The sequence below is a fragment of the Gracilinanus agilis genome, chromosome 2 (assembly GCF_016433145.1).
Source record: "Gracilinanus agilis isolate LMUSP501 chromosome 2, AgileGrace, whole genome shotgun sequence".
NCBI lineage: Eukaryota > Metazoa > Chordata > Mammalia > Didelphimorphia > Didelphidae > Gracilinanus > Gracilinanus agilis.
This window is the reverse complement of record NC_058131.1, coordinates 278,590,998-278,663,086: the sequence shown is the minus strand read 5'-3', so window position 1 is coordinate 278,663,086 and position 72,089 is coordinate 278,590,998. Positions and strand designations below refer to the sequence as shown.

The 72,089-nt window shown below is 38.9% G+C and overlaps 3 protein-coding genes across 4 annotated transcripts in view; 1 reads left to right on the top strand and 2 right to left on the bottom strand.

The window, feature by feature from the left end:
- AK8 (adenylate kinase 8) overlaps positions 1-13,619 on the bottom strand; it is a 159,229-nt gene extending 145,610 nt beyond the window's left edge. The window contains exons 1-3 of the mRNA XM_044659686.1: positions 13,536-13,619; positions 11,729-11,813; positions 1,536-1,585 (exon numbers count right to left, since the gene is read on the bottom strand). Of these exons, the coding sequence (XP_044515621.1) occupies positions 1,536-1,585; positions 11,729-11,813; positions 13,536-13,619 (219 nt within the window). The remainder of the gene's footprint in view (positions 1-1,535; positions 1,586-11,728; positions 11,814-13,535) is intronic.
- Positions 13,620-25,106: 11,487 nt separating this feature from the next.
- SPACA9 (sperm acrosome associated 9) lies at positions 25,107-32,925 on the top strand. The gene is made up of 3 exons (XM_044661313.1): positions 25,107-25,250; positions 30,318-30,520; positions 32,592-32,925. The coding sequence occupies exons 1-3, from the start codon at positions 25,107-25,109 to the stop codon at positions 32,923-32,925; spliced, it is 681 nt and encodes a 226-aa protein (XP_044517248.1).
- A 7,335-nt stretch (positions 32,926-40,260) lies between these two features.
- Positions 40,261-64,212, bottom strand: TSC1 (TSC complex subunit 1). Of its 2 annotated transcripts, XM_044661311.1 has the most exons (21): positions 64,107-64,212; positions 63,627-63,730; positions 62,390-62,542; positions 57,769-57,913; positions 56,592-56,746; positions 56,282-56,355; positions 55,320-55,495; positions 54,086-54,198; positions 53,612-53,723; positions 53,194-53,306; positions 52,878-52,932; positions 52,227-52,331; positions 51,381-51,927; positions 50,709-50,752; positions 49,877-50,043; positions 47,790-47,972; positions 47,325-47,435; positions 46,584-46,706; positions 43,585-43,772; positions 43,323-43,481; positions 40,261-40,805 (listed from the first exon to the last, which is right to left on the bottom strand). In XM_044661311.1, exons 1-21 carry the CDS (start codon positions 64,210-64,212, stop codon positions 40,283-40,285), a joined length of 3,456 nt encoding a protein of 1,151 aa, XP_044517246.1. In that variant the 3' UTR covers positions 40,261-40,282. The 2 variants fall into 2 exon arrangements, with proteins under 2 accessions (XP_044517246.1, XP_044517247.1); XM_044661312.1 differs by lacking the exon at positions 62,390-62,542.
- Between the last annotated feature and the right edge of the window lie 7,877 nt (positions 64,213-72,089).

Here is a 72,089-nt window from a genome sequence, read left to right as displayed (position 1 = left end):
TTTGTGAAAGATGTATGGGGGAAGAAAAAGAGATGGCAGGGAGACCAATCCAGATAAGAGGTAATGAAGGCTTGAATTAGAGTGGTGGCCATGTGAGTAGAGAGAAGTCAGAGGAGAGCAACATTGTAGTTATAAATGACAAAATTTGGCAACTAAATGAATATAGGGATGAAGGAGAGTAAGGAGCTGTGGATAACACTGAGACTATGAACCTTGGAGACTTAAGTTTGTAATGTCCAGGTCAGAAATAGAGAAATATGGGATAGGGATTAGTTTAGGTAAATAGATAAGTACTGTTTTGAACATGTCAGATCTGAGATATCCATAGGACATTCAGTTAGAAATTTCCAGGAGTTCGTTGGTGATCTGTCACTGGACCTCAGGAGAAAAACAGGGACTGCATATAGATCTAAAAATCACTTTCATAGAGATGACACCTAAACCTGTGGGAGGTGATGAAGTCACAAGGTGAGAAAAACATAGCAGACAGGAGTTATTTAATGTAGAAACAAACAGCTCAAAAGAACTTAAGGGCTTCATCATATGACAGCAAGTCTAACAACTGATATAAAATAAAGAAGTTGGGGTAGGTATCCATTCCAATGATAAAATTCTGATCCTATAATCAGAATGATGGCTCTGAGTCAACAAAACAAGCTTAAATTACGTTCAACATTCTCTATTTAAGAAGGCAAGGAGCAGGGCAGCTAAGCGGTTCAAGCTCAGTAGACTGAGAATCTGGTCTATTATTCAAGAGGTCCTGGTTCAAATCTGGCCTAGACACTTCTTAGCTGCATGACTTTGGTTGGGCAAGTCATTTAACCCCCCTTGCCCAGCGCTTACTGCTTTTCTGCCTTGAGGCCAATATACAATAATGATTCTAAGTCATGGGGTAAAGATTTTAAAAAGAAGAAGGCAAGGAAATGTTTTATTTGAGAAAAATTTCTATTAATTATGACCAAAAACATTTTTTGACTTTGACTACATACCAAGGAATAAAACTCAATTATCTCTACAATTCAGCTAAATTGAATTATGTTCTCTACCTCCAAAACATGTCCTATACTTTCATGCTCCCATCTGTGTCTTTGCTCATGTTATTTGTTGTGTCTGGAATGCCCGTCTTCCCTCTTCTTCCCTTACTGAATTACTAGCTATCCATTAAAGTATAATTTAAGTGCTACCTCCCACAGAAAGGCTTGCCTTAACACTAAGGCATCCCCCCTCCTCCATCAATATCGACCCTTCTCCTTGGACTTCATAGAACATTGTTTTATGTCTTTCATATAGTAGTGAATATTTCTTATAACTAGATATATTTGCAACTTATCATACCCTTGCTAGGATCCTTTGACAGCAGGGACTCTATCTAAATTTTAGAGCACTCTCTGTGCCTAGTCAAGTGCTCTGCACAAAAGCAGATCCTTGATAAAGGTTGCATCTCAAAAATTCACTTCTAGGTAACACCTAATACCCCATCAATGCTGGGTGAATGAGATGATATTATAAAATAATACTTAATACAATGCACTTACAATAGTCGTTTTCCCGGAGGCAGGTGGGCCCAATAAAAAGATCCTTGGCACTGTGGAATGAAAAGATTTAAATATCAAATCTCAGCATCACAAGGCCTCCTCCCATGTCTGCTGTACTCTGGGTGTATTTATTCCTCTCCTCCCCAGGATTTCATTTTCCTTAAATGACACAACCATTTGTAACAGGGCGACGCTGGAGATACTATTACCGTAGAACATATTCTCTGTGTTTAGAGAGGTAAGTGATCACTGAGATGGTTTATTTTTCTAACTCCAAGGGGACATGGATAAGGTAGCTTACTTGCTGAACTAATAAATATCAAGAACAATTGGGATTTCAAACAACATAAAGCATTTTAAACAGGAACTTTATCTCTGAGACGCTCTCCCAAATAAAGCTGTATTTTATGTAAATCGACCTTCAAAAGCATTTTTATATTTATGCTTTTTTATTTAGTAAATTGTATTCCACATCATTTTACCGAGAGAAATAATAGGAGGGAGTGCATAGTGTCTGAACTAGATTTATAAAACCCAAGATCAGAATGTCTTTGTTTTCAGATATGGGCATTTCTATGCAAATAGGAAATGCTGCCAGAGAATTTCTGTGTCATAGTCTTATGCTCTCTGGCCTAAAATAATTCCAAAATGGCCACAGAATTAGTTTAGGGTCTCTGGTGTTTTCAAAAGAAAAGACTGCCATCTTAAGAGTTAGACTAGATAGATGATTTAGCTGCAGCCTAACCTAAAGAAAAGGAGACTAGATTCCCCCTGAAAAGCCTTCCCACCCTGAGGTGCTACCCAGACTGCCTAGGGAATGTACTCTTGACAGTATCATGTCTTTGTTGAATTTTCTTCATGCTGTAAGAAAGGAGGGGATGTTTCAGCCACTAGCAAGGACCAGGTCACTGGAGATCCACCTTTTCCTCACCAAACTAACCAAGTTCTCTGCAGGCCCCTTTTTTCCCCCTCTGTCATATTTACGTAAAATTTTTCAGGTTGGCAAAGCACTTTCTTATAGAAAACCTCGGAAATAGAAAGTATAGTAATTATTACCAGTCCCATTTTACAGACAAGGCAGACCGTGAGTACCAGAGCCAGTAATTGAACCCAGGCCTTTTGGCTACAAATGCAGTTTCTTCCACATTCCCATTTGCTGTTGCCATAAAACAAATATAGCTAACTCCTGAAAGCCAAACTGATAGAAAAGGACTAGTTTTTCAAATAGGCATGGATCTCATTTTTTCTTGCAATCCAAAGTTTTTTATTTTCCTAACAGCTTTTTTGAGGTAACATGAAAAAATGGACTTTCAGCAGCTAGATGGTGCAGTGGCTAAAGTGCTAGGTCTGAAGTTTTCTCATTTTCCTGAGTACAAATCTGGCCTCAGGCACTTACTAGTTGTATGACTCTGGGCAAGTCAGTTCCTCATCAGGAAAATGAGCAGGAGAAGGAAATGGCAAACTACTCCAGGATTTTTGTCAAGAAAATCCCAAATGGGGGGCAGCTGGGTAGTTTAGTGGATTGAGAGCCAAGCCTAGAGACAGAGGTCCTGGGTTCAGCCTCAGACACTTCCTAGCTGTGTAATCTTAGGCAATTCACTTCACACTCACACACACACTCACACACACACACACACACACACACACACGTTGCCTAACCTTGACCACTCTTCTGTCTTAGAACCAATACATAGTATTGATTCTAATGTGGAAGGTAAGGATTTAAAAAAAAAACACAACTAAAAACAAATGGGGTTACAAAGAGTCAACTGAAATAACTGAACAATTAAAAAAGAAGGGACTAGATAGTACTCTGTGAGAACATGGGGAAGGATACCTCTAAAAGAGAAAACTAGGGGGCAGCTGGGTGGCTCAGTGGATGGAGAACCAGGTGTACAGACGGGAGGTCCTGGGTTCAAACCTGACCTCAGATACTTCCTAGATGTGTGACTGTGGGCAGGTCACTTAATCCCCCTTGCCTAAACCTTACCACTCTTCTGTTTTGGAATCAGTACACAGTATTGATTCTAAGATGGAAGGTAAGGGTTTAACAAAAAAAAGAGAGAGAAAACTAAAAGTTAAAAGAGAAGGCAAGTGACTGCCACAGCTCCCTGGGGGATTCTCTCTTTCAGATAGTTCATTGTGCCAAGTTCAGTATCTTTTTTCCTTATCATTTTTGGGTAGGACTAAGGAAACTGAAAAATTAAGATTATCTCTGGGAATGCCTTCCCTAGGAAGTTCTGTCTACCTCAGTCCTTTTTTTCAACAACATCTTTTCATCCTGTTGTTTAGACGAATGCCATATTCCTTCATCTATACACTCTATTCTATTTAACATTAAAGGGAAGCCCCTTCCTTATCAGTTTCCATGCTTTTATAATATCCTTGAACATCTCATGAAGTTAAAATTCAAAAATAGCCTGGGATAGATGGACATCCATAATAAATAATGAAAGTGTCTTAGTACTATAGATTATTAGTCTGACTTAACAAGAGCTCTGGACAGGGACATGGATGCTGCCTTTAAACATGGATACAATAGTCCTGTCCTGTCTCCACTCTCCCTCCCTTTCTATATTGAATGGAGTAGGATGAAGTGTAACATGAATAGGAAGGACTCATAAATAAGATATGACTCTGGTACAAATAAGGCCAGAATTTAGACCATCCAGCATAGAGAACTTTACCTAATTTATCCCTGTAATCTGATCTAACCCTGGCAAGGGGAGCTGTTTCCTTTGCTCATGCTATTCCCTAGACCTGAAATGTTTTCCACAATCCAAACAGTTTCAGCAGTTCAGTTCAAGTCTCATTTCCTCCATTAAACTTCCCCTGAATACCTCATCTCCTGTAATCTCCCTCTCCACTGAAATCCTGTTACATTGATCATTTGTACCACTCATTTTGATTCTTAAACCTGTCCTGTCTCTTGTTATGTAGCTTTTCATTTGTGCCTATTTTATCGCATCTAGACTGATTTTCTTGGACCAGAGATCATGTGTCAGATTTTTTTTTATACATCCTCCAGAGTCAAGAATGAGGACAGAGTAAGGCATTCAATGAATATCTGTTGTAATGCATGAAGGAACTAAGCATACCATGTGCCCACCCATTTTGGGGGCCACTCACTCTAAATTCTTCTTTCTAAATCTGTTAGTCTTTCTTCCTCCTACTACTACTTAACATGTATTTGCTGGTCACCTACAAGATGATCCCTCTGTTCTCAGTCTCTTTCCTTTTCAATCCACTTTACACGGCTACTAAAATAATCTTCCCAGTGCACAGGATTGATGACACTGCCTTGCCCCAAAACCTTCTGTGGCTAACTATTGACTATATCATAAAATACAAACTCCTTAGCCTGGTATTTAAGGTCCTCCACAATCTGACTTGGGAGTCACCTTTCCATCTTTATTTTAAGTTCCTCCTTTGCATGCTTCTCTGTGTTCCTGTCGAATCAAACTATTGTTTTGTTTCCCTTCTGGTCTCCTTGGGCATTCTCATTCTTCTGAGAATTCATGTAGGTCCACCCATCACCTCCAACCCTAGAATCCACTTTCAGGTCATCTTCAGCTACTGGACCTCTTCTCTTCTCTTCAAGGCTCACCTCAAGTGCCATATCCTCTTCCATGAGCCTTCCCTGATCCGCAAAACCCAGAGTTCTCTCTCCCACTTCTTTTCCAGTAAATATTCCTTTGTCTGGACCTCTTTTTGCCTTTAACAAACAGAACTTTTTGATGATACTCATTTGTGTGTGTGCTATATACCCTCTAGCAGACTAAAAGTTTGAGGCCAGAGACTATTCTTTTTCAGCTATATTTCACCAGTACCTTGTATTAGACTTTGTACATAGTAAGTACTTAAAAGAAATGCTATACACTTTGGGAAACAAAACAAAACTATGACAAAGTCTCTGGTCTTACAAGCTTACCAAAAGAATACACACTGGGTACTGAATCCTATAGGAACTGAAAAAAGAGAGACCAGCACAGGCTGGCATAGCCAGGGAACTCTTCATAGGGAAGATGGGCTTTAACCTAGGCCTTTAAAGGAGGAGGAAATTTGGATAAGGAGATATGCAGGAGAAAGGAGGCTATACCAAGTGGGGGAAATGACCTGTCCAAAGGTCCAGAGGAAGGAAAGAGCAGAGGCTTGTTCAGGTAACAGTGAAGGACAGTGCATAGGGGAATGATGAGGCTGAAAGCTAGTTTTGGCTTCATCTGTCCATAACTCCTGCCTGCTTCTCCAAAGCTGTTGTATTTCTTGGGTTTCTGTGGACTCTCCTTCCATGACTCCAAGAGATGGATCTCTCTCTCTCTCTCTCTCTCTCTCTCTCTCTCTCTCTCTCTGTCTCATGCTCATAGGGTTAGAGGGAAAAAAGGAAGATGTATCCAGGTTGGTGCACTCTTAGAATAAGTCTGAGACCCAAATTATACATTCATCTTGACAAAGTTATCTTACTTGGAAGGCTGCAGGGAAAACCCTCCCCTTATTGGTTTCTGTAAGTGGCACCAAAATTGTACACAATCTATGAAAATGCTTTAAAAGGGGAACATCAGCTGCCTTTCTCTCCACCTAATTTCTCTCTCACACATTATGTGATTAATTCTGGTTTCTTAAAATCTAACACCTTGAAACTCCAGCCCTGCTCATGAGTAATTATTTATAAACAGTGTCATAAAAGACTGCTTGAGTGCCAAGAGTAATCAACTTCTTCAAACCACTTCAAAGGAAATCAAAAAACCTTTCCATCCACAGATCCTTTTGAGGTTTAACTAGGAGTGTGATTTAAAATTCACAAGAAAACCCTTAGGTATTGGAGCTTTAATACACAGCTTTCTTGGACAAACGTTTGATAAAAAACGAAACATACCATTATATACACCATCTCATGCTTTAATATTGCCCAGGGCTACTGTAAATGCTCACTTTGTACTAAATCTGCTTTTCTCTGTGCTTAGGGGCTGGCAGCCAATGTGGCAGGGGGCTAGCCTCCTTTGCTCATCTGCACACTCTCCAGGGATCTGTCTGAAGGCCTGCTCCCCCTTTGCACCTGACACTGGGCATGTCGCTGTGTATTGTGTTTAACCCCCACTCACCCAAATCCAGGACCAATTAGCATAAGAGTTGAAGACTGGTGTGCCAGTTAACAAAGGCCTCTTCATTTTGCCTGTGGAGACATGGTAGTCTGAGGCAATGGCCTAGATAATTCAAACCCCTTTTAAAATGCCCTCAAATTGTTGCAGAAAAACTACTGTCTGGGTAGTTTGAAGACCAGAGTTCTAACATCAGCTAGACATAAACTAGCCTTGCCATCTTTGACAAGTCACTTTCCCTTCTTTGGGGCTCAGTTTTCTTCTCTGCAAAATGAAGATATATAGATATATAAATATAAATGCTAAAATGTGCATAGCAACTCTTTTTCGGATAGGAGAGAGCTATAAACAAATTAAGTGCCCATTCATTGCTTGAGGAATGGCCAAATAACTATAGTACATGAATGTAATGAAATATTACTACTATCCCAGAAGAAAAGAAAAATATGAAAAAAATCAGAGAAGAATGGAAAGACATATGAACTGACTGATGCAGGATAAAGTTAGCAGAACCAGGAAACAAACTGAACACAAAGACTACACACTGTATATGAAAACAATGAAAATGGAATGTTATATAAATTAAACAAGCTTGACCTAAATTAAACAAGCTGAAAAGAAAGAGAAAAATGAATCTCCCCATCTTTCTTGAAGGGGTGTTGCACACTGAATATACTGTCTAATTCCTTTGATATGCTGGTTAGTTTTGCTAAACTATGTTTTTCTCCTTTTTATTCTTTGTTGGAGGAGATGGTTCACTGGATAAGGGAGCAGGAAAGGGATATATTCAGAAGGTAACATAAAAACAAAAGATGTCATTAATTTTTTTAATGAAGGAATTGAACTAAATAATTTTTGAGATCCCTTTCAGCTCTTACATTCTAGTCTAGAATATCAATTAAAAGAAATTTACAATTCCTATGGGATTCAATATCCAGATCACTTAGTGTATATATATATATATATATATGTATATATATATATTTAAAATGTATTACTATCTCTCTGTGGTTGATTAGATTTTATTACTTTTTAATCATTCAAAGATATTTTATTTTCCCAATTATACATAGTAATAATTTCAGCATATATTTTCCTATATTACAAGATTCAAATTGTTTCCCTCCCTCCCCCCACTCAGAGATGGAAAACAATTTGATCTGGGTTATATATGTTTGTATATTCATGACTCTCTTGAAGACTATAAGCTCTTGGAGGATGGGGACTTTATCTATTTCCCATAGGGTATATAGCACAGTGTCTTTTAGTCACACAGCAAGTGGCTGTTGTTGATAGTATTGTTTTTGTAATTTTTTTGTTTTTCTTAGCTGATCACCTCATTTCTCAGTTTCGGCCTGTCTTGGCAGTCCTATTAAAAATGGTAATATTCTCTTTCTTTTTATAAAATGCTTAAGGTTTACTAAAAAAGATGACTATAGAGTCAGATGGCATATCAGATACTATTCATTAGGTAAAAGATGGACATTTGTAAAGACAAGTGAAACATCTTCCTGGAACTCCTCAAAATATACTACAATGGTAGTTGCCTGCCCCAACTAGTAGTACCATACCAGGCCTAGACAGAGGAGTGGGTTAAAATTTTTGTTCAGTAGTTTTTTGGTAGTATCTGGCTCTTCATGACCCCATTTGGGGTTTTCTTGGCAAAGACACTGGGAGTGGTTTTGCCATTTTCTTTTCCTTGCCACTTTACAAATTAGGAAACTGAGGCAAACAGGGTTTAGTCATTTGTCCAGTGTTGTTCAATCAGTAAGTATTTCAGTCCAGATTTGAACTCAGGAAAATGAGTCTTTCTGACTCCTGGCCCAGCACTCTACCCACTGTGCCACCTAAAAACTTTCCAGTAAATGGAATATAAGTTCACATACTCTGCTAAGCCCCATCCCCTTCTTTGAAGGAAAAAAAAATCATTGGCCTTCTCTGAGCTTCAGTTTCCCCACTGTAAAATGCGGGTGTTGGACTATTTGAATTCTAAACATCCCTTTAAGCAATAATATTATATGAATCTACAAAATGCCCTTGATTTGGCCACTCTAACAAATTCTTCAAGCTCAACAAGCCCCAAACTGAACTCATTATTCCCATTAACCACCAATCCCCCCCCCCAAATTACCTACTAATTTTTTGATTTCTTTCAATGATGGTACCAGTTCCCAGTGATATAGTCAGTTTGGAAACCTCAGTTTTTTGCTTTTGACCACTTCCTCTTCTCCCCTCCTTTAATATCCAATCTGGCACCAAACCCTTTCTATTCTACATGGGCATTACCATTATAGCTAGCCTTGTTTTGGTCCTCATTTCTTTACTCTCTTACCAATCTCTCATGATTCTCTGTTTGACCTCTCCTATAAACTTGACCTGTTCTAACTTGTATTTATATTTATTCACATACATATATATTCCCTCTACAAAACTATAAGAGTTCCTTTAACATAGGAACTCTGTCATTTTTTTGTTTTTATAACTCTGGAACCTAGCACAAGATCTTAAACATAAAAGGTACTTAATAAGTATTTATTAAAAAGTGAAACATTGGGGGTGTTAGAAAACATAGGAGGAATTACTAGAAGTAATTATTATCTTTTTTTAAACCCTTACTTTCCATCTTAGAATCAATACTGTGTATTGGTTCCAAGGTACAAGAGTGGAAAGGGTTAGGCAATAGGGGTTAAAGGACTTGTCCAGGGTCACACAGCAAGGAAGCATCTGAGGGTGGCTTTGAATCCGGGACCTCCCACCTCTAGGCCTGGTCCTCTTTTTAAAGAGAACTCAGGTGCCTCTTTTTAAAGAGAAAAGTATTATTTGTCTTTTGTCTTTATATTATAATCATTTCCAAGCCCATTCCAGATCAAACCCTCCCTTGTGCGGAAGAAATGTTTACACATTGTTCTTTCCTAGACATCTACCATCTCTCTAACATGAGGAAGAATACATGTCCTGTGCCATACCTTGCATCTGTCCTCTCCTATTATACTACCACTCCCTAATATGAAGCCTCATTACCACTTACCTTCTAGCATGTTTCCCAGCTCCTCCATCTTCCTTCCTCCAATTTATTCTTTTCACTCTGCTTCTAGGCTAATGTTTATTATTGATAGATTTGGTAATGTCCCTCTTCTGGTTAAAATTCTACAAGAACTCTTCCAACTCCTTTGCCTGGCATTTAACACCTTTCCCAATTAATGACGAACTTTGTCACTTTTCCCTCAAATCGACTCCTTATTATGTATTCTATGATCTCCTTCCACAAACATGCCCAGCACTTTCCAGCCTGCATGTCCTTTCTCATGCTGCTCCCTATGCTTCCAATATCTTGCATGCCTCCCCTCTTCATCTGTTGAATTTTTACCCATTCTTTGAAGCCCAGATCAAACAGATGAAGATGCCTCCTCTGGTAGTAAACAACCTTTCCCTTCTTGGGACTTACACAACAATTTATCTCACACTTTACTAATTCATGAACTTTGACCTTCTCCTAAAGGAGTACCAGGGGTATAAATATTACTTTGCACTTAAGTAACATATATTGTTCTCTGTTTTCTGCCTCCTTGTGTCCAAACTGGGCTCGAGGGAAATCAGTTGATCAGAGGTCTTTTAACCCCCACCTCATAGACACACAAACTATGCTTTTATCATGTGATATCGGGTTATTTACAAGAAGTATTATAGAACCAGGCCAGAGAAAGGAGGTCCTGGGTTCAAATTTGACCTCAGATACTTCCTAGCTATGTGACCCTGGGCAAGTCACTTATCCCCAACACTCTTCTGCCTTGGAACTGTTACTTAGTATTGATCCTAAGTCAGGGTTAAAAAAAAAAGAAAAAGTGTTACAGCTCCCGACCAGGCTGTAAGTTCCATGAGGAAAAAGATCATGTCTCATCTAAATTTCACATCTCCCCCAGTGCCCAGCATATAAAGCTCTGCTCACACAGTAGGTGCTTAGTAAATGTTTATTGAACTGACACACAAAAGCCTTTTTAGGAGGAGTAAGGAAGGTTCCGTCAGACCTAGAAGCAGCAGGATGAGCTAGTTTTTAGATTAGAAGGTCTTTTCTGCCCTATGAGTATAAGATTAATTTGATAGGTGATGATGGCCTTGGGTTATGCTAGAGGCCTGAAAAGAAAATCAACTTGGTTTTCTCTTTGGACCACACTTAGAAGAGATATGAAATAGGGTTTGGACAACTGATAATACCAATCTACAATTCCACTTAGGCCATCCTGAGACTACATTCAAGCTGGGGTACACATCAAATTACGTGGGCCGGGCATGATAGAGTCAGCTGGACACAATTTGCATGGGAAGAGAATTTCTCAGTCTCATTCTTCCCCTTCTGCCCACTACTACTTAACAGCATTTCACATTGACAGCCATCTGAACACCACCATGAAGCATCAATGCACAAAGCCCCTCTCAGAATCTCTAAGCCCTAATTTCACTGATGCTCTGGTAGGTCTTTCATAATGGCTTATGTTCTGATTTGAAAGAAACATCAAAGCACCATGACACCAGTTCATCCTGACAGCTCATGCAGAACAGAAATGATAGTTCACTTGTGCGTAGCCAAATATAATCTGCCTAAGGGTGAACAGTTTGTAAATCAAATAATTTGAGAGTGTACAAGCATTCCTTGTACAGGGTACATCTTTCCTCACCAATTCATCAGCTTTGGGTTTCTGTTCATGCAGATATGTTCTTTTAGCAGAAGTGCTCCAAGCACTGGAACTCATTAACAGATAATGAACTAATCAAAAAAGCAGAGATGCTGCCTATCCAGGTAGGACAGGAAGCCAAATTTACACCTGACAAGAGGGGTAATTAGAGAGCTTTAATGACAACAAGAAATATCAGATGGGGCACCAGAAGCATTAATAATTGATACTATGGAAGGCTCCAACATTCTTATTTTTATAACTGTTCAAGTACATTTTATTATATTTGCTATAAAAGAAATGAAAGCATCTACTTCCCTCATTCCATGCTCCTCTCAAACATAAGGAAAATTAAACTCGGTTTTTTTCTACCAAAGAGTAGATCACCATAGTTATAAATATTGAATTGTTGCTCTTGAGTCCTTACCTGTATCATTGTCTCGTTGCAAGTGATCCATCATAAATTGAATGGGTTCCTCTGGTTGGTGAATCAAGAGTTCCTGTAGCAAGATCTGCAAAGAATCAGGTCGGATGAGAAGGAAGCAAAGTCAGAATCTCATAAGACTGTAAGAACTAGGATTCTGAATGCCCAGCCACAGACTCTGGGAAGCTCCAGTCTGGCAGGTCCTGCCACAGACATTAACTGATCATAATCTCTTATTCTGCTACCATACTCTCCCCTTCCTCTATCCTCTACAGCATTCACCCAAAATGCCTAGGGCCCAAGATGCCACTTGGCAACTACTTGTGTCCAGATGGGCAGAATGACAAGGGAGATGGCTCAACTGAAATGTCGTGTGTTTTGGATGGGGTAGGGAAATGGGGACAAAGAGACAGAGTGGGTCTATTTCTTGTCTAACAAATTGCAATGTCTTTCCCAACCTTAGGCCTGAGCAAAGTTTCTGAGATTAGGAACAATGTACATAGCATTTTTAGTGTGGTAGGCATAGGGATGGAGTAAACAATAAGCAAAAGATTGTTTTATCTTATCAGATCCATCCCTCCCTCCATCTGTTCCTCCCTTCCTCTCTCTCTCTCTCTCTCTCTCTCTCTCTCTCTCTCTCTTTCTCTCTCTCTCTTTCACACACACACACACACACACACACACACACACACACACACACACACACACACACACACGTTCTAAGGAATTCTCTGTTCTCCAGAAAAGTGCTATCTATCTAGCTATATCCAGAGGAAAAAAACATAATAATGAACAAAGTTTCTGATAGAAGTTGAATATGTATGTATGTCAACAAAGATATGTTTTTGTTTTTTTTTTTACTTAGGATAATTACTAAGGAATCTTAAGTCATGTCCTGGAAGGGGTTAAAACAAAAGTCCTAGAGATTACTCTGAACATTGACCCCAAGGTAATGTCCAAACTTGGACAAATCAGGTTTCCTCCCCTGTAAACCTAAGGGGTTGGAATAAATGGCCTCCAAGATCCCTTCCAGCTTGACATTCAATGATACTAGTGCTTCCATAATTGTTCCTCAGCCCCATAAACTGTAGGCAAAGATCTCTGATATAACATTTCCTTTTTCAAATACTTTAAATTTGTTCATCTATTTATAAAAGTTTATTTAGCTCTTTGTTTCTTTCCAGTTCCTCAGTGTTTTCCAAGGTTTGGGGCTATGTTTGCTAGTATCTGTTTGCAGATAAACTTTTTCAAAGTCAAACTCTTGTTTTAACTGTTGGCAATTAAAAGCAATAAATACTAATTACTGCAAATAGGGGTGGAGGGAGGGAGGAAAACCCTCTAAGTCCCAATCCCCCAAAAGGGTCTAGGAATTCCAGTTGAGTTGAATCCTTCAAGCTTCCAAATTTGGTCCTAAACATCTCTAATGGGAAAAAGTCCTTTTATTGGGCCCCATTTAGTGGGCTGGACCTCTTCTCCTTCACTGTCCCTCCATCAGTCTGACCCAGGCCAAGACCAGAGTGAAGGTAGTCCTTCTATTCTCTGTCCTATCTGAAGAGGCAAACAAGGGGAAGCAATCCGAGTACTTTATCTCCTGATCGACGACTCGGCTGCAGGAATCGTACTCTACAAGTACCCCACCAACTGCTAATATTTCAGTAAAGGCTAATAAATGAGAGATGCTTCTCCCACCCAGTCACTCCCGCCTGTCTATCCCTGTCACCATACACAAGACGTGGGCAGCGATGTTGCCCACACCCTAATAGCGACAGGTGAGAGAAGAGGGAGCCTTGGAAGGCGCTTCCTGTGGCACCTGCATCATCTCGAAGATATGATGTTTCTCTCCATATTTGGGCATATCCGCCGGGATGTTGTGGGGGGCTGTGGTGGCGTCCATGTCGCCGACAGTGGTGGAAGGAAGAAACTTAGCAACCTGCTCGTCGCTACGGACGCGAGCGCGCTGCCTAGTGCGTCATCAACCCGCGGCCGCCCCCAGCCACACCTCGGTCCCCGCCCCCGCCCCTGTGACGAGTGCAGCTTGAAAGCTACTTGGGAGCTAGAACCCCTACCCAGCGAGGCGGTCTGGACGAGTGCCCATTGGCTGACTTTAATTCAATTTACCCTCTGACCGCCCTATCACTTCTCTTCTGCCGAGCGTTCCCCTCTCTGCCCATTCAGTCCCAGGTCGACTCCCCCCCTACCCTTGTTTAATTCCGCGGGACAAGAGCAGTTGTCTGAGCAGCTAACCCCTTCTTTCCGCAGGAATTAAACACCAGATGGAGTAAAAGCGCAAAGGGTTTGGGCATCGGGAGATTTGGTAGAATTCTGTTCTTGCAATTCTGCCACTAAGTTCCTTTCCTCTTTGGGCCTCGATTTCCCCTTCTGTAAGAGGGAATTGAAGTAGATATCATCCTAGAGTGGAGTGATCCTGAACAAGTCATTTTCCCGCTAGGCGTTTTAGATTAAAGGACGGAGCTGGACTGAAGAAATTACACGATGATCGCTAAATTCCATCCAGCTCTGACATTCAAGATTTAGGTGTTTAAATCCCGCACTTCGGATTAGTTGCAACTCGGAGCTCAGGATGACTCTCTTTTTGGGAGAATACATTTTACGGAGGGTCTGAACTGAAAGGAAATCTTGAGATCATTTAGTCCAAATATCTTGTTTTGCCAGTGAGGAAATCGAGACCCAGAAAGATCAGGATCACAGGAAATTCGTGTTAGAACTGAATCGGAACCTAGAAACCAAATCTCTTTATTTCTAGGCCCATGGCTTATCTGGCCACCTTAGGAAAAACTGCACTTCTGTCGTCCTTCCACCTGCTCTCCTGCACACATAGGGGCACAAAAGCAGCATCTTTCCTTACAATTTGCTCCAAGATCCCGAAGTAGTGTCGCTTACTGGGGAGGGGATTGACGCGACCCAATTGCCATGGTACCCACAGTAACAATAGTCCTCTAGCCCCGCCCCTTCCTGCCTCAATCTTACCTCCCCTCTCTTTTCCCCCCCCACCCCCTCCTACCCTGGGCAGTGGCCCGGGGCCCACAAGCACCGGTGGGGTCGCAGCAACTCAACGGGCTCCAGGCAGGCAGCCGAAATTTCTGGACATGAAAGGTTAATGGAAATAACTGGGGGGGTGGGCTTGCACCTGAGGGGGGTGAGGGCTAGTCCCCAGCAGCAGTTTCCCTGGCTCTACTTCGCCTTATTACCACAGGGCAGGGTTGCCAGGGCGTATGGGATTAATGGGGTCGGGGGGTGGGGGGGACCGGGGGCGGGGGAGATGCAGAAATGCAAGGTAGTTGGCCACTCCTCAACTTTAAGCTGGGTGAAAATATCTTGTAACTAGAAACCGGAATGTGTGGTTTCTAGGAATGCTTCAGACCAGTGGTTTCTGAGTCCGGACCTTGGGCAAGTGATTTCCCCTCTCTGAGTCTCAGTTTCCCAATTTGTAAAATGAGAAGGTTGGATTAGATATCTGGTCTCTAAAGACCTTAACGCCTCCCAGTTTTATGGTCCTGTGATTTCCTCATCTGTTAAAAGGATGAAAGCAAGTCAAATCACCACAGTGAAGGGGAAGTGGCTGGGTCCTGGGGAATTTTCGCCACAGGTTTTAAGCCTTAGGGAGGCAATTTAGGGAGAATTAGAATCTCTCCAACCAGTCCTTTTGAGCTATCCATCGGGTTCAGTATCCTGGTCAGGGGTTGAAATCTTGGGGTTATTAGGTGACTGTTAATGCTTTCTTCCTGCAAAAGCGAGCCCCACCCCTGGATTTTGTGGGGTTTGCAGTTGGCAATGTCACTGCTGAAGCCCTGATCCCCCAGAGGTCTCCATTGGGTCTAAAGCTATCCCTACTCCACCTCCAAAGCAGTTTTCCCCAAAGCATTCTCTTTATAGTAATTAGGGCAATTCTTTCCTTTTCCTTCTACAGAACAGCATTTCCCATACTCCAGGAAACTGGAATCAGATGTTCTGTGAGAAAAGTTTGACACTAGTGGAGTTCTGTTCCTCCTTCCTCTCCCCAATTTTTAAATGAAAAGCAAGTGTATCATGAAAATTCCACATGGAGCAGGCAATTTTAATACATGCAATAGCCTCTGTATTGTTCCCAAATCCCTTCAACTCTTTTATTTTTCCCTTCACAGGAGGGAAGAGGGTGATTTCTGGTGCAAAGAAACTGCACAGCTCTCCCTCTATTATATTTATCTAGTTTGGACACTTGTGTGCTGAGGGCAGGGTCATTTATGGCTCTACCTCAGAAAAACTCAAATGCTTCCTGTCACTCCCTCTGCTCTGTTTGTTAGTAACCCATAAACTGTTTTTCCGCACTACCCTGAGGGGTTGAAATCTTGTCAATCAAACTGTACCTGAAAGCCTTAGTCAGAAAAGATGTTCTACTGAGGGCCTACTATGTGCAAAGCAGAATGAACTTGTTTGAAAAAAGTCAAGAGAATCAAACTAACCCTCAGCCTTTGAAGTTTAGTCCTAGAACATCTGTTTAGGGTTTTGGTTTCCCCGGAAAGACTTCTTACCGCAAACTACCTTGTTAAGTTAATGCTAACCCTTCAAGACCTGAGAAACCTGGAAATTCATTTCACTTCTTACTTGTGCTATTTCATATTTATTGTATATCTTTCCTTTAAAGTTGTTAAAGGGATTTGTTTTAAAAGTATGTGACTTATATTGAGTACTGCCTCCCCAGTTCAAAGGACCCAGGGTTCCCTTGTGTTATTAACAGCTTAGTAGTGAGGGAGTTAACTTCTTGACTGAAGAACAGAAGGTAAATTCTTTTCTCCAGTTATGGAGCAAACTATTTTTGTTATGAGCAGTAGTGTTTGGTGTAACTGTAAGGAGGAATTTTTTTTTTGTCTAGGCAATAGTTGTTTGTTTGTTTGTTTTTACCTCTTCTTTCCATTTTAGAATCAATACTGTGTGTTGGTTTCAAGGCAGAATCGGGGTAAGGGCTAGACAATGGGGGCACTAAGTGACTTGCCCAGGGTCACACAGCTAGAACATTAGACTATATATATAGTTCCTGAAGACTTTATCTGGTCCCTCTTTAAACCAACAGTTGCCACCTCCAGACTTTGGGTCTCTTAGCATTTTCCGACAAGATTGACTTCTGCCAAGTCCCCTTGTGACTTTGGGCAAATCACTTCCTTTCTTTGAGTCTCAGCTTCCCCCATCCATCATATGACAGGTTTACATTAGATGATCTCCAAGCTCCCTTCCAGCTCTAACCAGATGAGGGTATAGGAAGTTCTGGTTCTGGTCCTGGTTTTGATTCTGGCATGACTTAAGAAAGACTCAACTTCTTGGCATCTCAGTTTTTTCATATACAGCTTGTCTTGTCTCCAAGGTCCTTTGCAGCCCTAAAACATCATGATTCTTTCTCTAGCAAGCTGTTTTCTTAAAGTGTATCTAACTTTGTGGGCTCATAAAGTCCAAATGAAGAGAGAAAAAAGGGGAGGGAGGAGGGGACGAAGATCCCATTGCCGCCACCACCTCTCCTTGAACAAAGAACAAAAGAAAACCTGCAATTTGCACTGGAGAGGTTCACTTCTCTCCCTGGACATTTCTGAAATGGCTTGCCTTTCTCCTCGTTTATTTTAGGCCGTAGGCACTTTTCATACCATTATTTAATCTTCTTTTGCAGCCTGGAAAAATACAAATCAATTAAAGCCTAAAACCTATTGGGTAATCATTTTTTCCTCACTCACTTCTCCCCACACATCCTGCACTTTGTGACTTTCATCCATACTAATTTGGTTGCAAGTGACTCTTGTACAAGGAGCCATCACTTTGGATAGCTTATTACAGCTGCTCTCTTGACATGGATTCTGTGTGCATGTCACAAGTCACTAGGATCAAGGGCAGAGGCAGCTTCCCTCTCCAGGGCTTCTGGAACCACTAGACAAGGTGACTTTGCAATCCCAAGAGAATTTGGCATCTCATCCAAAGGGGAACATGGTTGGGACCTAAGCTCTTTATTTGGGAGCCAAAATTGACCCCTGGCTCTTTTAGAGCTGGGCATTCAGAGGCACAACATGAGCCAATTCCAGCCATCACTACTCTTTATGGAACAGAGGTGTGTGAAGTGACTAGAATTGATGACAAGGCAAAGGATGAATCAGTCCTCTCTCGGGGTACAGAAGGAGCCCTATCTGGGTCCAGTTCAGGTCCTGTGAATGCCACCAGCTGGAGAACCAACATGGCTTCTTTGTCCACTTTTGCGTTCAGCCCAATCCCTAAGGTAGATTTAGGGAACTTCTTAACCTTCCCCCAACTTCTAGATTCCACTTGTTCCTGTGGACACATTACAGAGTGAGTTCATATGCATAGAACCACTACCTTCATTCAACGCACATTACGTGCTTAGTATATTGCCCCATTTGGTATCAAGAAGATATATGAAGATAAATAAGGCTGCGTCCTACTCTCAAGTAGGTTCTAATTTAGTTAGAACGGAAAACTGAATGGATTTCGATCTAGAATATATCTAGTAGTAAAGTCTGAAATGTTAGAAAATGCATGTTGGGTGTTTTCTCATTTCTCCTACACACATGCACACAAACATACATACAAAACATGCATAAACATACACACAAACACATACATAACCCATTTTTTTGCCTAGATCAGTGAGTTCAGTGGTTAAAACTCCAACTCCCAATCATAGATAGTTGGGGTGGGGAGTAGAAGTAAAAGGTTAAAAAACACATCACACATCTAGTATATAAGTAAAAGAGAAAGAACTTGAGACCAGATTTTTCTGACTTCAAGGCCTGGTGTCAATCAACTACAAAGAGCTGTCTATCAATGGGATCTTTCAACTTCCCTCTTATGAAATTTGTTCTTTCGCTTAAGCCATCTCCCGTCTGAGAATGGACCCATATCACTCCTAACCAAATTTTATTAAAACTCAGGGAAGAGGCAGCTGGGTGACTCAGTGGATAGAGTGCTGGGCCTGGAGATAGGAAGTCCTGGGTTCTAATACTAATAAACCTGACCTCAGATACTTCCTAGCTGTGTGACCCTGGGCTCAATTGTCTAGCCTAGTGATGGAGTGCTGTGCCCCTCCCCACCACTGAGTGCCCGAGCCTTACCCCCACACAGGGGAGAGAGAAAGCGTTCCCATTGGCTGCTGGGCAGAGGGCAGGGGATGTGAAAAATGTCATCAGGCACAGTGGAGAGGGGGAGGGGAGTAGTAACACCAGAGTCCCTCTGCCTTTCTAGTAAGGAATTGGGTGGGGAGTCGGGGAGGAGGGTGGCTGCATGCCCAGAGAGAGGACTCTGCATGCCATCTTTGGCATCCATGCCATGGGTTTGCCATCACTGGTCTAGCCCTTGCTGCTCTTCTGCCTTGGAATCGATATCTAGTATTGATTCTAAGACAGAAGGTAAGGGTTTTTAAAAAATTAAATTAAACAGAAAAACTATCTTTTTTTCTTCAACTATCCTAGCCTAAAAAGTTCCTCTAAAACTAAATGACTAAAGCATTTAACTGTTTCTTTCATTTGGCACTTCATCTATTTCCTTCAATCTCCTGTCATGAACTTTTCCCGTGTTTATCTCTTATTTGTTTTATTTTACAGGAGCTCAATAAGTTTCCCTAGGGCAGGGGTTTTTCTCTTCTATTTCTATTTAAAGCATGCAGGGGAAAAAAAATATAGCACAGCAGGGCAGGTGAATTCAATAAATGTCTATTGACAGATTGATAGCTGACCTGGCCACTTGAGGTCACCTAGTCACAAGCCTTATCTTGTTTCTTCACTGATTTCTCTTGTTCCAGGGTAGAAGCTCTATAGCTCCTCCATTCTTTCTTCTTATATCCCTCTAGCCCTAAATCAGATTCCCATTGCATTTCTCCTCAATCTCCCCAAGGTCCTACCTCCCTGGCCTACCCCTAACCCAGCCCCATTCCTTTCCATACACACACAGCTATACTGCTATTAGAACATTACTAGCTAAAACAGCTTCTTTCTTGATCCAGTTTCCCCTGTACCCTCTGACACCAGCCCCCACAGCCATCATCCACCTGATGCCAATGGCCAGAGGTTAACCTGGAGCCTAGCTTTCCCCCTAAGCCCCAAAATTCAGAGAAGGTGGCAGCTGGATAGCATTTCCTATGGCTAACTAAGTAGGTATTGCTCCCCCAGGCAGCTTGAGGACATCTTGGTAGATGGATTACTCCATTATATTTACAATAGACTCACTAGGGTCTATGGCACATGATTATCAGTATTCCCTTCTGGTTTCTCTATTCCTTCATTACAACCACACTGACTTACTGCCCCTGATTCTGAGACTGCCCTGGTTCTCCCCTCATGGGGAAAGGACAAAGCCAAAAAGGCCCCTTATTTTTTTCTTCTTCTTCTAAAGTTTCCACCTTGCTGACACCCTGTCAGCTTTCCTTAGAGGTGATTTTACTTGGGAAGAATGCCCTTCCTTCCAGTCTTTGTTTTTCTGAGATTCTACCTTTTCGTGTTAGATACTTGGGCTGACATCTTATTGTCCCCAAGACTCTGGGGAAGTCTAGAGTGCTCTTTAAAGAAGTCTAAAAGAGAAGGGAAAGAGTAGCTCTGGGCAGAGAATGGAGTCAGAGAAAGCTTTGTTTTTTGTTTTTTGTTTTTGTTTTTTTAGGATAAGGGAGATATAGTGAATGATTTTAGACAGAGGTGAAAAGAGAGAGGGGAACTGGAACAGACATTAGGCAATATTGTAAGAAGCAAGATTCAGTAGTGGAGAGAAAGGGGAGGCATGAGAAACAGAATTGAAAGTTCAAATAATAGTTGGGTTATTCATGATCTTGGAAGCTTTCTAGTCCAACTACCTCATTTTTCAGAAATGGAAACTGAGGCCCAGAGAACAGGAAAAGATTTGCCCATGGTTACATAGTCAGTCAGTGGCAGAGCTCATGGTCTCCTAGACCCAGGTCTCCTGATCCCAGTGACCAGCATTCTTCAACTATACTAGTTAGGAATTAGCCTGGGCAAGGAAAAGGATATAGTTCTTTCTCAGAGAACAGAAGTGGCTGGAGGAGAGAAGAGAAGAAAACCCTGAGGACTTTATTGGGTATGCATAAGGGAATTAATGAATTTCAAACTGTATAACATCTATATCTTAGGGATAGAGGATGAAGATATTTACCAATATTGGAGAGGGGGAAGGAGAGGAAAAGATGGAGTTAGGAGCTCAGAAAAGTGAATAAAGTTTAAGAAAGCTGCTGAGGGAAATACAAGTATTTGCATCCACCAGAGATAAATAACAGGATTGCTAAGCCCCTCTATGTCAGACAGCTGTCTGAGAAAGTGGGCAACTGACAAAGCATAGACTAAATGAAAAGATGATGAATTTGGTGTCAGAAGACTGAGGTTCAAATCTCAGCTGGATTATATACTAGCTATATAACCTTGGTTAAGCCTTGGTATGAGCTAGTTTCCTTACCTATAAAATGGACTACATAGTTCTTTAGGTAATTTCCAGTTAGAATACTCTATGTTCTAATGATACATGTATAACCTAGTGGAACTGCTTGTCAGCTTTGGGAGGGGGGCAGGAAAGAGCCAAGGAGAGGAGGATCATGAATCATGTAACCATTGAAAAATATTCTAAATTTTAAAAAAGAAAAAAAAAGAATATTCTATGTTCAGAGATCCCTTCTAACTAGCATCTTGTGATCTGAATGTATAATATTGTAAATATGGTCTTCTAATTTCCTTCTTATGCCAACAGGTGAATAGTTGACAACGCCTTCTTCCTGTCAATCGGTCAGTCTGCCAACAATCAACAAGCTTTTATTAAGGGTCTACTATGTGCCAGGCACTGTGCTAAGAAATGGAATTCTAAAGAATGGCAAAAAAAATTGCCACTTCTCTGAAGGAGCTCACAGTCTAATGGGGGAGATAGCATGCAAAAACAACAATGTACACAAACATAAAATATATAGGATTCATTGGAGATAATCAACTGAGGGAAGGCACTATAGCATTGAGGATGATCATAAAAGGCTTTTTATAGAAGGTGGGATTTTAGCTGGGACTTGAAAGAAGCCAGGGAAGTCAGGAGATGAAGATGAGGAGAGTGTAAGAATTAAATTTAGATTTTGACTCAATATGAGAGTTATAAAAGTGATTGCTGTTTATAAAATATTAGCCCCTAAGTCAAAAATGACTGTTGGTAGTTTTTATTTACAACAAGGTAGAGATAGTGAAAGTGGGAAATATAGGAAGGAGACAAAGCCTGGTCTAGCCTACCAGCCCTAAGTGCTGCTCTGGTGAAGTCCAGCTCAGTCCCTGGCAGGAGCTTCCCCAAGTCCCCATCTCCATGTGGATTTCCTGGTAGTCCTCGACAAAAAGTCCCAGTGGTGTCTTCAGCCAGAGTTCCACCAACGCAGAATGACTTCCAAGGAAAATGTGTCTCTTCAGCTCTACTCACCAACATAGAATCCAAGGGAAGAGTCTCTCCAAAAAGTCAAGGAAGGAATGGTCTCCAAGGAACCAGTCTATCCAAAACCAAGGAAGGAAAAAGAGCCCATACCATGTTGGTCACTTCTTTTATATCCCTTTTTTCCATGTCATTTCCTGTCTCTCCTCCTCCTCTCAGAAACCAATTGCAGTCTTTCAATTTGCCTAGCACTGTCTAAGGGGGGCAGTGCTTTGTAGCCTTTGGGGGGGGGTGTGTAAACTAGTAAGTGACTTGTGAGAGCTCTCTTACCTAATGGCTAGCTAGCTACTAAGTAGGGGTACTTTAAGTTCTTGATTTAATTAACTAAAAGACAAAGGGAGAGTTAATTCTATCTTCATAATCCCCTCTTTGATTCTATTGGGAGAATGAGTATGATGAAATCTCCCAGATTTTATATGCCTAGTCTCCCCAATGAATCATTTGACATAACTTGTTTATACCTCTAAAGATCTTCTAACTAAAGGTGCATACAATATTGCACTTTCAAAGAGGAAATTTCAATAGTTGGAGATAAGAGAGAAATAAAAGAGAGAGAGCAAAACCAATGATTTGTAGGTGCAATGACAAAAAGCCAATTAGGGGACAATCTCTTTTGGCATAAGAGTTTACATTCAGAATAAACATGTTCAACCCCCTTCAGTTTGGTTGACTACATCCCAAAGTTAATTCTGGATCTTCTGATGCAGTGTAGGCTTCTTTAAAAGAGTATGGATAGCCCCTGTTATAACTACCATAGTCTCTAAAGTGTGAGCAGCTTGCCCCACCCGTCAAGCCTATAACCAACATGCTTTTCATGGAAAAGCTTTTGGTGGGAGCCCTCTGGCTTACACACCTTTTGAACATCTGCAAATTGACTTTATCACTATGCCAAAGGCTGGACATTGTAAATTTTGTCTAGTCATAGTGAATCAGCTGACCAGATGGCCGAAAGTGTTTCCTACCGCCAAAGCAATAGCGGCTTTTGTTGCCAAGATATTCTTAAAAGAGATTATTCCTCACTTTGGCCTGCCAGCATGTATTGATTCAGACAGGAGAACTCATTTTACAGACTCTGTTTTGTCTCAGATTTGTGTTTGGGGATCACTCCCAAATTCCATGCACCATATTATCGCCAGTGGTCGCTAATTAATGTAAGAATCAAATTTAGGTTTTGACTCAATATGAGAGTTATAAAAGTGGTCAGCGTTTATAAAATATTAGCCCCCTAAGATAAAATGACCGTTAGCAGCTTTTATTTACAACAAGGTAGAAATAGTGAAAGTGGGAAATATAGGAAGGAGACAAAGCCTGGTCTAACCTATCAGCCCTAAGTGCTGCTCTGGTGATGTCCAGCTCAGTCCCTGGCAGGAGCTTCCCCAAGTCCCCATCTCCATGTGGATTTCCTGGTAGTCCTCAGCAAGAAATCTCAGTGGTGTCTTCAGCCAGAGTTCCACCAATGCAGAATGACTCCAAGGAAAAGTATCTCTTCAGCTCTACTCACCGACGCAGAACCCAAGGGAAGAGTCGCTCCAAAAGTCAAGGAAAGAATGGTCTCCAAGGAATCAGTCTCTCCAAAAACCAACGAAGGAAAGAGCCTTGTTGGTCTCTTCTTTTATACCCCTTTTTTTCCACGTCATTTCCTGTCTCTCCCCCTCTTCACAGAAACCAATTGCAGTCTTTCAATTTGCCTAGCACTGCCCAGGGCTGGGCAGTGCCCTTTGGAGGTGAGAGTTTTCTCTAGTAAGTGACTTGTGAATTCTCTTACTTAAGTGTTAAGTAGGGGTATTTTAAGTTCCTGATTTGATTAACTAAAATTAGACAAATGGAGAGTTAATTCTATCTTCACAAGAGAGAGTATTCCAGACCTGGGGGACAGCCAGTGAAAATGCACCAAGCAAGAGAATAGCAAGGAGTCCAATGTCACTAGATTGCAGAATGTGTAGGAGTGGAAGGAGAGAGGAAAGGGGCAAGAAAACTGGAGTGGTAGGAGGGGGCCAGGTTATAAAGGGTTTTTAGTGACAGATAGTTTTGTATTTGCTCCCACAGGCAACAGGAAGCCACTGGAATATTGAAGAGGGGACAGGAGGGCAAGGACACACATGATTACCATTCATTTCTTCACAAAAATAGAAAGGAAAACTAGATACATGTGTGTATAATACATGTAATGTAACTATTATTACGTAGTCAGTAAATCCCATGAGGGCAGGGATCAAGTTAGCTAATCTTTGTATTTCCCTTCTAGTATATAGAATCCCTCCTAATATATAGAACCTAGTTCTTCTGAGAGCAGGGTTTTAATACAAGTTTATCAAATGCATGCATGAATTTTTAGGAGGTTCAATTTAGCTTCCCCTTGCTATATTCCTCCAGAGACTATTCCTTAATTCCTGAAAATTGAAGGTAGTGCCTTAGGCATCCAGTTTTTAGAATTCAGGACCCTTCCAGAAAGAGAGTGGATGACTTTTTCTCTTTGCTTTTTTTTTTTTTTAATCCTCACCTTCTGTCTTAGAATCCATACTGTGTATTGGTTCCAAGGCAGAAGAGCAGTAAGGGACAGGAAATTAGGGTTAAGTGACTTGCCCAGGGTCACACAGCTGGGAAGTCTCTGAGGTAAAATTTGAACCCAGGATCTCCCATCTCTAGACCTGGTTCTCAATCTGCTGAGCCACCTAACTGCCCTCAACAAACTTCCTTCTTCTCCTAGTGAAGTGTCTAGGAAATGTCTGAGGCCAGATTTGTTCTCAGGACCTCTTGACTCTAGGCCTGATACTTTATCCATTGCACCACCTAGCTGCCCCCTCTTTGCTTTTGAGGTCCACATGGTGCAGGTGCCCTCTCCCTGTGAATTCGGGGCTCTAGCCAGTATAGGACTCACATTCTTTTTTTCCATTCATCCCCTAGGATTTTAAAACTTCTTAAATGACCATCAAATACAATGAATGAGGTGAAAGAATTACTCAGGAACATCGAGCAGTCCTACAAACTCTTCCAGCAACAGCAGTTCACTTTTATTGCTGCCTTGGAGCACTGCCGAGAGAATGCTCATGACAAGATCAGACCCATCTCGAGCATTGGTCAGGTATGGAAGTGTCTCCTAGGAACTTTCCCAGGAGGAGGAAAAGGAGATAGGAAGACCCTTGGCCAGCCAAAGAGATGGGGAGAAAGTCACAGAGAACAATACTAGATTCCAAATGGTACATGGTTGGGGTTTTTTGCAAGCTTGGAGGAATCCAGAGGAAACTAAGCACCAAATCCTTGGAACAGGGCTTTGTAGTGAGCTTTTAGAGCCCTTGGGGAAGGTAATATTTTCTGGGACCTCACATGGTCACTCTCTTTAGCTGAAGTAGGAAGAAAGGGACTCACACTCCCTGAGGATCCTTCCCCATTGGAGAGAAGAGATTGGTGGACTACTTTGTTTTACGATTATCTCAAATCTAGAGGCCAGTCCCTATTAGTCATCATTTCATTTGCTCGACCAAGGAATTGAAATAGAATGTTTCTAAGGCGATTTGAAGTTCTAGATTCTCCAGTCACTAGAAACCTGGGGATTTTGCAATGAAAGGAAAGGAATACTATTTCTTAGCTATAGATACCCTGTCAAGGATCCTCTATTCATATCCAATCAATGGTCAAGCCTATACCCAACTGACAGCTTTCATAAGTGCCTAGACTTCAGAGTAAATAGTTACGAGTATTCTTGGTAAGTCAGGCTGTCGTGGGAGAGCTTTAGGTAAAACCCTGGATCTGGACAAGTTACCCTTGTCAAGAATGACAGACACAAAATAACTAGCTTGAAAATAAAAAGAGAAATTTATTAATTTGGAAGCAATGTTGAATGGTCAGGAGACAGGTGCAAGAGTGGACATTGCCTCCTACAGGAGATGGATTCTGGGCTTCTTACACATTTTAGACCACAGGGGCTATGCGACCAGAGATGAGAGGGGATGGAATGAGGTTAGGCAGAAGTGGGGAATGTTTGTCATCTGACCAGGGCTAGTGATGTTTTGTGACACAGAGGGTAACCAGGAATAGTTGAGGGAACAAGTAGATGTCCTAGATACAGGCTGATGGTTATCAGAGCATAACTGGGAGATGTATATCTGTGTCCATCTCAAAATCCAGGAGAGAATCCAAGGGAAATATTTCTTTCGGGGGTTCTTTCCTTATCATGGGCCTCTGATGTCCACAGTCACCTTTTCCTTAGCATCACAAGAATGTAAGGAAGGAAAGGAATTTTCCTGCTTTCTTTTTAACCTGAAACACTTTAGGAGTTTGGGGTGTCCAAGGCAAACCTGAGGTCTCATGCCAATATTTGCTTCTGTGTCCAAGGGACTCACTCACTGAGGATCCTTTCCCATTGGAGAGAAGAGATTGGTGGACTTTGTTTTATAGTCATCTCAGATCTAGAGGCCAGACCCTATTAGGTCATCATTTCATTTGTAGAACCAAGGAATTAAATCAGAATGTTTCTAAGGTGCTTTGTAGCTCTAGACTCTCCGGTCACTAGAGACCTGAGGATTTCGCAGTGAAAGGAAAGGAAGACTATCTAGTCCTTAGCTACAGATATCCTGTTGAGAATCCTCTGTTAATATCCAATTGATGGTCAAGACTTTACCCAACTGACAGCCTAGTGCCTAGACTTCAGAGTAAATGGCTATGAGTATATTCTTGGTTAGTTATGCTTGTTTCTGTGTCCAACAATGTTCAACTTGACAACCTCTGACTTTTTAAAACAGAACGAGGTGCTTGGGAAACAAAGTTGTTCCTAGTCACCACACACACACACACACACACACCTGGATACCAATGACCTTTCCTGGTGGTTACAGGGGGACTGAGTTAGGTTCCCCCTCTCAACCCCATCCACTCCCATTCTTCTAGGCTGGGATGGGCTGGAACCTGCCCAGACAGGTTAGGGAAAGTCTTATTAAATTTTCATTGTGAGCATTTATACCTCAATGGTAAACACCACAAATCAGGATCTGTTTTATTGTTTTGTTGATTGTCAAGTGATGGAGAAAATGTTAATAATGCAGATTAAACTCAAAAGTGGTATATTACTCTCCCCCCTCCATCCCCCCCAATTGTTAAACATTTACCAGCATCACAGTGATGATGGTAGGCATGGCTGTTGTTTAGTGATACAGCTCCTAGCCCCAAAGCATGCTTAGAGCAGATTTCTTATTGGCTCAACAGTCCAGATTATAGTCCACTCAAAAAGGAGAATGAGAAGGGAGTTGTTTTCTGTAGAAAAAATCAGAAGGAATGATCTCAGAGGAGGACAGTTTCCAGTTAAGAAATTGCATCAAGAAATACTGAAGCAGCTGGGTAGCTCAGTGGATTGAGAGCTAGACGTAGAGATGGGAAGTCCTAGGTTCAAATCTGACCTCAGACACTTCCCAGCTGTGTGACCCTGGGCAAGTCACTTGACCCTCATTGCCTACCCTTACCACTCTTCTGCCTTGGAGCCAATACACAATATTGACTCCAAGATGGAAGGTAAGGGTTTAAAAAAAAAAAAAAGAATAAGAGTCATTTGCTCCTTTCTGAAAAATAAGTAGCCATGGTGTTATGTAAAGAGTTATGGATTTAGGGCACTTAGATGGCTCAGTGGATTGAGAGCCAGGCCTAAAGATGGGAGGTCCTGGATTCAACTCTGGCCTTGGACTCTTCCTAGCTGTGTGACCCTGGACAAGTCACTTGACCCCCATTGCCTACCCTTACCACTCTTCTGCCTTAGAGCCAATACACAGTATTGATTCTAAGGTGGAAGGTGAGAGTTTTAAAAAAAAGAAAGAAATACTGAAGCCAGGCAGCTAGGTAGCTCAAGGGATAATGGAGCCAGACCTAGGGACAGAAGGTTCAAATGTGGCCTCAGACACATCCTAGCTATGTGACTTTGGGCAAGTCACTTAACCTCCATTAGCTAGCCTTTACCACTCTTCTGCCTTAGAAACCCATACTTAGTATTGATTATAAGACAAAAGGTAAAGGTTTAAAAAAAAAAAAAAGAAATACTGAGACTAGACTTTAAAGGGACTTGCTGCTGGATATAAGCGTTGCTAAGGAGAGGCTGGGCCATCACCCTCTCTTATAGATCATCAGGAGTAGAAGAAACCCTCAACAGTGGAATGGTAGGAGTTAGCAGAAGTGGCTGGTGGCAGGACAATGGATTGCTGAAACCCTGGGGTCCCTTCCAACCAGGGGTGTGCTGGAACCATCGACTTAGATGACCATTTCACTGGGAGCATTTAGACCTCAGAAATTGCAAATCTAAAAATCAGGGCTCAATTTACTGTTCTATTGATCATCTAGACTTAATAAAGGGATGGAGAAAATGTGAATAATGCACATTAAACTTAAAAGTGTGTAATGTTTAGCCAGTTGTTAAACATTTACCAGGATACTCTCGCTTCCAACCCTAAGACCTTTCCATCCTTGCACTCTCTTTGACAGTGATTTTGTTTTGTATTTTGGTTATCTGTGTAAGTGTCGAGGCAAATCTACCAAATTCTGCCCTGCCTTACTTACCCGTATTTGTTTGCCCTGCCAGGGCCTAACACACTTCTCTGACCTGAATAGCTTTTTTATAAAGGTTTATTTTCATCTCTTTCTAGCCACAAGTGATCTGCTAAGTCCAACTAGTTGAAAACCTAATGATCTTTAGCAAATTTTCATAAACAAAGAAAGATTGGCATCCAAGATTACTGTTAAGTATCCAGAAAGTGAAAATGTTCTCAAATTTCAAGAGAAAGAGAGGAAAAAAGAAACTTTCCTCCATTCCAATTCAAAAATGCAAAACTTCTATTGTTTGAAGCTGCTGGTTCCATTTTCCCAGAGAGAAGTGGTATTTTGTTTAACTTTACAACACTTGGAATTGCAGGTTGCAGGGCTGGACAGACACGTTACAAAAATGTCTGAAAACCCGCTTGATTTGTGGAGCAAATTTTAATCCTGGAGTTTAGATAAAGAAAGGGTATCTGCCTCTAGTCCCTTACCCTGGTCTGAACTCCAGAGTGCTTCCTCATAGGCATAATAACTGTGCCAACTCCATCAGCCCCTGGTCCTTTACTAAACTTCAACACAACCCCACCACTGAGTTGGCCTAATCTGGTGTTTCTTAAAGCGTAGCCAATGGGCTGGAAGAATTCGCATAGCTCTTGTGTTAAGAATATGACAATCTGGGGGCAGTTGGGTAGCTCAGTGGATTGACAGCCAGGCCTAGAGACGGGAGATCCTAGGTTCAAATCTGACCTCAGACACTTCCCAGCTGTGTGACCCTGGGCAAGTCACTTGACCCCCATTGCCTACCCTTACCACTCTTCTGCCTTGGAGCCAATACACAGTATTGACTCCAAGATGGAAAGTAAAGGTTTAAAAAAAAAAAAAGAATATGACAATCTGCACTTTATTTCGGGCCCCAAATAATTATTTACTTAGGATATGAGAGGTAGCTTAGGTGCATATCAGGTGGAAGGCTGGACTACGAATTGAAAAGACCCAAGTTCGGATTCTGTTTCAGACACTTACCAAACATGTAGGAGTGGGTAAGTTATTTTATTTAATCTCTCAGCTTCCGTTTTCTTATGTGTAAATAAAAATAACACCTACTTTCCAGGTAGGTGCAACAATAATCCTTGCTGTGAGAATTAAATGAGATAGCATTTGTAAAGCATTTTGCAAACCTTCAAATATTAAGTAAATTATAACTATTATGCCTATATATTAAGCAAAACCTCTCAGCTAAAGCAGAATCATTAATGGATTACCCCGAGGTGTGGCCTCATAGGATTTAGAGATAGAATGCACCTTGGAGGAGATTATCTTGCCCAGCCCTCTTATTTTATAGATATGGAAACTAAAACTCAGAAGAGTTAAGTGACTTGCTGGGAGTCACTCATTTACTCAATTACAAGAATTCAAACACATGTTTTCTGACTCCCAGAGCAATGTTCTTTCCATTATCCCACAAAAGAGACGGAATTAAAGTTTGAACCAGCCAAACTGAAGAAATTTGGGCTGGAAAAAAATCCCAGTCAGGATATTTCTGGGAGACCCCCACTGGGATGTGTGTGTGGAGAGGAAGGTGTGGGTGGGATGAAGTGGAAACACCACTGACCTGTGTCGCACCCACATGCTCATGCAGGTGCAGAACTACATGGAACACTACTGTAACAACAGCACCGACCATCGGATCCTTCAAATGTTCCTGAAAATCTGCATGGAGTTGAACAAGCTCTGCCAGCAATTTGAGGCCCTGCATCCTGGAACCCCAACCACCAACAACATCTTGGAGAAATGCAAAATTCTTGTTAGCCATAGTAATGACCTGAGCAGTCTAAGAGCAAGGTAGGTCCTGCAACTTGACCACCTCTGAGACCTCTTAAGGAGGCTCTGGGGCTGTCCGTGGTTCTGTCCCGAGTCTGGACGACACAAGATGTATGTACTCCGGCTAATCCAATGATGTTAGTGTTTGCCATGAGCCCTGGACTCGGGAGACGAGGATTCAAGCTACTCTTGATATTTACTAGCTTTGTAGTCAATTAAAATTCACTAAGCTTCCATTTCCTTCTCTAAAAAATAAGGCTAATACTTTTTTTTTTTAAATCCATGCCTTCCATCTTAGAATCAATGCTGATTTTGGTTCCAAGACAGAAGAGAGCTAAAGGGCTAGGCAATGGAGGTTAAGTGACTTGCCCAGGGTCGCACAGTTAGGGGAATATCTGAGGGCAGATCTGAACCTAGGGCTTTCCATCTCTAGGCCTGGCTCTCAATTCACCTATTTGCCCCCAAAGATAATACTTTTAATATTTGCCTCACAAAGTTTTTGTAAAGCATTTTGCAAACTCTCAGTACCAAGTATCATTGCCTGGGGGCAGATAATCTGAGAACTCTCATCCTCCATTCCTATTTCTTCCACAGCAGTGCATAGCTGCATTTGCCAAAATAACTTTCTAGAAAACCACAGGCCAAAGGAGAGACACCTTGGAATCTCAAAATTCACTGAAGCCAGCACCATGGGTAATAGAGCCTGGGAAATAACCCACTAGAAGTGCTCCAAAGGTCTCAAGTCCTTAGAAAGCAATGCTTTAGGGGGCAGCTGGGTGGTTCAGTGGATTGAGTGCCAAGTCTAGAGATGGAAGATCCTGGGTTCAAATCTGGCCTCAAACACTTCCTAGCTATATGACCCTGGGCAAGTCACTTAACCTCCATTGCCTAAACCTTAGCCACTCTTCTGCCTTGGAACCAATACATGGTATTGATTCTAAGACAGAAGGTAAGGGTTTAAATAAAAAAGAAAGTAAGCAATGCTTTAGGGGCAGCTAAGTGGTACAGTGGTTAGAATGCCGGGCCTGGAGTTGGGAGGACCTGGATTCAAATGTGGCTTCACACACTTCCTAACTATGTGATCTTAGGCAAGTTAATTTAACCTCCATCATTTGGCCCTTCCCTCTCTTCTGCCTTGGAACTGATGCTTGTATTAATTCTAAGTCAGAAGGTAAGAGGTTAAAAAAACAAAAACAAAAACTTACTTACCAGGCCCCTCCTGGCCTCCCTCACCCAGCATACATGTGGCCAGACAGTGGATGGGGAGCCAAATAAAGATAAGCAGCTTGGTTCCTTTATGTACTGTTGTTATTGGTCAGTCATTGGGGTTTTCTTGGCAAAGATACTGGAGTGGTTTTGCCATTTCCTTCTCCAGCTCATTTTAGGAAACTAAGGCAAGCAGGGTTAAGTGTCTCACCCAGAGCCACATAGCCAGGAAGTATCTGAAGCCAGATTTGAACTCAGGGAAATGGTCTTCCTGTCTCCAGACCCCACTCTCTAGCCAGCACCCACCTCGCTGACCTTCCTCATAGTTACCTAGTCCTTATAACTGAGCAACAGTCCTACTGATAAAAGTTTAGGTAATCTAGTTCCCTTCTAGGATCTCCTCCCTCCTAAATTCATCCCAATGAGAGAATGAGGTTGTAGGTACGGAGCCTTTCACACTGTTACCTGTGTGACCTCGGACAAGTCATAGCTTCCTGGGACGTTTTTCTTCAGCTATAAAATGAGGGAATAAGAACGTTTTATCATGGCTTTCTCTGCTCTAAAGTCAATGGTAGGCTCTGTCCATTCTGACCCGGAAGCCACTCTTCCCCTCCCAAGGGTACCCAGCTATTTTCGGGCATGCTTTTTTGGATCACCCCCTATCCACTCCATCTAAACGTAAGACCTGTGGAGCTTTCCCTTGTTCCCCAAAAGCAGGGTTCTACACAGCTCAAATGAGTTACATAGCACAAAAGAGCCTGAACACTGATTGGCAAGATCAGGCGTTAAAGAGAGCTTAGCAAACGTTTGGTGACAAAAGCTTGGGCCTGGGCAGGGAGGATTGACTCCTGATCATCTGTTGCCCTCTTTTTCCCACCCTAAACAGATACCCTCATGATGTGGTCAACCACTTGAGCTGTGATGAGGCAAGGAATCACTACGGAGGAGTTGTGAGTCTCATCCCTATAGCACTGGACTTAATGAAAGAATGGATCGCCCACTCTGAGAAATTACCACGCAAAGCAGCTCAACATGTGAGTGACCAGAAGGGTGACAAGAAGAGTACAGGAGCCAGAATTAAATGCCATTCCATTGGCACACAGACTTTGGTTAAGAGAGAAAGAAATAGGGACCCTAAGAAACAGAACAAATTTAGAGGAAAAAATCAAGGGAAAAGTCTCATTCCTCCTTGGAGACCACCAGGGGGACCTGTCCTTTAAAAATTAAAGCCAAACATTTAAAAATGGATAAATTGGGGGTGGTTCGTTATTTAATTTGGTATCCACTACGTTTTTTACTTCTACTCCACGCCCCCCCAAGCCTCCCCCACCCCACCCCCAATTGTCCCTGCTAATCTTGACTTGAAAAGGGGCTGGCCCAGACAGTACTGTAAGCCACTTCCTCTTTCTTCTTCCTCCTACTCTAACTTCTCCCAGCCTAAGGGCCTACAGAAGAGGGTCTCAGATTAAGTGAGGAATAGTTAGTTAGATGTGTAATGGAAGGAGCCAAGGCCTGGGAGCCAGGGAGAATTTTTAGTCCCAGTTTTGCTACTAAGCAGGTGTGTGACCTTGGGCAAGTCACTCTGGGCTTCAGTTGAAGTGAGGCTAGGCTAAAAGAACTCTAAGGTTCCTTCTAGCTCTATGCGGAGGATTAGAGGGAATCCTGATGAGAGGGGGTGGTAAGAAGAGAACATGGTGGCTCCATTAAAACTTTATTTTGTGAGCCAACTTCCTTGGAGGGAGGAAAAATTTCCCCATCTCCTCCACTTGACATACCTGGCGAGTCAGATCACCTGGGTTCTGTTCTCTACACAACTACCATATCTTTTCAGGCAAGTCACAAAATGTTGCTATGCTTATTTTACAGGGATGTATGTGACATTTATTGTGCTGACCTTTTAAAATGCTTTCAGGTCTTTGGAGTAAAAATAGTAACCGAATGGGATCAGTTCCTACTACCTAGCCCCTATTTCTATATTTCCATGCCATATTAGCAGATTAATGTTTTTCAGAATCAATTGTGGGCCAACATTTTTAAAATGTGTCACTAGCATCAAGCCTGCCAGTAGTGATGTCTGACTGTTGATTTTCCCTTTACAGGGGGCGACTTAGCTTCTGTACTCTTGCTTCCTCGGGGGAGACACTCAAGAATTAAAGTGCTCCACCAGCTATCTGGCTTGGTTTATTGAGATTTTCCCCTTTCTGTACCCTCGGTTTATCCTAAAACATCAAAGGGACATTTAAGCTATCTTCAGACAAGCAGAAATGATTTGGCCATGCCTTTTCAGTGTAATCTAGGCCATTACTTGCCCCAATTGTATATAATTTAAAACTAGCTACAGCTCTTAAAAAAAAGAATCCTAACTTCAGGATAGTTAGGGTAAAAATAAAAGATTTTTTAAATAAAAGCCTTAATCTTAAATAGTCGAGTCATTGGCTGAGGAAAGGGAGTAGAAGAAAAGGTACAAATGTACTCTTAAAGCTGATATATTTTAAAATGCAGAACTTGCTGAAATCAGAGTCACAGCTATGTGTCTTGCATAAAATTCCAATTCTGAGATGCCATTGTGGGGGGTGGGAGTGGCAAAGAAGTGACTCCTCATATGCTATGGGGAAAAGAAGTCCAAAATGGTCACAAAGACAGGAGAGTTCCTTGGAAAGTTGAGACTTTCATTTATCTAATGAAGCTAGCTTTTTAACACACTTGAATTGTCAGAATTTTGGTTAACTTTAGTTAACTGTTTTTATAAACCCTTAACATAAATCAGTTCCCCCATAATCTTTGAGGTCTACAAAATAAGCAGGTCTTCTGAAAGCAATGACTAGTTCTTCCTAGGATAACAAATATTTCTCTAGCCACTGGTATGCTGACTCCACCCACTGTGTCTACAAAGGGTAGACACAGAAAGTTTTATATATTTTACCTTGTCTCACCTAAAAATTCCCATCTAAGCAAGGCTGAAACCTGAACAAAAATCTGACAATTCAAACATACAATTTCCTCTACCAAAAATATTCCAGATAAGTTTGGAGTCCATAATCTTTAGATACAAGGATGACACAATGACCTACAAGTTAGGACACATTTTCGGCTAGTTGTCTACTATTGATATAAAATCTACTAAGATATGTATTCTTCTTTGGTCCCTTTTTAGTCGTAATCAAGAGGTAAAATCTAAGTACATCTATTAATCTCTCTGGTACAGAGATTCAACTAAACGAAATTTAAGGGCCTATGTGTGAAACCTTGAGCTAGGCATTAGGTTTTAGCAAATAAATCCCACACCTTTGATTTGCTAACAAAATGTCTCTTGCCAAATTTTCAAGTACCTTAGACTGGTTAAATCAGTTGAGGCTGAAAAGTAATTTTTATATTAAGAGAATTAAAACCCTATTCTTGATTATTTAGTATTACCATTGCCCTCAAATCCTCAGGGTAGCATGTCCCCCATCTCAGTTTAACACAGGAAAATAGTGCAAAACAATAAATTTTTATTTGTTCACAGTTAGACACAAGCAACTGCCTTGACATTTTTAGAACATTCTAATAAGGACAGCAAAACCTTTTGATTCCAATTCTTATTCACTAGGATTGTACCATTTTCCCTTGCAGTTCATATTTATGGCATTTACTGTGGATTGTTTTTGACATGCTTACAAGCGTGAGGCAGGGAACGGATTGAACCTTTTTGACAAAAGATGACATTTTTAGATTTGGACTAAAAGCAGTTAAAAAAAGTGTTGCCACTTCACCAATGGATCCCTTTAAACTGCAAGTTCACTCTATCATTCTGAAGATCCGCAGTTGAGGTTTACAAAACTAGATTATGTCCTTAGCAAAAAATCTGTTCCTCCATAATCTTCGTGGTCCATAGAAAAAGTCTTCCAAAAATGATTCCCAATTCTTCCTAGTGTAAAACACCTGGCTTCTCCTGGGTAAACCCATATTAGAGTCAACACCATACGATCCTGCTATAAAGAACATCCCTCCCTCCTCTCCAAACATGGCACTTGGGTTCAGCCTCAAGTTACAAACTCCCAAAGGTATCCTCTGGAAGGAGATCTAGCTCAGTAAGTAAGCCAGTCTGTTTTTCAAGGATAATTTTTGTGGCAAAGTTACATTTAGCTATTACTGAGCAGTGGGGAAAGGGACAAAAAAATTCACTCGATCTTCATTAATTCATCTCAGGGGTAGGAAACTAAAATTGGGTAGAAAGAACTGTCCATTCACAGTGGTGCCAATTTAGCTTTGTGGACAAATCAGAGTTCACACTTCCCCTCATATGAGAATGTAGATTGCAGGAGTTAAGAAAACTGAACCGTTATGTTTTCATTAAGCACACATGTAGCTACACAATGAAGCCTAATATAGATAAGGGCACACAACAACAACTTAGGGGCCAGTTCCCTTATATAAACCCATTCCTTATTTAGCTGGATAAAGTTCTTACTGGTAAAAGCTTAGACAGGTGCAACTAATTTGCAAGAGGGACTACTCTGAAAATGCCATCTCACATACACACAGCAAGCGAACTTCAGACTGATTACAATTTCGAACACTCATTATGGGGGAACTATAAAGCACGTACCATGAAGAGTGAAGAATGCAACAGGCTAAACTGACCAAAACACTCACTTCTCCATCGATTATATGAAGCATACCATCCTTTATCAGATCAGTGATCAATCCGGCCCAGTATTTTGTCTGAGAGTGACACCAAAGGCAATTATTGTGAGAAAACCTGGCTGTTGGCTGAAGCAACTTCAAAAGGATAGGCACATGTCCCACTCCTAGTTTTTCTGTTAACAACCTCTTATGGATCAACCTTTCATAAATTTATGTAAATTGTTCTTGAATCTCCAAGCCATTTTATCATCATATTCCAAAATTTGCTACCCACTACCAAGGATCACTTAAGCTTTCCAAAAATTACCTCTATCTTCAAAGGAGTACTTTCTAGTTCTAGTATTTCAAAATGATGAAAAATGACACCTTTTCCTTTGTTAATTCTTGACTAGGAGACCCAAATGTGGTTTATATTTTTTTGTCTGTCCTCAAAAACTCCCATCATTGATTGCTTCATTCTTGCTGCCCTTTTGCTGACTGAGCTCTGGCTTTGTCCTTCCTAAGCAAATCAAACTGTGTAACAAAATTCCATATACAGGTGAAACATGGTTTAATATTTTTCATTTTGTTTTCAATTCCTTCCTATGAAGTTTGCTTCTACTTTTCTGATTTTTCATGCCATAGCAACATTGTCCTTAAGAGGTAATGATTTTCAGGTTGGTCTTAGATGTTAATAGCTCAACTTTTAAAGTATGATTTGGATAACGTACATTATTGACACTTGCTCTTACTGATATTCATCTATCTTCTTTCTTCCCACTTTGACTTCATGAGGTCTTCCTGAAGCATATCCCCACAGGCTTGGTATTTCACTATCCAGAAAAGCTGAGTGACACCCACAAACCTTGATATTTCATTTGCAAAAAATGTTAAATGATGGCTTCAAGAAATCCTGTATCTCATCCACAAAAATTACCATTATCCCTTATGCTTTGGTTCATGACACTAAGCAAACTCCTTATCCCTGGCCATTCTTCCTAAACCAATAGCAATTCAATTTTCAACTTTCTGATGTCCTTTGTCAAAGGCAATGAAAGCCTAAAATTTACACTTTCAAATGTGAGCAGATTCAGAGGCATGATTTCTTTCTATTGTTAGTATAGTTATTTCCTTCTCTTCCAACTCCACCCCAAAGGTCCACAGGATTATATTTGCGTTATTGCTACTAACCATTATAATTGATTCCATCAGCTTGATAGGCACCAGACTCACCAGTCTATAGAGTTCAAAGTTTCCCAAGGAATAGGAATCAGTGGTAATCTCATAGTTCTCTGATCTGGTGAATATTTCTAACTGGTTAAACATTTGGCCTAACTGTTCCTTAATTTTTAGTATGTTGATAATGCTTTGATTCTTAAGCAGATTCCACTCAATCTATGATTTATTTACACTTAATTTGATATTTGTCTAGGATACCCTATGCTTGCACCTTTATTTGTTCCAATAATTGACCCACATATTTCAAGAGGATTCAGGAATAGAGCCTTTCTTCTATATCCTTTTCATCCTCTGAAGAACTTTTTGGACTGTGATCCCACTGACATTCTAGCTTACTTCATGCATTATTGTTTTTTGTTTTTAAATCCTTCAAAAAGTATATGCAGAATAAATGCTTTTTTAAAAGCCTATTTTATATCTGTTCTTCATTTACTGCAGACTTAAAATTTATGTAATTACAGAATGTTTGACTTGGATGGAACCTTGTAAAGTTATTTAACCTGACCTTCCTCATTCTATATAAACTGAAGCTCAGAAAGAGGAAGTTACTTAGCAGAGCTGAGTCTGGAACTTCTGTTCTGACTTCCAGTCTCAGGCTTATACCAGATTACCTCCATTTTAAAATGATCACTTGTACAATCTCTTTCTCTATATGAATATAAAGATACAAATTTCTTTTTTTTCTCCTTCAAAAGGCCTTCTTTAATTCACTTGTTAGCCATGTAGGGCTTTTGTTCAAGTACCTAGTATTTTTCAACTTGTAGCACATTTTTCCTGGGCTTTGAAGAGGGCATGTTTAAAAAGTTTTTAGGGTTATCATAACTTGCTAATCAGAAAATGGTATTTTGGCTTTGTTGCCTTTTTCTAAAAATGAATAATTTCATGTTAGGTGTTTGGGGCTTTCCTTCTTCAACCAGAAAGATCAAACTACATGTGTTGTGACAGTTACTAAAACACTGGGTCACTCATGAATAAATCCCAAACAAGTTTCGGTCTACTATTCTGAAGTTACTCTCTAAGGTAACTCTTGTAACAAGGAAAAAAACCCCAAAACCTTACACCTTACCTCCACATCTTGTCCTGATGAGGTATTCTGCCAAATTAAGTGTGGATAACAGAAAGCCCCCATATTATTAAGCTAGCCTAATTTTGTCAATTCTAACCTAATTATTTCCTGTTTAGTCTCAACATGGGAAGGGATACCAGTTAAGTCTTAATACCATGTATTTTTATTATTTAAAGCATAGTATCCTGTACTTCATTGCCCAATAAGATTTAAGAACCTTCATCTTCTCCTGGCTTTCCCTATACTTCTATTCTTTTTGCAATGTCTGTAGGCCCCGAGTTATCCTCTAGTCTTCAAAACATCACTTGTAATTAATTCTGATCTTTACTACCTTATATTCCAACTGAAGCATTTCTTAGGTTTCTAATATCTATTTCAAGGCTTTGGCAGATCTGGGTTTTCTGCCACTCTCCCCTGGCAGTCCTCTGACTGAAGTACAGAGCCGTTCCTTGTCCACATTTGTCTTATCACCCAAATGGGTCCTGTGTTGATCTGCAATTGTTATAACTTCTCAGACTTTCCCTCAAAACCCAAATCACCACTGAAACTTAGAATTCAATAGTTCCACCCTATCTGCACACTAAGCACCTAACATAGTATGAAAAAAAGCTGTAGATCTGTTGGCCTAAGCCCTACTGAGAAAATTATGCCAGACCTAAGAAAAGATGGTCACATAGCTACAAAACAAATGACATTGAGATTTCTTTGGAACTTCTGATCTTTTCTGGTGCAGTTTTAGAGAATGAGATGAACAAGGAGGGATCATGAAAAGAAATGGAGAAAAAACAAGGAAAAAGGTCCAGCCAGCCCAAGACTTGCCTGAGGACACATTAACTTTTCCACAAGGGTTCCTTAGGTAAATCTCCAAAGTCTCCATTCTTTTTCTCCCCAGAGTTCAGGTTTCATCACCTGCACCCCCCCGCCCCCAGTTGTGGTTAGAAGAGTACCAGCTTTTCAGCCAACACCAATAAATAAGAGGTAGAGGGGAAGGAGGGATGGTGTTTCACCAAACCTCACAGCTCCAGCTCCAGTTCTTTGAAATGGCAAAAGAATGGGTTCACACCAAACTTTCTAGGAAGCATTATCAGAGCATCCAAAGAACATATCCCTGTTTTCTCGATTCACTGCTTTGGGTGCTGACATTCAGAACCAGAAAGCAGGAAGAAAAAGCCAAATACATCTAGATGCCTTCCCTTGGCTCTGTAAACTGCATCCTAGAAAGGAATAAAACCAAACTTACCTGTACCACTACAAATTAACTGGCCTGCACTGAAAACTGGGCAAGCTACTTGAGCTTCAGTAAAGCAGAAAGTTGTGTGCGTTATTTTCAAAGATTAAATTTGGCCTCATATTGCACAGGTTTATAGGATGCAATCATATGGGGAAAGGAGGAAGATACTTATGTGAACTGGCCCTTGGGTTAGCACACACTGCTAGGTAAAGAAAAGGAGAGGTTTAGGTAAGAGTCAAGAGAAAGGTCAGAGGCATTTCACTGCCAGATCCAAACACCGTTCTGCATTCATTCTTTTGTCAAAAGGAGCTCAGTCCTATTTCCATGGCAGGAGCTAGCTACTCACACCTGGAAATATGAAAGCTTTTACACTTGCATTCATGCCTCCCATTCTATGCCAAGAATATGAAAGTTAACACTGATTGACCATCATTCTTTAACTGGGTTCATGCTGAGTCTCATTGTAGTCCATGATACGAAGCTGTCCAACACTTTCCTGGTTTTTGGGAGATGGGTGAGGGTTGTCTAGGCCCAAGGGGACCTTCACTTCCGTGCTGGGATCTTTGTACAGTTCAGTCTTTAGTGTCTCAGAAAGGCTGTTGTTGGTCAAGCCATCCTCATCACACTGGCTCTCACTTTTATTACGAAACAACTCTCGAGCCTTTATGGCCAGGAAGCTCTTTGAACTGGGAAGTGAGCCAACAGTCACAGGGTTGCTGGTGGAAGGTTCTAACATTGTTGTTTCCCACCGACTGCTGAATGGCCCTACCCTCTGGTTTGGGGGCTTCTCAGGGGTAGAAAGCTCACTGCTGCTGCTACTACTTCCTCCACCTCCTCTGCTGCCACTACTGCCTCGGCTGCTACCAGACTTGGGAGTCTTAGTCTCACCATTTCGGCCAGCGGCCTCTTCGTTGTGCCCTACCAAAGAATCGGGGCAACCTTCATTACAACAGTCAAACCTGTTAATGAGAAGTGAAGATAGGGGAAAAAGAGGTAATGGTTATGATTTGAAATGCCACGTAAAAAGGTAACATTTACAGCAGCAACCACCCAGAAATGGCCATTGGTTCATATTAGCTAACCAACTCATCCAATTTGTGACCCACTTTATACAATACAGTGGGGACAGAATGCAGCATCAGCTGGAGCTCTCAGGTCTCGGTGAAATTTAACTCAAAAACTTTATAAAAGTAAATGGAAGGGGCAGCTGGGTAGCTCAGTGGATTGAGAGCCAGGCCTAGAGATGGGAGGTCGTAGTTTCAAATCTGGCCTCAGACACTTCCTAGCTGTGTGACCCTGGGCAAGTCACTTAACCCCCATTGCCTACCCTTACCACTCTTCTGTCTTGGAGCCAATACACAGTATTGACTCTAATACGGAAGGTAGGGTTTAAAAAAAAAAAAGATTAAGGGTAAATGGAGGGGGCAGCTGGGTGGCTCTGGATTGAGGGCCAGGCCTAGAAGATATGAGGTTCAAATCTGGCCTCAAACACTTCCTAGCTGTGTGACCCTAGGCAAATCACTTAACTCTTACTGCTTAGCCCTTACCGCTTTTCTGCCTTCAGAAGGTATGGATTTAAAAAAAAAAAAGTAAATGAAGATTTTAAAAATACCGTTGCCTGCCACCATTGCCTTGTGAAGTTAAGGAAGGCTATAAAAAACAGTGTTAAGAAATATGAGTCACCTACAATGCCTTCTAGAAGAGCGTGAGTTGAAAGGGTCTTTGAAAAACCAGACTGCCTTGACATATAAACAAAAGATAAATGAGCAAACACAAATTATAATCATAGAAAAAATTCAATTACAGACATTTTTACCTTCCATTAAAATGGCAAAAAAAATTTTTTAAGGGGGCAGCTGGGTAGCTCAGTGGATTGACAGCCAGGCCTAGAGACAGGAGGTCCTAAGTTCAAATGTGACCTCAGACACTTCCCAGCTGTGTGATCCTGGGCAAGTCACTTGACCCCCATTGCCTACCCTTACCACTCTTCTGCCTTGGAGCCAATACACAGTATTGGTAAGGGTTTAAAAAAAAAAAATTTTTTTAAAGGATAAAATTTAATAATAGCAGTATTTGTGTAGGAGAAGGCATTATTACATTATTGGTGGAATTTTAAACACATGAAACTTTTTGGGAAAGCAAATTGGCAATAGAACAAGTTTAAAAAGTGATCATACTCTTTTTGCAGTGATTCCCAAAGTGGGTGTTACCGCCCCCTGGTGGGTGCTGCAAAGATCCAGGTGGGCAGTGATGGCCACGGGTGCATTTATCTTTCCTATTAATTGCTATTAAAATTTTTTAAAAATTAATTTTCAGGGGTCTAAGTAATATTTTTTCTGGAAAGGGGGTGGTAGGCCAAAAAAGTTTGGGAACCACTGAGGGGGTCTACTATCAAGACTATACCTTAAGGATCTTATTTATGTTTTGTACCAGATAGGAGATTTAACTTGTATAGGGAATTCATAAGGAAAAAAATTCCCTCTTATCAATGCATAAAAATAATATCTGCCCTACGAATTAAATCTTTATAGAGTGTGACCTTGAGTATAAGTTAAGTGACTTGCCCAGAGTTAGTATGTGTCAGAGGTATGACTAAACCCAGGATTTCCTGACTCTGAGGCCAGCTCTTTATCCACTATACCATACTGTGTCTCTGGACATTATTTTAAAAATAAACAGGAAACCAAACATCTAAAGATCTAGAGAATCAATCGTGATTTGTCAATATAATAAACTGTTGCCATATTTAAATGAGGAATAAAGAAATATGGAAAGACAAAGTCATGAAAAATGAAGAATTAGAACAACACACATCATATTAGCTAAATTAAGAATAATAAATAAATTTTAAAAACTAAATTAATAATAAAGTACATAGATGGAAAAGAAATGGAAATCAGCACAAAGTATATTAAGCTATTTTTTCTTAAAGTATTTTTAAGGCTGTACTACTTTATTGGGTTTAAAGCAAACCACTTCAGGGTAGCTAGGTGGCTCAGTGGATATAGTGAGGCTTGGAGTCAGAAGGACATGGGTTTGAATTTGACCTTGACACTTCCTAGCTGTGTGACCCTGGGCAAGTCACTTAACACCAATTGCCTAGCCCTTGCCTTTCTGTCTTGGAATTGTTACTAATATGGGAAGTAAGAGTTTTGGAAAAAACAAAATAAAACACTGCCTTAGTTCCTTAATTCAAAACTGCCAAGTACAAATTTGTTGTGCCAACTTATTACCTCTAGAACAGTGGTTCTCAAACTTTTTTGGCCTACTGTCCCCTTTCCAGAAAAAATATTACTTAGCGCCCCCTGTCACATACTATCACCGCCCCCTTACAGTTATTCACCACCCCCAAATGCACCTGTGGTTATCACCATCCCCCTGGATCGCTGCAGCATCCACCAGGGGGCGGTGGTGCCCACTTTGGGAATCACTGCTCTAGAATATGAAATCCCACTTTCTTCTCAACCTGTCCTTACCTTTCCTCAGCTGCCTCAGCTGCTTCTGTCTTTTCTTCAAGTTTTTTCAGGAGGCCATCCTTCTCCAGTCTGCCATATAAATCTAAGATTTCTAATTCAAATGCCTGGGTAATTCTTTTCTGAGCTTCATACCTGCTCTCTACTGCCTGTAGCTGTCCTCTGGAATAGGGTAAAAAACACCATAAATTACCACAAATCTGAGAGGCTTCCCTTAAGAACAGTTTTTAATGCTATTAATGCAAAGCCTCTCAATGAAAGCTACCTAGCCTGAAGTTTGACATCCTCCAGGTATTTCTTCTGTTCCAACAGAAGATGGTCTTTTTTGGCCAGATGAGATTCTAGTTCCACAATCCGTTTTTGGGAGGTATCAAGCCGTTGGTTCTGCTGGAGGAGATGGCTTCTATTTTTCTCTAGTTCTTTCCGATAAGAAATCTTCATCATTTCCACTTCCTTTAAAACAATCATAAATTTAAAAAGGCATATACCTTTCAATGCTAATGAATTAAGATGATTTAAAAAAATGAAATAAATGGAACCTACTTGTGTCATATACTAAAAGCTAAAAATGCCAACTAAAATAAAAATATTCAAATGGCTAAAATGTGCTACACCAACTGGACAGATCTGCTCAGGCAAGGCATTGATAGCAATTTTAATCCAAAGCTTTGGCAAGAACCTTTCTCAAATATGCTCCAGGAGACGGCCTACCCTGTCCATTTTAGACAAATCAGATGGTCTGTAAACCTCTTATCTTTTCAAGTGTCATTGAATATACCACAGTGAAATGATCATACAAGTGTGAGACTCTTGGGTTTTAATTCAAAGTATCCTAAAGGAAATCACTGACAGAGAAAAAAATCTTCAGTGATACTTCCAGAGCTGTACTGTCTGGAAAGTTATATATTAGAAAACTCAAATGCTTTTCTGAGACTGAATCCATTCCAATATGTGAGCACAGAACTATGTCTATGGTTCTCAGCTGTAGCCCACTCAAAAGGACACAAGTAAGATACTTATGCTTTCACCAGTATGGATGGGTTATTAAAGAGCTCCGAAACATTCATATATGCTCCAGGGCTGTTGCTGAAAGGCCAGCCTAGGCCTCTTCTCATTCCTTTCTTTAGTACTTTTCTTGGCAACCTCTGAAATTCCCACAGATTCAATTACCAACTCTATGTAGATGATTCCTTGATTTACATATGCAATTTTAATCCTTATTCTGAGTTATAGCCCCACATCACCAACCATCTACTGGATAATTTGAGATGGATGTTCTGTGAACATTTAAAATAAAAGATGTTCCAAATGGAACTTGTTACACTTCCATCCCAACTCTTGTCTGTTCCTCATTTTCCCAATCATACAGCCAGTTACCCAGGCTCATCTCAATGTCTTTCTTCATCTCTGAGTCTCATTCAACTCACATATCCATCCTATTGCCAGATTTTGTTTCTACCTCCCCAATATTTAGAATGTTCCCTTCTCTCCAGTCCCTTGTCCCTGATCCTAATTCAGCCCCTCATTACCTCTTACCTGAACTATTGTAATAGCCTTCTGCCTGGTCTCCCTGCCTCAAATTTCTCCCCATTCCAATCCAGGGAGCTGAGCTCCACAATGCTGCCAAAGTGATTTTCCTAAAGTGTAGGTCTGTTCGTGTCACTTCCCTATTCAATAAAGTTCAGTGACTCTGTATTAACTCCAGGATCAAATATAATGACTTCTATTTCATATTTACAACCTAATTTCTTATATTTTACTCTTCTCCATTGACTCTACAATTCATCTTCACCTGCCTTCTTGCTGTTCCTTGTATAAAACACTCCATCTTCTGACTTTGTCTTGTTCTTTTCACTGGCTATCTCTCGTACTTCCTCCTAAATTCTATGTCCTGGAATCCTTAGCTTGCTTCAGGATTCAGCTCGTATCCCCACTTCTACAGGAAGCCTTTTCCTGATTCCTCTGCTCCATCTTTACCAGGACTTGGCTAGTGTCTTCCATTTTTAAATTCACATATACTTTGTAAATATCTTGTATCTAGGCTTTTACATGTAGTCTGCTTTTGTCACAGTGCTTCGCACACAGTGATAAAAGCTTAGATGCTTATTTTTAAAAACAGTCTGAATGGTAACAAATGTTTTGGGGGCAGCTGGATGGCTCAGTGGATTGAGAGCCAGGGAGGTACTGGGTTCGAATTTGCCCTCAGACACTTCCTAGCTGTGTGACCCTGAGCAAGTCACTTTATCCCCATTGCCTAGCCCTAACCTCTCCTCTACCTTGGAACCAATACACAGTATTGATTCTAAGATGGAAGGTAAGGGTTTAAAAAAAAAACAAACCACAGCCTGAATGAGCCCTGAAATTTCAACTGACACTGAATACATGAAGTTCTTCACACAACTCCTCCCCCAAACCATTTTTCCCACCTGTAGGTTTTCCAAAGCCATTAAATCCTTCAGATTAGATTTCAGATCATTTTTCTAAAAACTTAAGATTGCCTGACTGAAAATAGTCTTAAAATTTGTCATTTAGCAAGTGGCTAGGATACAGTAGAAGGCAACCTGGTCAAATGTGAAAATTATATTTTATCTACCCCCTTCCTAAGACTATTTCAGAAAGTAGAAAAAAATGTTATGCTTTTCAAAACATAGTTCTCACAATCCTGAAGATTATGAATGATAAACACCTTAGTGACAGGAATCATCTTAGTATTTACTATTAAAATTCTACTCACTGCAAAAACATAACATTATTCAAATCTATCTATGAAGTTACCATACATTTACTTTAAAAATACTGGTGAGGCACAAATTAACATAAGGCCAGGATCAATATGATCTTAATGACAAAAATAAACTCAACAACGAATCAAAATTGAATTTAGAATTAAAAGCTAAAGGAAAATTAAACTGCATCCAATTACAAAGGGAACACATAATCCTACATGCACCCATATGCCCCCAGGCCTGACATTTAATAGAATTGGCTCTCTTTTCTGTTCATTTTTCTTTGGCAAAGGGTGTTTGTAGGGGTACAAGAGCTTACCTGACAGCTGGAAAGTGCTTGTGTTGTTAGCCTAGGGACATGGGGACATCAGCAATCACCAGAGGAGGAAAAATAATTCTGTTATGTAGACTCTGGCATTACAGTCCTTCAGTGAGGCTGATGTTTTCTCCACAGCATTCATTTTCAATGTCATCTGACTGAATCCCACATATCAATATTCTATATCAAGAGTTTTCATTTCTCCTGACCCCAACATACCTGTGTAGTGTCTGCATGCTTGTTCTGCAATTGTTCCAAATACAGCTCATTGACCTCCCCAAGAACTAACAGCTGCCTGTTCAAGAACTCCATCTGCTGCTGGACTGACTCACTGTTTGAAAGCTAACCAAAACATGAACACATACAAATAATAAGGAATACATTCTGCAAAGCAGAAAACCACTGAAGGGAACCTACAAAGCAAAGCACAAGGTAGACACATTCTATTTTCATAAGTAAAAATCAAAGGACTGAATAAATCACTCCCTTGGTTGGCACTTCATTATCCCCTGGCCTTAGAAGTAAGGGTTAGAAGGGAGTCCTACTATGTGGTAAAGATGGGAGAAATACATGCTAAATAGTTGTAGCTGCTAAAAGAGCCAAAACAGTACAAGTGAACTGTTGCAAATTTGAAACCCAAAGGGGAACTTGCAAGGGATGAATCCTAGACCAACAAATTATTTATGTACAACTATCACAGCAGAGATATAAAGGCCCAGTGGAGCAACAAAGCTAGAGGGAAGACTCACCCATTCCTGGGCAAATGGCTATTTTCATATCTGCTGTGAACCTCAAAGGAAGACCCGGCTCAGGAATCTAAAGGTCAAACTTACTCCTTTCTGTAAAAGGGTGTACCACTGCAAGCATCCCATGGTGGGCAAATGAGGCATGTCTCAAGATGGAAAGAGTGGTTGCTGGGGAATGCTGTCAAAAGGGCCAAGAGTTTACTGCAATTCCTACCTTTTGAGAAACTTGGCTGAGCAGCAACTCTCTGTGACACACCTTATTATTGGCCTTCTTTAATTCTAACCTCAGATCTGCAATCATATTCCGGCAGTCTTCCAGCTTTGTCTGTCCAAGCAGATGTTGGCAGAAGATTAGATAATGACCGACTGTGAGACCGATTGTGCACCTACTCCAAGGGCTAGCCAACCTTCAAGTGGTAATAATCAATTCCTCAATTATATTTTGTCCATTAAAAATATAATTTCTTGGCTTCAAAAATTACAACATTTGACCTACAAATCACATATGAACAAATCAAAATTTGGCACATGCCACAGCAATTGGATGTTATATGTGTTATGATCTTAGAAAAAAATAGCACCTTCATTTAGGTGAGATGAACAAATGTACTTGCTCCATCCAGTTTTTACTTTGTGCTGTTTCCCTTGATTGAATTTGCTCCACATTATGGTTTTATACCTGTAATTCCTGGCTCTGATTGTAGAATTCTTCCCGGTCGTGTTGCAGCTGTCTGATCTGGCTGTGGAGCTGGGTCACCACAGTGTCACGTTCCTCTTGAAGCTGATTGTATCTGGCCTGTTCTTTCTGCAAGCTAACCTTCCACATCAGGATGTCCTTCTCTTGTAATTTTAATTGATCTTTCTACCAGAAATCAAAAGGGACATGAAGTTTTAATTGCCTAGAACAGGGCTTTGCACACACAAGGTGCTTAAATATTTGTGCTATAATGTATTTTTCCTAGCAAGTAACAAAAACTAAAGTTTTCCCAAAGTAGGTGCCCATCAAATAAAGGATGCCTGAACAAACTAAAATATACGAAAGTAAGGGAATACAAGTGCTCTAAGAAATGACAAATATGATAAATATAGAGAAACATGGGAAGATGCATAAATTGATATAAAATGAAGCAAGCAGAACTAGGAAAATAATGTACACAATGGGAACAAAAATGTAAATGGATAGAATAATAAAACAATTAAAACTAAATGCTTGGGACAGCTAAGTGGCTTAGTGGATAAAGAGCTAGGCTTCGAGATGAGAAGTCCTGGGTTCAAATTTGACCTCAGACACTTTCTAGGTCTGTGACCCTAAGCAAGTCACTTACTCCCAATTGCCTAGCCCTTACCACTCTGCCTTGGAACCGAGTCTAAGACAGAAAATATGGTTTAAAAAAAGAAAAGAAAAAAGAAATTAAATGCTTCAAACTTATAATGAGTAGTCAAGTTTAGTCCCAAAGAAGAGATATAAGATCTCTCCCCCTACTATTTTGCAGAGAGAGGGCATGACGAATATGAAACTTTTTTGGACTTTTTCAATGTCAAGATTAGTTTTGTTAATTTTTTTTCCTTCCTCTGATTTATTCTTCATTATAAGGAATGGCTCTCTTGGAGGAGGGGAGGAGGGAGGAGAGACAAAATAAGAAATGCAGATGATGTAAAAACAAGTTATTAATACATTTAAAAAAACAAGTTTTCATAATTTGTAAATACTACATTTAAACAACATAAATAACAAAAATACTTAAAGAGTTATTATTGATGAGGGATTACAGCCTGCGTATTATAACTGGTAGTCTCATGCCATCCAATTCACACTTGGCAAGCTTTTAGACAAACTATTTCAGTCACTGTACTTAGATTGCATGTACTTTGCTTTTAGATTTTTAAAGATGTTTTTCAAGTTTTTTTAGATCTTGAAACTACTAGCCAGGATTTGAATCAAAAGCATACAGATCAAATACTTTCAAAAGACTAATGGTTAAGTTACCTAGGATTATAAAGTGGACTACTCTAACTAAAAAATTTTTTCCCCACCAAGAGAAAATCTGCTCAAATAGTATACCACCACATTAAGCTTTACAGTATGAAATAGTATTATTTTAAAGCATCCTTTAAGATACCATTCTCACACACAGAAAAATAAATTTGCCCCTTGTAGTCAATCAATAAAAATTTATTAAAGCATTATCTATGTGAGAGGCATTTTGCTAAGTTTGCAGACTAAGGATCTGCTATTCTGTCATCAATGGTACAATAAATGATTTTCAAATGGTAAATATATAATTTTGGAGTTTGATGGACTTTGAAGATTATTAATTCTATATTCCACCCCCCTCGATCCCGTTTTTGGCTGTATTTTTTTTTTATCTCATTAGTTTAAGGAACTTCCAGAGAGAACAATTTCTACTAATACTGAATGGCAACTATTCTACAATTTATAGTCATAGAGTTGCCTGTGGCACCAAGAAGCAGGTTAGGTAACTTTTCAAGGGGTTACAATAGTCAGAGGCAAGACTTGAATCTCAGTCTTTCTAACTTTAATGCTATCTCTCTATGCACTAAGTCACACTGTCTCTCTGTTTTTTTTTGTTTTTGTTTTTTTTTAAGGTAAAGGTCTAGAAAAATGAAGTGATTTGCTCCAAGTCATGAAAGTAATGATTACCTAGCCAAGACCAGAGTCTAATCTGCTGACTCCTAGGTCTAATGTTCTTTCAACTAGACTACTGCTATTGCAGACCAGTGTTGGGCACCCCCACAAAGCCTCACCATAGCAGCATTGTGTTCCTCCAGAGCTGTGGCTTTGATCACCTTCCGTAAGAGCCGTCTGTTCCGGAGAGCGTGCTGCTGCCTTTTGAAACGCTCATAGAGTAACTGGTTGTGCAGTAACAGCAATTGGTTCCGAAGGGTGTGAATCTCATCTGAGGGCGGAGAGCCTAAACCAGGAGTGAAAGGAAGGGAAAAAATACTTGAGCACCATTTTTGAACATTTCAATCTTGAGCTAACCAGCAAGAGTTGGCATACTTAGTGGCTGGGGAAGCTTGAGGAAAAATTTTTTAAAAAACAAATCACATAATCTATGGAAATAACCTGTTGTCTAATAGAACCAGTCAATTCCCTGGGTGAGAAGAAAGACTTGACTGTTATATTGAGTACCTATGTCGCCTCTCTTCGGAGATTAGCTGGACAAACACAGCCTGCTCTTTTAGGGTATTTTTTGCCAAAGAAGATTACAGCCACAAACTCAAAATTTCTATTCTACTTATCCAGACACTCCATTAGTATACTCCGTGTTTATTTTGTGAAAATACTCTATTATCAACTTCTTTCTGCAAGGAAACCTGCAGTGAATATCTACTATAACTCATCAATTTTCCTAATGACTGAATTAGTGGCACTTACCACATTTCAAAAAAACAGGAAAGGCCTGCTTTGCAATACTACAGGAGCTCACTGCAGGTCTGATGACTATATCTTAGGGGGTAGAGGTCATCATCAACTTCCTACAATGTACTTCTGTGACAGAATAAGCACACAGACACATCTGGGGTCTTTTGAGCTGGTTATTTTTAGTCTGGGGTTAAAACAAAATAAGTTTACCTCCAAAGTGGGTCCAATCGACAGACTTACTGGGCAAAGACAACCTAAAAAGAAAGTTTTTACTTAAATGACTATTTAGATTGGAAGCTAAAATTAAGTATCACCTTCCCTTTAGGAGACAACCCTCCTGGAACATTTTATTTCATCACTCTCTGAAGTTCTCTTTACCCCTTATTTGAACTATCCCTTCTATTAGGAAGTCCCAATCATAACATTTAACTCATTTATTTTTTTAGGTAAACAGGAGAGCCCCTTGAAATACAATAAGACTTGGCTGCTATGAAAACATATCCCATTAGAGACTGTTTATAACTAGTGCTCCTGTAGTCTGATTCTAAGTTCTTACTTTTCAGTCTCAACATCACAATCTATTTTTCAAATGTCTATAGCCAGGGTGATCAATATACTGAAAGTAAAAGACTCGAAGACAAAGAAAAAAAGTAATGAAAACTGTAATTCAACAGAGTTTAAGGCAATGAGTATCTGATTTATTAAACCTACTAGACCTCTAGAAAAGATAGGCTTGACTTATTTTATATTCTATATCAAATTCATGAAGTCAACTAAAGCTTCTTGAAATTTTTGCTTACTTTCTGTCCCTCCTCATTTTGGGTATAATAATCCCAATGAAGACAATAAAAGAGGGTTCAGAAACAAGTTCAAGTCACTTACTTGTTCAGTTCCTTGGTATGTGCATCTGCTCCCTGCTGTATCAGCCTATCCAGTACTTCCACTGGGGAAGTAGAGGGAATATAATCTTCCTCTGTGTTTCCTTTTACTTTCTTTAATAGCTCTTCAGTTTTCTTGCTGACAAAATGGTAAGCAGTCTTTGGCAGTGCCATCTCAAAGAGGTGATCATATGGGGAAGGTTGCCCACTTCCAAACCCTACTTTTCTTTGAGACGGAATTTTACAAGGGCTAGGTGTGAGGATATTTGTGTCCAATGAAGTCTGGTTTTCCCTGTTACCAGCAGGGCTTTCATCGGCACACCCACAGGGCCGATCTATGGGAGTAAAGGCTTGCTTTGGTGTGTCAGGCCCAAGCTTGTCCAAAGAGGAAGCACTCACACTGGGCCCTTGAGTGTTAGAAGATGTTGAATGGGACTTCCTCTGAGAACATGAGAGACTGTCTCGATAGAAAGGAGAGTCAAATCCTCCTCGAGGTACCACAGGTTCAGTGTCTGCTGTAGTGATCTCAGAAAGTTCCTTTGATATTGCAGCTAAGAAGAAAAGAGGAAAGAAGAAAACCCCAGAGAATAAGTATAAGACTGGGCAGTTTTGGGGCACATGCTACTATTTACCAGTGTTTATATATTATATGTATATAAATGCTCAAGATGGAGACTAATATCAATTTACTCAGTAGGAAAACTGAAATACAGTGCTTTTTTTCTTAAAGAGAAAATTAAATGGGTACATACACTAATAATAAAGCAGTTTTATGGCAGAATAAGGGTCAAATTTTGCCATCAAAGAAGCCACAACAATGGGTTGACAAATCAAATCAAATATGCATTACCTTCTTCCTTATCTTTCTCAAGACTATCTTCTTCAGAGGCTAGATCACCTAAAAATCCTGGAAGATCACTTAAAGGGACAGAACCTTTATTGTCAGATGTTTCTTCTAAAGAAAAAACAAATTAGTTTATTTAGATAACAATTTTGACAGCTATAAGCCTACTTCCCCTCAAGACAACTTTGGATTTATACTATCAATCCCACCTGTTTTGAGCTAGAAAATACTCATTTTAGAGCTAATCTCTCCAGAGCTCCCCCTGCAGGTTATTAAGATCTTTAATCTAGCTACATTGTCTTCAAAATTAGTGATCCAACCTAAATGAAATACACTAAAATTAAGTTTTTAAGAGAGGTAAGATAAAAGGAATCCATGTAGCTTTGTTCATCAAACTTCTTAAAACGGTTCATTATAATTGCTCAGAAATGAAGCTTATGCTAGCTAAATTAGATTTGGTTTCTGTTAACTTATGATTTTGAGGGTCCCTAAAAATACAATGTTGTGAATTATTTCAAAATTTTATTTGTCTTCACTTGCTCCACCTCAAACCCTTATCTTTTAACTTTTAGAGCTATGCCTATGCAGAATTTGGTTTGATTCAACAGAGGGGAAGAGAAAGTGTAAAATCTACCACTGTTGAATAATAAATTTTACCTAATCCTCTATCATTAGAAAGATGTTGCTGTCTGTGTAGACATGGTCTGTCCTCCTGGAAAAAAAAAAGGGACACTTTCAATAGAGAATAAGTTTATGTATACACTCACTGATGTTTTGAGAGAAGAATTCACAATTACATCATATAATTAGGCAGAGAATTTAAAAATTAGCCCAGCTACCTTGACTCAAGACTGACAAAATATCAGGCCAAAGTCATATTTGGTATAATTAGGCTTTATAAAATCAAGTTAAAAGCAACTCTTCATGATTAGGCAGGAGAAAAAGATGGCAGCTAGGCAAGCCTGGCATTTACCTTCTTGGGGGGCATGACTATAGCCTGAGGGGGTGAAATGTGCACGTAGTCATCTGAATGGCAGGGAGGAGGAGGGGAGGTTGCTGGTGTTCCCAAAGGAGTTCCTTTCCCACCTGATCAAAAGATAAGCATGGAAGAGATATGAATCCTTTGCTAAATTACTTATGTGAACTTCTAATTATTTGTAGCTTCAACTATTACCCCACAGTTAAACTTTTATAATTCTATTCTTCTTTTGGGAATGCCTGTCAGCAGTCATCACTTTTGGGAGTTCAGTTTACATGCTTTGAAAACCCAAGTAACTTGCTTTACCAATGTCTAAAGATTCACTTCTCAAATCTACAGAAAAGCTAAGCATATTAGATATTTATAAAGTTAACTTTTAGTAACCTATAAAAAAAGTCTCAGATATACATACCAGATGTACCAAAGACTTTGCTATAAGGGTGTGACAACTCAGGTGGGACATTTCCAGGTGAGGTTGGAGGAGTGGTCATACCACAGACTGCAGAGGGGCTCCACATAGTAGCCTACAAAGTTAGTAACATTAGATAACTCTAGCAAAGAAGTAGCAAATCCTAAAGTATTACATGCCTATGGTATGTTTATTAAAACATTTGTCTATGCTTTCTAATAGCATCAGGTAACTTTAACATGAATAAGACAGAGATTCCAAAGGCACATTGTACTAAAATGACTCAACCAAAGAAGTATTACATTGGGTGGATTTTTTTAATTGTCAGAACTAACAAAAGAAGCAAGAGCAAAATTAGATACTTGGGCCATGGATCTTAAAAATAATTTCTGATATCGGTGAAATATTCTATTCATAAACTAAGCCTCTAACTCAAATGAGCCAGCTTCAACACAAAGAAGAGAATAGGCACCATACTTGTGACGGCTCAGTTGACAGCCGTGTTGAGGAACTCAGAACCTGAGGTAGCTGCCCTGGCGTGCTTAACAACGCCAGCCGAGGAGTGGAATAAGGGGTAGAAGTAGCACTCCCTAAAATGAAAGACATACATGGGATTAGTATCTGGTTTTAGATCACTTTAATTGTGCATGATTCTCTTGGACTAACCAATTCTTGATATCCAAAAAGCTTTTGCTGCCTTCATTTGAGTTGGTGTTAATGTTTTCTGCCTAATGTTTAACAGGTTCTTGAAACAGATCTTACAAATGGGATCTATTGGTATTCAGTTCAGATCATTTTCAGGATTCTTTGTTATAAGTCTAATGTGGATGGAAATTTTAATTAGTGCCATAGTATGAATTTATGATGTAATAAACTCTATAGGAATTAATTCTAAATCAGGAAAAAGTGAATCTTTCTTTATGGTGCATAACTGGATAAAATGTTTGGAAAGTAGATATTCCCTTGTGAGAAGAAACAAAGTTGTTTGACATTTAAATATATTTTCTTCTTTTTTTAAAAAAACTTTTTTTGACCATCTTAGAATTAATACTATGTATCGGCTCCAAGGCAGAAGAGTGGTAAAGGCTAGGCAATGGGGGTTAAGTGACTTGCCCAGGGCCACACAACTAGGAAGTGTTTGAGGCCAGGACCTCCCATCTCTGGATCTGGCTCTTAATCCACTGAGCCACCTACATGCTCCCTAAACATATTTTCTTTGAATGATCTAAGATGTTATTCTTAAATCTGGTGATATCACTGGTGACTTGCCATATAGGGATAAAAATATAAGATCCTGAAATTATAAGTGCTAAGAAATCATTAATATGGGATTAAGTCAAGGAACTAAGGAAGATGGTTTGATTAGAAAGCTTTGGGAAGAGGGGGCAGCTGGGTAGCTCAGTGGATTGAGAGTCAGGCCTAGAGACGGGAGGTCCTAGGTTCAAATCCGGCCTCAGCCACTTCCCAGCTGTGTGACCCTGGGCAAGTCACTTGACCCCCAATGCCCACCCTTACCACTCTTCCACCTATGAGACAATATACCGAAAGTTAAGGGTTTAAAAAAAAAAAAAAAAAAGAAAGCTTTGGGAAGAATGTCCAAGTCTCTGAAAATCCTCATCACAGAGAAAAAAATGAAATGATCAGTAGGAGTAAAGTGCTTTCAAGAGAAAAAGATTTTTAAGTAGATAGATAGCATTCTATCTCTTTTTACCATAGCTATTCTGTGTGTCAACATAAGGGCTGACGGTGGCATCAGTTGGACGATGATGAAAGCGTGTTGAGATCTGCTGAGACACAGAATAGCCATCTTCGTATGAGGCTTCGGTAGGGTCCAAAGAAATTTTGGCACATTCTATTACAACATCATGAGTTTCTAATCTCTTCCACCTGTAACAAGGGAATTGAAAATCATGAAATACAAATTTGGAAGTATTTTAAGAATTACATATTTGTCAGCAAATCTGACTCTCACTACCTTAAAAAGAACTACATTAAACTAATTCCATCTTCAAAAGCCTAGGAATATATACGGCATGTACTTTTAAAAAGTATGCTTTCACTTGATTAGAGTGCACCATAGGAGACTACTTATCAAAGAAGCAAACAGGAAGACTTGGAAACTCCTAAGCAGCAACACCAGGTGGCAAATCTAAGTCTTCATATCAAAGCCTGAAGTTTCTCCCGGTTGAAATCATTCATACTTGTCTGATGTTAAGTGTTATGGATAATTTTATGAACTTGTCATTTGCATGGCTTCAGTTATAATTTTTTCCTCCATTTTCTAGGAAGTGACAGCTAGCAGTCACCACTATGTTGACAGGCTATTTGACCCTGATCCCCAGAAAGTTCTACAAGGTGTTATGTAAGTAGTATTTATGTGGAAAATGGAAAATGTTGAATCTAGGATACTAGCTGAAATAAAGTCTACTCCATCTTCTTCTACTAACAGTATTTTCTACCTTTTGGTTCTCCAAACATAAATTTGGGAATTACTGAATATAAAAATTTTATTCCTAATGTTCCAAAGTTCTAGAAGAACAACATGGCAATAATATCCACTAATTAAAGGCCATCCCATAAATAACTCAAAGGATTTTAATCCTAGAAAAAGCTTTCAATCACTAAAACACTATTTAAAATGTTTCTTGTCAAGTCAGCTTAAATTTTCAATACCTGCGTGGGTCCAGTTCATGGTCCTTGGATCCAGTCACTAATTCTGGATGAATTCGAACATGTTCCATCATTGGCTAAAAGAAAAAAGATACTTTCAGGTGAGAAAAAATTTAATTTTCAGTAGCAGCCAATTCTCAAAGAGTTTATAGGTATAGAAAACTTGAGACTCTTCTTTAAGCAGTAAAGCCCACATACTTCTTTTAAAAAATATCTCTATTATTTAAGTGGAACAGGCCACAGCTGTAGATCAAAGATACATAAAACATTTTATTTAAGTAAACCAGTACCTATTGAGTAAACTATGGTTTACCTTTACCACTTCTTCAAAGGTCTCCAAATTTTCCTTCATACTGTAGTGAGAACGTAGAAAGGAGACAAAGTTGCAAGGGTACATTCCATAAAGGCGATGAAAGAGAGCATAAACACTGGCATGAAGATGGACGAGATAAATTTCTGTCACATGACCTAAAGAAATCAGACTCTTTAGAAAGTACTAATAGTGGGGCACAGAGAAAAGTCAGGTACTACACACATTTGTTATAAAAACTTGCTGAATCAGGAGTTTTGGCTGAAAAGCACCAAGCTTAGAGGCACCAACCTACAAGGGATGAGAATCCTCCATAAAAAGGGGTAGACTGGACAAAATGATTCCCAACTTCAAAGGAATATTCCACTAATAAAAAAGCTGCCATTATGATAGCTATCTTCCACATTTTTAGACATGAAAAAAATTCTATTCCCATATAGGAAATTACAGAATACGGAATTCAAAAATTTTACTCATTCTATCACTTCATTGCTAATGTCTCACACTGGGACTGGCAGAAGACTAAGAATTATGAGTCACTTAGATGGAAATGTGCTACCTGCAGAGGTGTAGAAAATCCTATAGCTCTTGAAAACAGATTTCTAATTAGAATATACCATTTCTTCCCATTTTTGCACTCTCTACAATATTTCTTAGCATTGGAAGGTGATGTTGCTTTCAAAAGTATCAGCAGGATGACACAATAAAAAGGCTCAAAGCTATGTCTTCTGTACAGTAACAAAAATCTAGACTAGTCTCAATTAACTCCATTTTGTAATGGCTTAAGTTGTTAATTATTCAGTTGATCAACAAGTATTTATTAAGCACCTACTAACTCAAGCACTATGCTAAGTGCTAGGGATAAAAAGAAAGGCAAGACAGTTTCTGCTCCAAAGTTTGCCTATTACGCATAGTTTAAATACTAAAAATCAGATAACTTATATACTGTACCATAAACTCTGACACTTAGCCATTCTGAAACAAAGAATACCAAAAGACAAGAGTCTCCTAGCTGCTTATCAGACAGATGTGTATCTGCAGCTAATTTCCAGAGCATTTCTAAATTACTCAAATACAGTTCCTACTATAATAGATCAGAGCCTTATTTACCTAAAAAACAGAGGAAAAAACCTCATATGCTCCATCTAGTGTCTGATATGCAATTCAACAAGAACCTTACCTGGGTTCTTCAGGCACCATGATGAAAGACGGCCAAAAATATCAAAGAAGTCATGAAGATATTGTTTGCCTGACTGCGGAATCATTGGTAGCATGGTTATTAAGACTAAAACTCCTGTTGTGAGTATTACTACATCTGTATCAGTCTGCAGAGAGGAAAAGCCAAGTGAGAAGGGTGAAGACAACCTGCCAGAAACAAGATTAACATCAACACTACATCTAACTGATGAGGCTCTAAATGAGTGAATACCATACTAGATGGTTATTCATTACTAGCTTCCTTTTCCTTAAGGATTTGGAGATAAACTCAAAAGAGATGAAATATAAATAACTTTTAACAACTCTATATTAATCAGTCTTTTAAAAGTTCTAATTACACACTTCTATACTTTTCAGAATGAATGGAAACATTATATTGTGAATTTTAATTCCTAACTCCTTAGGATCTGTTTATGGTATTCAAATTAAAGCATAAAAAGTTGCTTTTCACCAGAAGGCCTTTTTTTGATGTTACATCAAAACTAGATTCTATATGTATTGTTCCCTTATTCTCAAGAGTGGTCTATATATCTTAGATCCTAGTCAGTGAAATCCTAAACTATGCAATAGTACTCTATTCCATATTCATTGGTGGTAGCAAATGTTACCACTCATAATCAAATCATTCATCACTAAAGAAAAGTTAATACATTTTATTTATTTAAAAGATTATTGAATTTTAAGATCATTTAAGAAGAAACCAGTCAGACAAAATTCAACCTAATAAACTGAGCTTTAAAAATAATACTGTAAGATTTAAATCAATATCAATAACTCCAAGTATTCATTTTATAAAGCTTATTAATAATCACTTGAAGTAGAAGGAATAAAAAGGAAATAGAAGTATAAAAACCTAATTATCTAACAAAAATAAGACCACATGAGTAAGTTCTCCTGCCTGGCCCAAAGCCAGCTTCGTAGCTGCTATAACTGGAAGAGAGAGAGAGGGGGCGGAGCCACACAAACCTTATATCCTTGCTACATTAGCACATAACATGAGGAGGAACATGGGAAGCTGGGATTTAGAGAGTCCTGGGGAGAAAAATCTAATTATACAGTACTTAGGCAATAGTAAATCAGAATAAGGCTACCTCTGACAAAAAAAATATGGTTTTCTTATGTTGCCAAATAGCTCAGAAGAGAGTAGTATTTAACTAAACTCAAAAGAAATCAATTCAGATTGTAACTAGGTCTCAAACTAGATATACTTATATAAGTTATCTGCAAAATAACTGTAGTTAAATATTCAAGAAACAATATTAGGCAAGAGGATATCAATTTAAGACTATCATACTAAAGAGTACTGGAAAACATTTCTAACATCTGTAGCTTTTACTCACAAAATCACAGATGTAGAGAACCCAGAGATCCAAAACTTAGAGGTTCTGGTCCCTTAGTACCATTTCTTTATTTTACAGATAAGGAAACTGAGGACCAGAAACTGTCCAAGGTCAATAAGCAGAAACAAAATAAGGATTCAAGCCTAGATCCCAGTTCCTTTTGCTGTGCCACAATGTCTGATTTAAAATCTCAAGTCTTTACAAACAAAAACAATGCAACCAAAATCAGAAGGGAAACAACAAATTGGGAAAAAATCTTTATAATGAAAAACTCTGACAGGGGTCTAATCACTCAAATATACAAGGAGTTAAAGCAATTGTATAAAACATCAAGCCATTCCCCAATTGATAAATGGGCAAGAGACATGAATAGGCAATTTTCAGATAAAGAAATAAAAACTATCAATAAGCACATGAGAAAGTGTTCTAAATCTCTAATAATTAGAGAAATGCAAATCAAAACAACACTGAGGTATCACCTCACACCTAGAAGATTGGCTAAAATGATAGTAAGGGAGAGTAATGAATGTTGGAGGGGATGTGGCCAAATTGGGACATTAATGCATTGCTGGCGGAGTTGTGAACTGATCCAATCATTCTGGATGGCAATTTGGAACTATGCTCAAAGGGCTATAAAAGAATGCCTGCCCTTTGATCCAGCCATACCATTGTTGGGTTTGTACCCCAAAGAGATCATAGATAAACAGACTTGTACGAAAATATTTATAGCCGTGCTTTTTGTGGTGGCAAAAAACTGGAAAAGGAGGGTGTGCCCTTCAATTGGAGAATGGCTGAACAAATTGTGGTATATGCTGGTGATGGAATACTATTGTGCTCAAAGGAATAATGAACTAGAGGAATTCCATGTGAACTGGAAAGATCTCCAGGAATTGATGCAGAGTGAAAGAAGCAGAGCCAGAAGAACATTGTACACAGAGACCAATACACTGTGGTACAATAGAATGTAATGGACTTCTGTACTAGCAGCAATGCAATGACTCAGGACAATTCTGAGGGATTTATGGAAAAGAACGCTACCCACATTCAGAGGAAGAACTACAGGAGAGGAAACACAGAAGAAAAGCAACTGCTTGAACACATGGGTTGAGTTAGACATGATTGGGGATGTAGACTCAAAACTACCACACCAATGCAACTATCAACAATTTGGAAATAAGTCTTGATCGATGACACATGTTAAAACCAGTGGAAATGCACATCAGCTATTGGGGGGGGAGGGGTGAAGGGGGGTGAAGGGGAAAGTAAGAACATGAATCATGTAACCATGATAACTTTTCTAAAAAATAAAAATTATTTTTAAAAAATAAATAAAATCTCAAGTCTTCTATTACCACAGAGAAATCTGGGAAGTAAGAAATCATTTTAAGTTGATACTGAGAGAATCAAGACTTATCTATTTGCATGCTACCAATTAAATAAAATCTAGAGCTGGAAAAGTCTTTAGAGATAATCTAATCCTAGAGATAATAATTATTATTACAAATGAGGAAATTGAATCCTAAAGAGGTTAAGGGACTTGCCCAACTTTATATTAATGGCTTCTTAGTAAGGTTTTGAATTCAGAGCCTTAAGCACCAAATCTAGGATAGAGTATTGTCCATTAAGTCAAAAAGAACTGTGTTCAAATCCTGAAACAGACATACTAGTTGAAAGACCCTAAGTGAATCACTTAACACCTCAGCCTCAGTCTCCTCATCTGTAAAAATGGAGATAAGAGCAACTGCCTCACAGGATTGTTGCAAGAATTAAATTAGGTAACATGTAAAGCACTTTGCAAACATTAAAGTACTATGTAAATTTTAGCTTCCCTCTTCCCCCTTCATTATACCATACTACATCCCATGACTTTGCATACTACAAATCCCAAATGAAAAATTAGGAAGGTTTTTCAAGACTTTCCTTCCTGGAAAGCTAGTCTTTTATTCTCAGCTCTTAACTTCAAGCCTCAGAACTGGATGGCTTTCTATCAACTCACTCTTTTAAATAAATTAATAAACATGATCCTTGTAGAAGTTACTGGTAATCCTAAGAATTGAACTGGTCTTCTTTACATACTTTATGAACACAGTAGCTGCTATGATACATTGGAAATGTGACAGCATTTTAAGAGAGCCAAATCTAAAAGATGATAAAATAACTTGTGGGCATAAACAAAAAAATTAATAAATTAGAGTGAACTATAATACTGCTTTACTAAATTAATCAATGTCTACCATCATCTATCATTGTACACAAATACTGCTTACTGATGTCAATTTCATGCCCCTCCCCCATTCCCAGTTACTAGCCATATAACCATACCTTACAAGAAGAAAGTCAGTAATTTAAATTTAAATAAATTTAAATAAATACTTTAAAAATTAACTGAGGTCTTACAACATATATCCTTTGATCATAACAATATTAAAATATATTTTCCCAGAGTCTAGGCTACAAAGTGCTTCTTTGTGTGTATAAAAGAATATAATGAAAATCATTAAGTCATACAAATAGTAAATATTAATAAGAATAAAACCTAGATAACCAATCAAGCTCTGAAAACACAGCAAATGTTTTAGTTAAGGTCTTTTGAACCCTTTCATGATTAGTCCAACAAAGCACTTAGAAAAAATGTCATTCATTTTAACAAAGGGGTAAAAAAGATGGGCTAAACCAGCCAATTTTTAACAATTTAAAGAGTATACATTTAGAATAAAAACAACTTTAATTTATAAACTTCTGAACAGAGATAACTATTAAGTTTTATTGTAGTTGGCTAAGAAAATTCATAGTATTCCATGTATCATAAAATTCAATGAGCTGAAGGCATGTGTTACACTATACTTAAAACTGCTGAATTTTAAAGAACAGTCGAGCTTAAAATAAAAACCATCTTATTTTTACAACACTTTATGGTTTCCAAAGTGCTTTGTATGCATTTTTATTTAAAGTGTATAGTTCCTTGAGATAAGTAAGGCAGATATTGCCCTTCTAATCTCGACCCTGATCATTTTCACTAACAACAGCCTTTATACTGCTGAAGAAACTGAGGCTCACAGAAGTGAAGGGATTTGTTATGCCAGTAACAGAACAGAAGAACAAGGTCTGACTCTGACTCCAGGAGGCTTTTAACTACAACATGGTACCTACTGTAATTATTAACAAGCTCAACAGTTCTAAGCTACTCAGTATTTCAGATACTAAGATCGCAGAGCAAATTATTTAAATCTTCAGAATGCCTACCTTGAGACACTTAAGCAAAGAAGGCAAGAGAGGCGCTTGAGAGAGCTTATGCTTCCATGGGGGTTGTAGTCTTATGACATGCCCCAGTAAGGAGAGGACGGGTAAACGAGTAGCAGCTTTGCCCACATATTCATTAATTTTGTCCATGAGGTGCTAAAAATGGAGAAGACAAAATTTATTTAATACACTCAGCTAAGAACCAGACCATGTAATACACTTAGAAAGGGGCTGATTTCTTATTAGCAGTCTTCAAGTGTCTAAATCATTCTAACCTTTTTGACACAATAGGCATGAGAGAGGAGAGTGACTACAAAAGGGTAATGATTAAAAATATCTTGTTTGACCTTCAGTTTTGGAAACCTCTTTCAGATTTTAATCCCAAATACATGAATTAGAAAAACAAACTAAAACAACAATATAAAATTTCGATCATGAAAACTGACAAAAGTGGCATGTTATTAGAAACTACCAGAAAATATGAGAAAGTATACTCAACACTCCAAATCACAAAGTTCCAAGTTTGGAAGATACAAAAAAGTTTTTATATTCTACAAACCAAGGAAAGTGGAAATAGGTATTGTTAAAGTAGATTCCTCCTTTGTTATTCTATCCTTTGGCACTAGGTTTAACAAATGACTACAGGTTAAACAGCATTTATAGCCTTTTCTTACATAAGAAATCTATGCATACAATATTATGAAAATCTGAATCTACAAACAGGAAATTTAAGAGAGTTTATTCTTTACAAAAGAATCATAAGATTTCTCCAAATAGCAAAGTCCTCAGTACATTTAAAATATGCTTCTGGATAACTTTTGTAATAATTTGCATAAAAATGTTATTCCTGTACTTAGCTGTCACAATTTTACCTGTGATGAGCCAAGTGTGAAACATTTAGTGTACTGAATGTAATGTTAATAATAATAGTAAATTTTTATATAGCATGCACTATATACCAAGTACTATTAAGGTCTTTACAATTATTATCCCATTTGATCCTCACAACAACCCTGGGAGGTAGGTGTGATTATTATCATCCCTATTTTACATATAAGAAAACCAGAGGCAAACAGGTTAAGTGACTTGCCCAGGGTCAAACAGCTAGTAAGTGTCAAAGGCTGGATCTGAACTCAGATCTTCCTGACTCCAGACCCAGCACTCATCTATTGCCCCACCTAAAATTATATCATATTTAATAATCTAGTCAATGTCCTACCATCAAATATCAAGAAGTTACCTTATCATGAGGTTCTTGCAATGTAGTCAGGATACGTAACACCTGTTGAGAATTGCTTTCCAGATAATAATCCACCAATGTGTTTACAAGCATAGGACCACGGTCTAAATAAATGGAAATATGGCTTAAATATGATTTTCTTTCTTAAATACCTTAAATCTACCTTAATTTCTTCTCTTCTCATCAATGTGAAAATAAGCTCAAATGTATTTAAGCCTTAAAGTAACTTTGATGCAAATAATTATGTAAAATTCTGTGAAACTAATGCTACTTCATTTTATATCACATAAACCAGTTTCTAATTTTTTTAAACTCTAAATTGAGTAAATGTCCAATTGTTTGCCCTTCCCCCCACACCTGAATTCATAAAGACCCAAACTTAGGAAAGATAGTTTAGAGCTAAACCATTTTCTCCTGAATGGCATTAAGATTTAAGTATGGGGAAAAGAAAAAATTATACCATCCACATTGGCTACTTACCAGAATTGAGGTTCTCTTTAAAGACAGTTGTTATGTCATCTAACACACCCAGAGCCGAGGAATCCAGCATGGAGAGGAGTTCACCAATATTTGCTTGCTGTGCCATTATCTTATATCTATGTGCTCATGCTAGTTTTGGTACACACATTAAAATTTCCACAGGTTCTTCATTTGTGCTTCTACCAGACTGAGGAAAAAAAGAGAAAATTATCATGTGATAAGGGTGGCATTTCTCACTAGCTTCTCAATGATTACTGAAACATGTAACTGGAGCTTATATCAAGTAGTGAAGAGAAAAACTATTGATAATTATTTTCTTACATGATACTGGAGTCTATGTGATTTCATTGTTGTCAATTTTATAACCAAATATTACTTGTAGTTAATGAAATAACTAGAAAAATGTTATTATTATTGGGATAGTGAGTTGATGACAGAAATTTACAGATGGGCCAGTTTTCCCTTGGGCAGCTCGGTGGCACAGCAGATAAAGCACCTGGTCTGGAGGAATCAGGAAGACCTGAGTTCAAATATAGCTTCAGACACCTACTAGCTGTATGACTCCAGGCAAGTCACTTAACCCTGTTTGCTTCAGTTCATGCACTACAGAAGGAAATGGCAAACCACTTCTCTATTTTTGCCAAGAAAACCCCAAATAGAGTCACAAAGAGTCAGACACAAATGAATCGACCGAAGAATAACCTTTCCCTTTAACATCAATTTGTACTTGGTCCCTAGTTGGTTAGAACACTACGCTACTGAGACCATGGTCTAAGGTTAACTGGGTCTATTAATTTTTTGACCTCCTACTGTACTCCTTTAACTTTGGCCAGCCATCTCAAAACATATCTGCTACTGGCCAAAGGAGTCAAGAAAAGAAGACAGAAAAATCTAAATGTTCACACTCAAAGACAGAGCACATAAAAGACAATATGTTATAGGAGTCATCACAAACTCATACCTGCTTTAAACTCTGAAGTAGTCTATTTGGTACCAATTATTGTGTTTATATAGATTTGTTAATAATAAAAATATGGCTACTATAAATTTCAATGATCCCTTGAATAAGCCAGGGATAAATGCTAAAACATTTACAGGCTTCTCTCAGTAACAATGCCATTTCATATTAACATTAAGTTGTAAAATAATCAGTTGTAATTGACTGCAACTAATATACTGTTCTAATGTAATGCTAAGTGGTAGTCCAAGAGTCCAAATTCTTTAAATTCTTAAGCAGAAACTTGGTGACATTATTGATTTGGTCCTCTGAATTGAGAGCTTAGAAGCCAGAAAGTCAACTAAAATATTTGGATGAGTACTTGATTCCAAATCAAGATAAGGAAAGAAATTTAAGACCATCTATAGGCAGTGATAACAAAGCTGTATCACAGCTGAGCCCTAATATATAGGCTTCAGCTAACATGTCAGACAATCAGTTCTATAAGACTCAGTTGCAGAAATTGTTTTAAAAAAGCAATAACTTCATTACAAATGTAACAAGCTTAAGTATAAGACTTACATAACTTCTAGGTCACTTGTTTCTATTTTGATGTTACATTGGAGATTTAGAAAGAGTTGCCAAAAAGGCATTATTCAGGGAGCCAAAGAAAAAAAATATTACTAAAGTCATCTAGAAACATTTCAAATGGGGTCTAATTTTGGCTTTCATCAAAACAAGCATTTGGGAAAAGCAGGAAGAAGTCAGTTTTTAATATTTAAAAAATCTATAAACTTAGAAGCAAGCGTAGTCCAAACCAGTTAGCCCTGACTGTAGTAGGCAAGATAACTGGATGCTTGCCATCTTTGTTTAGGGCTTTGCTGATGTTTTTCTCTGCTTTAAGACTGAATATATTCAGAAGACCAGAAATGACAGCATTTCCTTTTAATTTTGCATATTAAAAAGAAGCCTTCAAATTTAATTTAAGAACTATAGAATTACAGTACAAAATTAAGCCAGTGGCAGTTTTAAGCAAGTCAATGTGTAGAGATACTGTCAAATCCAGGAACAACAGGGTTAATTGGGAAACAATTCTAAGATTTACCAAAAAAGCAAAAAGAACCTCAAGACCAGAATATGAAATTCTGAGGGCACAGCATTTATAGTTTACTCTGATGGCATGGAGATATCACAATTGGTAATGATGGGAGAAATGTGTTTATTTGCTAGAGCAAGTGCTATGCCATATAATAGCCACCTGAAAATATCTTAAGTGATAGTCAAAAACATCACTGATAATTAGATACAAAGCTTTTAGAAATGAAGCTTAAGAATGCCAAATAATCTTACAAGGTATCTAAAATCCTGCTTGCTAAAACCCAAAATATAACTAAATTAAAAGATTATCCCAAGTTCCAAACTTTTCAAAGCATAAATATCTAAACTCTATGAATAATAAATTCATATTGTGAACATGGATATTCATTACTGAATCCCCTAAAAATATAATACCTGGATTTCATTCCAATTCTGCATATTCAGATACTAACTTAAAAGCAGAACTGCTTTTATGCTAAGCATTTCATTAAAATAAACGAAGCCAGTCAATAAAACTTAAGTCTAAAATACTTACAAAATATAGTAACCATGAAAAAAGATGAATTTTCTTTTGTCTTAATAAAACCTATTAAAAAAAAATCAGCAGAGGGGCAGCTGGGTAGCTCAGTGGATTGAGAGCCAGGCCTAGAGACGGGAGGTCCTAGGTTCAAATCTGGCCTCAGACACTTCCCAGCTGTGTGACCCTGGGCAAGTCACTTGACCCCCATTGCCTACCCTTACCACTCTTCTGCCTTGGAGCCAATACACAGTATTGACTCCAAGACAGAAGGTAAGGGTTTAAAAAAAAAACAAACCCAAAAAAAAAATCAGCAGAATTTTCTTGTGAAGTCAAAACAGATAGCATTTCAAAAAACTGATTGATAAGTGCACTGGGTCACACAAGAATCTGAGATTAGCAGATGACACAAAAAAAGCCTGGAATTTCAAGAGCCCTAAACTTAAAACTTGATAACTATAGACTTAAAGGACTTTAAAACTGGAAGGGACCACTATACATCTTATGTTCCAATCCCTTTATTCCACAGATAAAGAAAGTGAGATCTAATTACAAAAGAAACAAAATAGGAAATGGAAGATCTTCTGACTCTAAATCCAATGCTCATTCCATTAAACTCCACAGACAATACATATTCATTTTTATAACAATATTTGTACCTCTAAAAATCAAGCACTTTTGATATTATATTTTAATAATCTCTTGGTGGTACCTGCCAAATATGCTCTAAATCTTACAGATGAGAAAAGAAACATGACAAAGAGAATGATGAATAATATGTGACTTGGTCTAGATTTTTATATCATTCATTTAAGAATTCCATGACAGAAGAATACTCATCTAGTACCCAAGTACAATGGTACTTACCAGGTGCTTAACCAAATTTAATTAAAGATTCATAAGGTGCTGTTTAGTTCAAAAGAGAATGGTTGAATAGCTAGATATTAAATTGAGGCATATACATGTATATATATATGGAAGAAATCATTTGGATCAATTAACCTCTCTCAGTTGTTTGAGAACACCAATTTGAAAGTAGAAGACAGAAGAAGCCAGAAGACCTAGGTTCTAGATCAGTAATGCTTTACATATCCAAAAGCATCTGGACTCACTATCACCAACTAGTAAGTGTACAGCAGACTGCCAGGTGTTTTAGGTACACCTTAAGGGAATAGTCAAAATTGCAGTTAAGTAATTAACTTAGAAAATCTGACAATGCTATGTTACTATTTCTCAACACTTAGCTCGTCTAAAAATAGCATTCTGTTGAACTCAAGTAGCCTCCCACTACTACATAATCACACTGACTACAGAAAAAGGACCCCTGCACTTGGGTTTAGGTCTTATTTTTAAGCCCTAAGTAAAAACATGTGAAAAGCATGTAAATTATCTAACACTTAGCTCCCACTTACACTTGCATATATAAAAATAACTCAGCTATTTGACTGATCTTTGCTGCACTAATAGTAAAAAACCATAATTATTGTTGCCCCAGATATACAATTTGGGCTAGGAAAGAACCGACTTCACTAAGCTTTTATGAAAAGGAGGTAAAGTAGGATAAAAGTTCTACTTAAGTGGGGTGTTTAAACCAGTTCTAAGAAGACAAACATTCAACTCCTGCAGTTTTCTATCAAATTTTTTTAGGCCATTTAATTACTTTCAAACCGTTCCTTTTTGTTCCTGAGAGATCAACAGCTAGGTTATAAAGTTGGCAAATGTATACAACAGCTTCCTAGTTACAGAAGCCTTCTAATTAAGAATTGAATTTTAAATAAATTTTTAATAAAATGAGATATTTGTTAAAGCATTTTGTAAATTTCAAAGTACTATATGAAATCTAGTTATTATTTGCTATTATTATTTTAACACATCCTCTACGCAAACCTTTAATCACTATATAAATGATCACTATTAGTATTTTAAATATCTTCTTTCCATTTCATTCTCAAAGCCCTTCTTTAACGTGCTTTCCCTAAAGTGCTCTCTACACAACCATTTTTCACTTGTATAGCACTGTCTGAACTCCACATTTGCTACCATATATTGTTTTACTATGTATATTTCTTTGTGTGTATCTTGTTTATCTATTCAGACTAAAAGACGGAAACTATACATTTTATAAACCTATCCCTAAAGTATCAAATACAAACTACATATAGTTGGTATCCAAATACAAAATTTGTTGTTGAATTTGTTTTTTAGTACTTTTTTACTCATTTAAAAAAATATGACTTTGCCCATCCCAAAAGAATTAAAGTAAGAGAAGTTTTTGGGCCAAATGTTCTTTGCAAATCAAATGGAAAACCAGATTGAGTTTTCAGTTAGGTACCTGTCACCTTGCTGAATCTTCAGACACAATTCTTTGTAGCATTCTTAATATGTAAAAGACTTATGATTTTGTTGTTGCAAGCATTCCATTTATTCAGACTTTAATCTATCTATAACTATGTAATAATGATTCAAGAATTTCTTTGGCTGAAAAATTCAACATTTTGCAGCCAACCTGCCTATGAACATCAGCCTCAACTAGTCAAAAATGTTCTTTTCTGAAGCACAGAAAGAGAAAAAGCTTGAAAATGGAAATGAAAAAAATTCAGAAAAGATTCTTTGCCTGACAAAGAAAACTACTTCCACCTATTTTCTATAGGGGACACCCAGGTAGCACAGTGGATAGAATGCTGGGCCCAGAATCAAGAAGACTAATCTTTCTGAGTTAAAATCTGGTCTCAGACACTTAATAGCTGGGTCATCCAGGACAAGTCACATAACTTTCTTTGCCTCGGTTTCCTAATCTATAAAATGAACTGGAGAAGGAAATGGAAAATCATCATCTTTGCCAGGAAAACCTTAACTGGGGTCACAAAGAGTCAGACACAACTGAAAATGACTCAATAAACATTTTCACAGGATCATAAATTTAAAGCTGGAAGAGATCTAAGAAGCCATCAAGACCAAACTCCTCACTTTACAGATGAGGAAACTGAGACTTAAAAAGGTCTAATAAGTAATGAGATGTGGGATATGAATCCCTGTCCTCTGACTCCAAATCCAGTGTTCTTTTCAGTGTACCACAATGCTTTTCTTAGTCTATAATCTACAAAGTCCACATAAAAAGGAGGAATTAATAAGATTAAAAATATCAGGTTTATCATCTCATTGGCTGATCACTATCTACCTGAGTTTAGTTACAAAAAGGTAATAAATGTCACAACATTACCACTACTGGGTGACTTATATTACCACCCTACGCATTCACACCAAATACAATCGAGATTCATTCTCGATGCCTCAAAATAAATACACACTATTCTACCACAAATAACACCCTTCCTGAAATGGTCAGTAGAATATGTCAAATATAAGATCATTAAGACTATTATCCCCTCTACAAATATGATGTCTAAAATGTAAAACACATTCCCCTTTAGTGGGAGAACCGAATCAAAACCAACATTAAGACATTTTACTCCCATTTACCCCAAATGAGAATGACAAACCACAAGATATGTTCTACCTGTTCTATGGATAATTAGTACTTCAGTTTCCAGTGCTGTCAACCTGGTGTCTTTCATGATCTCTAAAGAAAAACAAAAACAAAAAATACTAGGTAAGCATAAACACTAATCTTATAATAAAATATACTCACAGAGTATTAGAGTTGGAAGGGACCTCAGAAGTCATCTACTCAAATAAGTCTAACTTTTATTCTAGATAACAGCCTTCTAAACAATGGAAACCAGTCATTGTGCCCACCCTTCTCACCACCGATTCCCTCTTGACCAGGCTAAATATTCAAAATTCTTGCCATTCATCATGTTTTTCAGACCCTTCAATGCCCTGGTGATCCTTCTTTGAAAAGATCAAGACCTTCTTAAAATGTGACAGCCTAAATTGTTCACAATGCTCAAAATATTGTCTCAACAAGGTAAGATGTGATAGGACTAATGTTTCCTTTGATCTACATGTTATTCCTACTAGTGTAACCTAAGATTACATTAGCTTTTTGGCCTCTCATGTCACATTGTTGATTTATCTTCTCTCCCCTCCAAATCCCCCTTCTCACCACTTACCCAATGAGTTAAGCCCTGAGAGGCTCTCACTTCTGATGTCTGGCACAGTGAAGAGTGAGGACTTGACTAGGATACTATACGCACCAGACTGTAATGCAGGTTTCCTAAGGCAAGTTCAGGGAGGACAGAAATAGCCTATGAAGCAGAAGGGCAAAAGCTTACTTGGTGTATATTTATTTGGTATGAATAAACCAATGAAAATGGGGCTCTAGGAATTATATTTTATATTTACCTAGTAATTAAGCCTTGAAGACTAGTAGGTTAGAAGCAACCAAGTTATTAAAATATAGCCAATCTAAACTAAACTGACTGCAGATCTTTAACTGATTTAAACCTGTTAATCCAGTTGATGGGAAAGATTGTACATCAAAGTTGTACAGACCTTTTCTAGTAATCATCATAATAATAATTCTCCATTATAAGGCCATGTACTTAAGTTATTCTACAATGCGAAGCAATAAGTTTCAGACAAATATTCAGATATAAGGACATTTATCCTAGGACATTCAACCAAGGAGATAACTAGGATTAGCATTCAAGACCTCAAGTCTATAAGAAGCTTAGTCAACTGCTTAATCTAGTGAGTCATATAGACTCCCAATTTCTATTAATCCCAGCCTCTATTTTCAATCTAAAAATTAGTAGCATAAGGATAAAGTTGTAACCATTAATATACCACACCCAAATCACTGTTTTTTCCAGTTTTTTCCTCCTTCAACCCTATCCATGTCTTCCATAAACCTTCTAAACTAGACTATTAACCACTATCAATTCATCCTGCCTATTCTACTAATGTGGTTTTCTCTATCCAAAATGTCCTTTACAACCCAGTTTCTACCTACCCTTCAAGGTTTAGCTCAAATACCATCTCTTCCACAAAGCTTTTCTTGATTTTCTCCCCTCCAGAAATTGCTTCCTCCTCAAAATTCCTATATTCCTCCTCTTATTGCACTTACTGTACATTCACATTATAATTCAGATAATAGTCACTGCCTTATTTTCCCCTACATAACTAAGTTTTGAAAGTCAAGAATGTTGACAATCATGAGGTATTCAAATACCTCATGGTATGTAATATAGTGTGTCATGTACATAGTAGGAACTCAAGTGAATTACAGAAATTTACCTCAACAGTAAAACAACTATTTCAGGGATTCTTAACATATTTTTTGTGTCATGGACCACTTTGAACGTCTGGTGAAACAATGACCCCTGCTCATAAAAAAGAAATAAATAGAAATACAAAGGAAACCAGTTATAATGAAATAGTTAAGAAAAAGTTCATAGATCCCAGGTTAAGAACCTCTGAACTCTTTATTGAGTACCTAATACATGCAAAGCACTCTGTTTGGTCTTAG

Excerpts from the sequence above, each read along its gene's own strand:
- TSC1 (XM_044661311.1), bottom strand. The coding sequence starts at position 64,212 with ATGGCACAGCAAGCAAATATTGGTGAACTCCTCTCCATGCTGGATTCC. Across the intron at positions 56,747-57,768 it reads ATGGTGCCTGAAGAACCCAG|GTCATGTGACAGAAATTTAT; the intron begins GTAAGGTTCTTG and ends TGATTTCTTTAG. Across the intron at positions 53,724-54,085 it reads TGTCAACTGAGCCGTCACAA|GCTACTATGTGGAGCCCCTC; the intron begins GTATGGTGCCTA and ends CTAACTTTGTAG.
- SPACA9 (XM_044661313.1), top strand. The coding sequence starts at position 25,107 with ATGAATGAGGTGAAAGAATTACTCAGGAACATCGAGCAGTCCTACAAA. Across the intron at positions 25,251-30,317 it reads CCATCTCGAGCATTGGTCAG|GTGCAGAACTACATGGAACA; the intron begins GTATGGAAGTGT and ends ATGCTCATGCAG. Across the intron at positions 30,521-32,591 it reads CTGAGCAGTCTAAGAGCAAG|ATACCCTCATGATGTGGTCA; the intron begins GTAGGTCCTGCA and ends CACCCTAAACAG.